Raw genomic sequence first — 70,727 nt, 5'->3', positions numbered from 1 at the left:
TGGGGATCGAACCGGGTACTTGCATCCTTCTCTGATACTCTGAAACCACTAGGCCAACACTCCCCTGCTCCTTGTACTGAAATACATTTCAGTACAATAGCAATCAAACATACATTCAGACTTTGATATTACTAAGACAAAGATAATGTAATGACACATTCAATGGATCCTTATGGACATAAATTTACTATGCTATGTTTTTTTTTTTTTTTTGCATAAATAAGAGGTCTTTGTTTGCACTTACTTGGCTTATAGCAGTTACATTTATTCACTGTTTAGGCAAGGCAAGACAAGGCAAATGTATTTGTATTGCACATTTCAGTACAAAGACAATGCAAAGTGCTTTACTTGAATAAAACATAGGAAAATAATACAGAACAAAAGCACGTTGGAATAAAATGTAGAAACAAAATAAAGCATGAGAAAATAGAAACTAAAAGCAAATATAAAAAAAATTGGACTACAAACTTGAACTAATGATGTTTCAGTCATGTCATGCTTTTAGGCATGATTTTTCAGCATGAAATCAAACTTTCAACCCCGTTTAATATTCGCTCAGAACTATGTTTGGTTAAATCCAATGTATTTTATTTTGAGTAAAACTTTTGAAATGCCTGGGGCATTCTGGGATGCCTCGTAGCTGAGTTGACGCACCCGACCTAAGCTCTCTAACTTATCCTGTGACTTAATATAAAAAAACTGCAAATCAAAACGTGGAGTGGGCAAGTATAATGTAAAAGACAGCTGATGTGGAATGGATGCTGGACTTCAAGATGAAGATCGAAATATGAGAAAGAGGACCAAACTGTTGCTAGCAATGAAGCTGTGGCTAAAGCTAACACCAGACAAAGGAAGACAGATATGACTGCGCTCAACGTGAACTCAGCTCAGTGTGAATCAGATTATTCCTGATCTATGGGAGGGCTGTCCTCTGGGAACTATGTGAGTCAAGAGTTTTGGAGAAAAATTACTCGAAGTCTGCGCAACTTGAAGGTTCTATCTGGGAACTTTGTGAGTCAAGAGTTTTGGAGAAAAATGACTCGAATTCTGCACAACTCCAGACTTCCATCAATGGAGTGAAGGTTTACTAAGGACAACTTGCTGAGAATCAAATTAGTGGCACCAATATCACAAATCAACTTTTTGCATCTTTTTGCATCCGATATATCACATCCTTGCTTGTTCGGCAGAGCATGCAGGAAGGGGCATTCCTTCGCTTTACCTGTTAGTGTTTTAAACTGCAAACTGCACCCCATGGGGTTACTTTTCCAAAGAGCCCTGACATTTGTTTATATGGGAACTTTATGAATTTCAGCCTGGAGACAAATTACAAAGTTACAGAAATCCTTTTAACAATACCTATGGTATGTGTCTCTGTTAAATCAATAGCTGTGTGTCCCTAGAAAAAAATATTTTTACTGGATACAGAAAGATTTTTAAACGTGAAAAACCGGCCAACAGGCTGGGTTGACTGATTTCTTTGTAGTCGAGCTGGACTTGACATAATCTATGAACAGTGATGCTATCTTTTTGTCTCTCTCTGTAACTCCAATGATTACATTATGTTTTATGTTGTTTTTTTTTAAATCGTTTACTATTTTTTTTCTGTTTGATTTCAGTCATTGTGAGTTCATTTGATTTTGTTCTTGCCACCTTGGGGATATTTACTTTGTTCCTGACTTGATTTGTTCCTGACTGTAACTTTGTTCTTGAAAAATACAAAATTAAAATACCAAAAAAAAAAATGACAGTATAATTGTTCTGCTGTTCTTAAATTAAAAAAACACATAAAAAATTACCTGTGCATTTAGTGCTTAGATCTTGTTTCTCTGTGTGTACCAAAATAAAATACACCAAACGCTGGAGACACTATATGTATTCTTAAATGTAAATATTTTTTTAGAATAAATAAAGAATAGGGTATATTGCTATTGCGCATTATTTTCAAATACAGCCTGTCTGAGCATTGGCAAAAAATCATTTTATTTATGTTTCTCCCAACTGTCTTGTTCATTATTATATCTTTCTCTTTATCATGCACCATTTCTCCGTGTGTGTGTGTGTGTGTGTGTGTGTGTGTGTGTGCACACTTAAGGATACATGTTGTAGTCTGAAAGTCTCACTAAAATTATTTTATATATATATTTTTAATTAACACACACCAAAAATTGTTTTTTAAACATAAAAATTATTACTTCTTGTCCAAAATGGGAGCTATTTTATAAAAACAATGTGGTATCACCGCTGAAAAATGTCACAGGAAACTTTGGAGAACAAGGACCTCTAGTGGTCTACACGTTTTATACTAGAGGGTTAACATAAATGCCAATACTCTTGCTTCTGTTGTTTTGGAAGTCAACAAGTATAAATATATTCTGCCTAGAATTGGTATTTTTAACATCTAATGGTATGGTAATAAGATAATTATCAAACAGTACGCAGTTATTTCAGGAAAAAGGTTTTATTTTTGTATAAATGAAAATTCTTAAATAGTTTTCTTGTGATCCAGCTTTCTGTTTGCCTTGAAAACCAAATCTGCGAATGACATCAACCCTAATCTAACTGTATTCCAAGTGAAGGTTGGAAATCAGTTTGGTTTTGCTAATAATTGTCAGTGACCAAGCTAACCACTACACAACAATGTATATTCTCAACATGTTTTGCAACACTGCCGCAAAACTTTCATTAACATGTTATACATTGTTTTTTGTTTAACTAACTTAATGCGATGCAAACTGGCGGACGACTAAAATATTGTTTTAATGCTGCTGCTATCACAAAGTTTTGTATATGGCAGCAATGTTGAGTTTTCAGGTCATGGTTGGCAAAAATGGTGTATGCAAGTATTCCCAAAAGTCAGAATTTTTAAGCGCTAAGAACTGGAGGGCGCTCTAAATTGTATCATTGTATTATCATCATGAAATTGAGTGACTGGTTTGATAATTTGGTATTTCTGGTCGAGACATGGATCGGAGCTGAAATTAACGGAAACACGCTCTAGGCTACAATAAAGTCTTCAGAAAATAATGTACTGCACATTAATCTATCTGTGATATTTGAGCTTGAAGTTATAGAGAACCGCTTGAAGTTATATTTGTTGATGTTAAAACAAAGAAACACAAAACTTTTGCAATAATAGGATGGATAGAATTTTCTTCTATGGGATGTTGATAATTGTAGAACATTATGTGAAAAAAGCACGTTTTCAATATCAGTTACAATAGAATTAGATACAAAAATATTGCCTTTAGTGTCGTTCTCCTGTCTCAGTCCAAATATTCAATAAAAAAAAATTTAAAATGGCCAAAACCTGCATTTGTTCATTTGTTAAATAATGTTCTTTATAATTTTGGCCAACGTTTTTATGAGCCATTGTGGAATAGTCAAAGAGCCACTTGCAGCTCTGGAGCCACAGGTTGCAGACCCCTGAACTAGAGGAAGATGAGCAACACTAGACCCAACAATGAAGATCAGCTGAAGGCCACAACCTACCTCCTCAATACCTCAGAAGAGCAACAGGCAGATCTCCTCCATGCCCCACTGCATTGAGGCAAAACTTAAAGAAGCCCCAACTAAGTTATAGAGTGCATACACTGTTCAGTAGACCATTTTTCTTCACTAAAATATTTTTGTTAAGTAAATAAATAAACAAATATATCATGTAATATTCATATTTACTATGGAATTAAATTTTGGGATGTCATAGTTGTAAAACATATTTAATCGCTTGAACGATCTTACTCTGTGTCAAATGGACAAATAATAAATAACGTTTTCAACTGAATTACTGTATTAAATTTACTTTTTGATAATAGACTGACATGAGAATATTCACATTTGCAATTATTTGTAGGTATTTGTGTTCGTAAAGATACCAAAAATGAGTGGATAATGTGAGTTTAACTCATGAAGCGCTGCAGTCATACGTCTTGACGTATTAAATGTACGTGCGCGCTCCCGCGAGCAACGCTTTTTCGTAGCGTGGCTGTGCTTTTTCGACAAAACAAAAAAGGACGCTGGAGGTTTATCAAGAACCACTACAAGCTTTAATGTGTTTTATATAAAGCTTAATAATAGCTCTGCTTGTATTAACACGTGATTTTAGGGGTTTTAATATCGTGTCGTGAACCGATGTTGAAAGGATAAAACGTAAGAAGTAAACCCCCAAGTTGAAGCATTATCCTGGGCTTTAAACGGATATGCAATAAATGATGTTTAGGCAATATCAAAATGAAACGAAAACCTCTCACAAAAAAAAAACATTAACAAACAGCCACACATCTTCCGGGTTGTTATGTTCATAAGGCTAAATGCCACGCGTGAACGCTGGGCTCCAGTGGCGCAATCGGTTAGCGCGCGGTACTTATATGACAGTACACTGTAGAGCAATGCCGAGGTTGTGAGTTCGAGCCTCACCTGGAGCAGTCTTTTGGCACTCTCTTTAAAATGTTTGTACTTATATTTTTAATCTATCCAACTATCTAGTTATGAACAGTCATATCAAATCACCGTGAATAATATAAAAAAACGACAAAAAACGAATTTGTATAAATAACCAAAATAACAAAGGTTGCACACTATATAGATCACTCACAGACTGATGTTTCAAAAGCCTTAAATCAATAGTTCTGTTATTGATAATAGTTTTATTGCCTACATATGTTGAAAACGTAATATTTAAGATCAAAACATTGGAACAAACTGAAAAAATAAAAACATTTTTACTACAGAACTTAATGAAATGTATGTTTAATACAAGGTTGTTGTTTTAAAAAGGTTCTTTTACTCTGACAAATGAGCCTCATTGGAATCTATATTCTAATTTATTGAATATTACTTTGTTTGTATATAATTGCATCTAAGTATTTCCTCCTCAGCCTCAACAGACATTTTATTCGTGTGACAATATATCACAAAACCACCTCATTGAACTACAAAAATGTTTACTGATACATATTTGAGTTGTTTTCACAAGAAATGTTGAAGTTTAAATCAAAACTAAATTATTTTACAATAAGACATGAGGGTGCAGCGTGCTGTCTTGTGTGTTGTTCCGATGTGAAACACTAGGTGTCAGTATTACTCTCTGCTTCTCCAGCGATCACCAAGGTTTATCTTGAACGTGGGCCGATATTTCTGGGAATGCCAGATACAGGACTCCTTGTACTCGTTCCTGCTGCAAAAAACAGCCCCACATCAACACTGATCCACCTCCATGCTTGCCTAGGGATGGTTTACCTCTGATCAGCCCTTCTGGTCTAATGACATAATTTCCTCACTCGGTTTTTCTGGAAAGCTCCTTTATATCTGTCCCGTGAATAAATAAATTATTGTGTGGGGTTCACACACAAGCGCTAGGGCTCCAAATATACATCTTCTATTTATGAACAGAAGGAGATTATCCTACAACCCTGCAAAGATAAGGGGGTATAGACCAAGATTATTACCGTTTCCTAAAAGTAACAAAAATTACGAAAACTAGAAGTAAAACAACATTTTAGTTAGCTGAAATAAAAATAAAAACGAGACCCTGTAAAACCAAAACCAAACTACAACTAACTGAAACTGTAGTAAGAGTTTACAAAACAAATAAAACTAACTGAATTTTAAGAGAAAATGTACTTAGTTTTTGTTTCTGTATCTTTATCTTAATGCATTAACATGAAGTCTAATTTCCAGTTGCAGTTTTTGCTTTTTTCAAATACTGCATTCCGTGAAATATATGACTGTTTTCCGGTATGTTGTTATAGACAACTATGTCTATTTATATATTTCAGTCTTTCACCTGGATGTGAGTTGTATTACATTAAACACTAAAACTGTAACTGAAACTTCTAAAAACAAAACCGAAACTAAGCATTTATTTATTTATTTTAAAAAAGAAACAAAACTAACAAACAAATGCTAGAAACAAATCAAAACTAATATAGATTTGAAAATCAGAAGTTAAAACTAAATAAAAATAAAAACGAATGAAGATTTCAAAACTGTTTCTACTCTACAGCGTTATTTTAGCCTCACCAACAGCAGGGGGCGATAGCGCTCCATTGGTGCGGAAACTGACTTTGAAGAGTCACAAAACCGGGGAAGACACAGCTCGAACTTTGAAATATTACTTCAATAAAGATAGATTATTAATTATTTAGATGTTGACCTCTTTTTATACGTTTTAAACCATGAATGGGCATTGTTTTAAATTTGCCAGTAAAACTTATGCTTAAACCTTTAATTTTTTTTAAGATGACTGGAAGGGAAATGTAACTATTCCCACGAAAGTGATCAGAGTAATGATTAAGGGGTGAGAGTGAGTTGAGTTTAATATTCTGAATATTACCGTTGACCTGTTGTTACATCTCCTACCAGCAGAGGCCGCTGTTGTCCACTGTTTGAACACGCCTCTTTCTTTTCAACCCCCTGATGCTTGAATCTGACTGGCTGGATGTCCTGTTTGAATAAAAACAGTCCTGTTCTTTACTCCCTGCTGCATTCTGCGTGTCCTCGTCTCTATCCTCATATTACCTGACAGCTCGTAAACAATGGTTGGAAAAGTTTTTCCTTCTTCTAAATATTGATAAAAAAATGTTTCTTTTGTTTTAACACAGGAAATGTGACGTATTCCGTGTGAATGTTATATTATAGGGTGTTGGGTGTGACAAAGATGAAATGATCAAATAAACAACCTAAAACATACATCAAATACAACGTATTAATTGATAAAAAATAAGTTTTACATATTTTTAACTGGCTTTCAAGAAGTCAAGATTTGATGTAGTAAAAATAAGTATGCCTGAGACTCAAAATATATATATATTTTACCTTTTGTCATCAGCAGGAAAGTCTTTTAAACACTGCTAGGTTGTCTTTTCCTCTCCATTCTTCTATAGTAGACCTACCTAAAAAAAAGAAATACACTGTGTTCGCATTGCATTAAAAGGTGACATCCAGCTGTGTTTGTAATGCTGATCAAAAAGGAGATCTAGTGCTGTTGCAACCTTTGCTTCTATCAGCAAACAAAACAAAGCAAAAACAGTCAGTAGCAGAGCAATACTAACCTTTGGGGCTGCTCAATGATTGCAATGGTCATCTCAGTTTCAATATTTGCAGCATCACATCTGCAAAAATACTTTTTTTAATGTGGTGTCTGACTATTCTATTTCAGGTGTCATGCATTCATGCTGTGCTTGGCAGCAATATTAGTACAAGTATTGAATCAACAACATGAAATTGGACAGAAACAGATTGGCAAAACCTTGCCGGATCAAAACATACTCAGTTTTAGCTGCCACATTTAGACAAAAATAATTAGGATTTGGTGTGAACAAAGTGAATGTATGTAGTGAATTGTGTGGGCTGATACAACCAACAACAAACATTTTCACTGATCTATTAGTAGCTTCAGCATCCTTCAGCTTGGACTACAAAAAATAAAAATGGAGGATTTCTGTGACTTAATTGTACGAAAAACCCCAACAGAGAAAACTGAACGGCGTGAAAACTACAGCCCAAACATGATATAAAGATATCTTTGCAGCCCCTGGAGAGATTACATTCAACTTTTCTGTACTCCTTAAGGATCCAAGTATGCAACAAAATGTAAAAAAGGGCTTTCTGCATGATATGCATCCTTTGATAAACCCTAAAGTGTAGATGGAGAGTCTACAATCACTGTTTCAACCTTTAGCCCTCTTGTGGATAGATTACAGCTGTTATTTCACTTTTCTTAGAAAATGTTAGTCTAGCCTTCCCTGACTTCATGGACTAAAACTGAGCTCTATTTGTCAGTACATCTATGTTCCAACCGTCAACTGTAGAACTGTCACCATAGGAATAAAACTTGTTTAAAGTACAAGTTTTTTTTTGATGGAAGGACGGGCCTGGCCCTGTCTGGCTCCAGGAGGTTGGTCCGGTCTTCCTGATCCAGTCAAGGATTGTTAACTTCAGTGGTTCTCCATCAAGATGAGTTCTTGTCCAGAACTAAAGGTCAGGAGCTATTGCTCATGACCTAAAAGATATCATTCTAGATACTAATGAGAGAACAACTTTAAAGTTTCACTGATTGCACGGTAGGTTCACATGTTTCACCTAAAAACACCTTTGTATATTAGTCCCAGCTTCTCTAGGTGTCATTGCAGCTTTTCGCTCTTGTGATTTCAGACTGTAGCTTCCTGATGTGATTTTACATAAAAATCAGACAAAACATCAGACAGTACTGGGATAATGTAAGATGATGAGTGTGTGATGAAGGAAAGTAAACAAACAGAAGGAGCTTTATCCCACAGTCTGTAGATGTTATGCTAAGACCTGCTCTCATATTTCTGCCCTGATCTAGCCTGCAGCTACAACTGTCTTGACAAACCAGCAGAAAAACGATTTAGATCTGTGTGGTCTTCTCAGATTGAGCTATCATATCTACCACCAAGCCTTTCATTTGACATTTAATTAAAATAAACTTGTCATGGGAGCAGTTTATTTACGTGTTCAAGCTCTCAGCTGTCACTGGAATGCTACCCACTGGATCCGTCCCGTGGAACGACATCCAGTGACTGAGGTTTCACCTAAATGTTGCTGATTTTTTTTTTTTTTCCTTCTTCAGTTTTTTGAATGACTCTTGCAACAGAGAGTTTGGATCCTTGAGCCCAAGGCCGCCCCCAGGCTGTTACTAACCATGCTGCTATGTGTCAATTATTCCCATCTGTGTTGGGTTAGTGCTGAGTGTACATGCACCATCTAGCTGTCTGACAGCTCCCAGGCCCAGCTGTTATGTATTGCAGCCCGTGGGCCATGCTGCTCATTATGTGTGAGGCTAAAATTATTATCATTAGTGCTTTTTTCCCCCCTGTCTTTTTCTCTTCTTTCAAGCACCAAGCGACTTCGCTTATGAAGTGTCGGTGAAGTTGCTGGGAACCGGAAGTGATGTCATTTTTTTTTCTTTTCTTTTTTTTTGGCCACAGACCAGACAAGCTTTCAGGTCAAAGGTGATTTTCTTTTTTTTTTCTGCATTGAATGAAATCTCAGGACTTTCTTGGAGGATGTTAGATCATTTTCCAGGAAAAATATTTATGGGTCTGTTTCTTTCAAGGGGAAGTGTGTTAGTAGTTTGGGTCTTCTGGAGCAGAATTCCCACATGTCCCATTTACATAATATTTAACATCTACTTTCTAAAGATTTTCTCCCATAGTTTATAACCGTCATCTTCAGCTGGAACTTATAACTCTGTGTAAAGATCTCCCTCGACAAAGAGATTTTATCTCAAGGGATTTCCTTGTTAAAAAAAAAAGGGTTAAAAAATGCATGTTTATGCTGCAGGAACCTTTTCAGGAACCAACGTAGGAACCGGGGTAGTTTTGATCCACCCTGCATTTACGCTGTTAGAACCAGGACTAGATTAAAAAACAGCAGACAGAAATCCACCCCGAAAACAGCCCTGCTAGAGAAGTAGGACTTGTTGAATGGACCCTAAACCAAAGGTGGAGCTTTGTAGAGGGAGGATGCAAAGTTTTATACTCCTCTGCAGTTCATGTTTTCTGTTAGCTTTAAATTACAACATCCCAGGCACCAGTGATGAATTTCACAGTGCTTTAAATACTTAGCATTCAAAACCATTGCTAAAATTAACCAACCTTAGTGGACATGTTTTAATTTAAGGAAAACTCCCAACCATGTTTAGCCATGCTAACCCTGTTGCCAATATCATAAACTGGCCACATGAGATCCGCCACCAAAACAAATCGCTTTACTGTAACATCCTCTATCTCTAACGCACAACTGATTGTTTTGCCCAATACGTGATGGTACCACTTTACAACAAGCCTCCCTTTATTGAGGCTTATAAATGTAATTATACATTCTTCTTTATGCCATGAAGTACACACTTTACAATCAGGCTCCCTTTGATAGTTGTGGATGTTTATAATGTAGTGATAAAATAGAATATTATTGGTACTGAATCATGTTTGCAGATGCTTATTGAGCGTACAAGGTTGTACTTTAGGCAGAAATATTTACTATAGCAACTCTAGATGAAATACATAGATATGGAAACATTTCAGCTAAATATACAGTGGATTTGACTCACTATTTGGCAAGACATTTTTCATTTCAGTTTTATCTCTTTCTAGCCCTTGCATAATAAACAGTTATTATTGATTTATAAAGTGTTTACAGATTAAATTGCAATACGTCTACAAGCCATTTATAAACTGCTATAAAGGTAGCCTTACTGTAAAGTGGCACCAACGTGTTTTAATTAAAAGCATGGAGGCCAACAAGTTAGGCAATGATAAATGATCTGATAAATAAATGTACTCAAATTACCTCAAATTTAAGGATTAGATTATTTAGTCTTTGTGAAACTATCCAGCTGCAATAACAGGGGAATTACGTTTTTACACCTTTTACCAGGAATTACAATAAAAGTGGTTGTGCTCTCCCATGTTTAGCTGCTAAATATATTTTCATTGTAATGCTTAACTAGAATGGGTTTGTAGTACTGTTGTTAAAGTTACTGATTACATATCTTATTAAATGGTAATGTACTGGTTTCACTGTATTGTCCTGTGTAGACCTCTGTTCTCTAAGGTTTACACAAGCAAAGGGAACTTACTGTTCATATTGGGGAAGAAGCTCATGTGGACACATTTCCTAATTCTCATATTTACTTACAGTGCAAATAACCATAATAGTACCCTGGAGCAGGAACCCTTGCAGAGAAATCCACGTTTTCCATAGACTGGACACTTAATCAATGGAGTGGTGTCTGAGGGAGAAGACATACAAGTCAAGCTCCTTCTCTCCCTTGCCGTGCCTTCCTAATTAAATTAAAGACCTTTCCAAAATCTTGGCTATTATGCTAACTCCAGTCACACAAACACACACAGTCGCCCTGGAAATTACAGAAGAATCAGAGGATTTGTAGTCATTTGCTTTTCATTTATGGCTCCTGAGTCAGACGTTCGACATATTCTATGAATCAGTGCTCTAAGCGCACATGGATGCACTCACTTCCAGGAAAGTGATTCTGTGTCCCATAACTTTGAGGAAACGTGAAACTCCTTAGGTTCTGCAGATTCCTTTGTCTTCCCAAAGAGACTTTAGGCAGTCATTTGTCAAACAGGAAAAATAGGGGGAAAAAATCCACAAGGAGAGTCATCATCTTCGTTTGTGAGCTTGTTTGTATCACAAGCTCCTCTTCTCTCGGCCTTTCGGGACCCAGGGAGAAAATACATCCTCCACGCTGTGTCTGCTCCATCCAGATAAATGTCAGGAATAATAGAGAGCGTGGGGAGCGCTGGGAATGGGATTTATGCTCTGGGAGAGATGACTATGCGGCCTGAAGGAAGACCAAGATCCGTAAAAGTTTCTATCTGAGAGAAAGCCAAGTAGTCAGATGGATCTGGCTGGACTGACCTCTAAAGAGAGAGACCTGTCTCCAGCGGTTTCTTGGTCTCTTACTTCCTAACAGTACAAACACACAAACATACACATTCCTAAAACCACTTGCCTTTCTTATTCCTGCATTATCATTATGTCGTAGGGAACGTATTGATAACTGAGAAACTGAAGAAAACTGTGTTTCTTAAGCTGCCGTTTAAATGCAAAAAAAGAAAGACAAGAAACTAAACAACTCACACCCTCCCGGTTGATAGAAAAGGACTTCAAACCGAGTGGTGCGCACACACCTCCATACTGCACCCAGACTGGACTGTGCTGGTTGCTGGGAGACTGAAGTGTTTCTAAAGCTAATGTTTAAATGCAGAAAAATAACAGTTTGGCTGTCAAATAAAAAGCCCCAGAATCTCTATCACTTTTGTATTCTCTGTTTTGTTGCCATGGCAAACAAGATGATCTCTATTTTTGGCTTGAGTTTAGTGAGCTTATCAGCTCCCATCAAGGATTTATATGCATCCATTGTGTCTGTTTGCTGTGTCACAGTCATACTAATATAAATGGCAATGGTATAAATAGCAGAGCGATGACCTTTGATAGAGGAAGCAGGTTGTCTGATCCTGTGCCAGCGTGGTTATGTACTCTGACTGGACAGCCAGGGTCACATTGCTGTGCAGGGAACTTATGTGTCTACTGTTCAAATAGGTGAAAAAGTGTTTGAGTGGATGTACAGGGCCTTGCAAAACTTTCCCCATCCCTTGAACCTTTTCACCTTTTGCTACATTACAACTGCAAACATTAATGTATATAATTGGGATTGATTTTGTAATAGAACAGCAAAGTACTCCATAATAATGTGGCATTAAAAGCAAACTTGGTTTTCAAAATTCTTTAAACAGATGAAGTTCTGAAAAATGTGCTATTATGTTTCCTTTATTCTGATACCCATAAACATAATAGTCCTTGAGCAGGGCACTTGCAGAGAATAGTGGACCATATGGACACCCAAGTCCCAAGTTCTATGCTCCATGAACCACCCTACACCAGCCACCACAAGCACAACAAGCCTGCTTTATTTTAGATTATGATACATATGTATCTTCGGAAGTCCTAAGATAGTGTGGTGCACAAAAAATATATGATTAAGTTCATACTTACCCTACTTTTATCTGTGTGTGTATTTTTTCACCCCATCCATTGTGTGATGCATTATAAAGCCAGTGTCAGTAGAGCTGCTGAGGGGAGGGGTTGCTGCACACCTAACTAGAACCTGATGAGGTGTCCAGCTACTCCGGTTTTTGAGAATCTTCAGAATCCTTGGAAATAAACTGTTGGTGTCCTTTTAGCAGAAGCTCGATTGAAGCTGACTTACTACACCCTGGAAAGGTGTGCCAGCTGCACTGCAGGGCAATACAGAGGTTCCTTAACTAATTAACTAACTAATCATTAGTTTTGCTTTTGTTTTCTTAAAGCTACAGTTGGTCATCCTGTTCAGAAACACTTTTTATTATACAGGGTGAAATGGTCCTTCCACCCTGACAGTAGTAAAAACATTATGTATAATCTGACCCAATCTGTATAATATGATTGAACTTGACTTTGTAAAGTGCCTTGAGATGACATGTTTCATGATTTGGCGCTATATAAATAAAATTGAATTGAATTGAATTGAATGTGTTCAGAAAAAGGGTGTTAAAAAATGTGATCTCTGTGAAAGCTGCAAGACTGTCAAAAAGGATTGGTCCTGCTCACACCCCGTCTGTCCCTCAAGTTCTGGGGGTATTGCTTTATCCATTGGTTCTCCCACATGACAATCATTCTGATGCGCCTGTGTGCGTGCTCGTTCCTTGTTAGTTTCTGCTTGCTTGCTGCGCATGTGCACTTCTAGTGTTTATGTCTCTGGTTAGCTTAGAGGTTAGCTTCGGTGTTAGCCATTCATTGTAGCTCCACTGCTCGCATTGTATACTTTAAGCACGGCCGAGAGTCGCAAGAGGCAAACCGTGTTCATGTTTATGAGAAGAAGAGATAGGACTCAGTAGAAAAAAAATTAGATCAGAGTGGATTTGGGAGACTTTTTCATGCGTTCCCTCCAGAGGAGCGGAAAAGCAGGTAAGATGTTCTTGCACATGCACAGTTATTCAAAACGGGACTTGAGCATTTCTTTCTTACATTTCTAGAAAAATCGCCGACTCTACCTTTATAGGAGCTCTAATATCCTGAAAGATCAGCATATCAGCATATCAGTTATGTCAACTGCTCCCCTCTGACTGGTGGTAAAGTAGCCATAAGATCTTCATCTATTGCACCACCTGTGTTGTGTAGATTGATGATAAAGTAAAAATTCTAATCAACCTTTACACTCATCTCAATCCACTCCACCCTGCCTCCACTCTCTTCTGCTCTCTGGTTCTCTGTCCTTAACTGTGGATGGTTGACTCCAGGTTCTTAAACTCAACCAGCTTCATGACTTTCACTGTTCTACCCGTCTTTGTCCTTTTCCCACTTGCGTTCTGCTGTGCTTCTTTTTTCTTTCATTCCTCTTCTCTCCAGACCATACCTCCACCTCTACAGACTGTCTTCCACTTGCTCCTGACTCTCACAGATCTCGTCTGGAAACAGCAATATCCTCTGGGACTCTTTCTTGACGCCATTGGCCAACCTGTGTATCCCCACTGCAAGCACGTGAGAGAAACCATGTCTCAGCAGTCCTTCTGAATGTTTCCTGTGTTTGTTGTCGGCTACTGTGTCAAGACAGCACCGAGACACGGCAACTATAGAGGAAGCTGACCCATGATGATGTCAGAAATGGTAATATAACAAAAACATTCTCAACAGTGTTTATATCAAAAGGCGAATTCATGAATTTTCAACTTTTAAAACATCTTACTCTTGCAGCTTCCCTTTATTTTGTGATCTCCACACATGTCTGCATTGGTGTTTGCTATAGGCAGAGAGAACACAACCCACCATGGAGTTTGTGTGTGTGTGTGTGTGTGTAATAGTGCTGTGTGCTGTTTGGATCTGTCGGCGCCCAGCCTATCGCTCCCTGTGGGCACATGAAGGGCGGTATGGTGGCTGGGGGCTGAGAGCCGCTGACATGGCCGCCCAGTTCAAAGAGATCGGGCAGGAGATGCAGTGAGAGGGGGAACACAGCAGCCTTTATGCTCACCTTGGCTGAGCCTGGGAAAACTCTACAGCCCCCTCGGCCCCCTGTCCTCGCCTGTGGTTACAGGCAAGGAAGCAAGTGAACTTACAGGTGCTGCGCAGCGCTGCTCAGGCTTTGGATTTGCCAAAATCTGTGAACAGTAGAAAAAAAACCCCTCTTTATATTCAGTGTATTTCAATGAGAGCAAAGAGCTGAATGATGGCAAAGAGTGATGTGTGGTGTGTGAAAATGGCTCAAACCAACCACAAAAAATATTTTAAGAAGTGATCCTGATTTTCCCTTCAGTGTCCAAGCTGAAAAGTCAGATTGCAGACTAAAGACCTTTCAGCTTTACCCATGCAGGGCCTCAATTTTAAAGTATTGCTATTTACTACACAACAAAGAAAGTGTTATTCCAACTTAATAAGCATAGACTGATTTAAAATTTTTTCTGCATTAAGGGGTGTTTCTGATGAGTGGTTCTGAGTGGCAGGAAGGTGCCCTTCAGTTCTGCTTCTTAAGAAAAAATTTGTAATATTTTCTCTAGGTACCCTATGCATGTTGGGTCAGCTAGTATTCTTCACTGATCTCAGTTGTGAGCTACTGAGTGTGCATGTACAATGGACAGTGTTTTGTTCTTTTGTTTTGGTTCTGTGATGAACTGACAAATTGCAAACGATGGTGACGGATGTTGCCACCTGATACTTTTAAAGCGACAGGGTTTTCAGCAGTTTAGGGTTGACTTACTTCCCACACTCATTCGGTTTAGTCCGTCGACCGACTAGAGGTTGGCTACACACCTGTAAAGCTCAGTGGTTCATCGCTGGACCAACACAAGGACACACAGAACCGACAGTCACCTGTGTATTATGAGTCAACTTAGAGTGGCCATTTAAACTAACATGCATGGTTTTGGACAGTGAGAGGAAAGCAGCGTATCTGGATAAAACAACCACCACTGATGCATGCAAACTTCACAAAGAAATGCCCGAACGGGCGACCTTTTAGCTGTAAGTTAGCAGTGCTAACCACCTGGTTTTTGTCTGGATGGATTTCTTTTTTCAAATCATAGAAAATATGCTAGCTCAAAAACAGCTGAAATACCGTGATCAAGGCCTGAGTGTATTTTTGACAACATGAAATGGCACTCAGAATGCTTTTGCCTAGAATCAGGGGTGTTGTGGTGTATGTTTAGAGTACTTAGTTATTATTACAGATAGAACCATAGCCACGGTTATGGTTACAACGTTCTGATGTCTTTTGAGTAAGTTACTGCTACACTGTTACCACAGTGTGGGCAGCCTGGGTGATATAAAGGCATTGTAATCTGGCGTTGAGTCTGGCTTCAGCCAAGAAGGTTTTACAACAGCATCAAAGAACCCCCACACTCTCCAGATCAACAAAAGCCACTTCATGCCCAACGCTCTTGCACATAGGAGCTAGTATGTTTTGTACTTAACAGTAGAGTAAGGTTCCCAGCTGAGAAGTACGCCCACCCCCAAATTGTGCATGCACTGGGCTTTGCAGGTTGTTGGGAGACAACAGAAAACAGTTTTTCAGGCTATAGTTTAAAAAGAATAATATATCTGATCTGGCAGTTAAAAAATAAAGCGTCAGATGGAGGAGGAAAAAGGAGAAGAAACCTATTTGAACACATTTGTATTTAGATATGGAGAGGATCAATTTATCACACTTTCCTGCACGCTACAGTCTACTTTTAGTCATCATCATCATCATTTATGGTCTTCTTCCTCTTCTTCCCTGAACCTCTGGCATGGCCTTTAGCATGGCACAGCTTCATTTTCCATTGGCTCCCCAACCTGCTCCCGCTGGTATTATTCCAAAGGCTCTTTATACAGCACCACTTTTCTCTACCTTATAAACAGGCTGGCTATCACCTCCGATGCTTCATGCTGGGTGTTTAAAGAGCCTGGAGTGCCTGCACTCACACCTGGCTGTAAATACTCCTATACTTGCTGCAGTACAGTAGAACCACCCGCCCCCAGTCACTCAGTGAATCGCCAGGGTTTTTACTTTCCCCATATGCTTCTATCATATTTTTTATGACACCGTTCATAGGGCAGGCTATGATAACACTTGTTGCTGGAGTGAGTATAGGTGTATATTGGCAGGGCTAGGCAGGTGTCATTAAGCAGGCCCTTGCTGTTTTATTAATAGTGGTTTATGTTTCGATGCAGACTGCTATGAATGTGGCCATTCAGCATAGGCAGGGTAGGAGTGCACACCAAAGGTGGCTCTGTGTGTGTGTGTGTTTCATGGGGGCTGGCTAAATGCGGCTGGGACTCCGCGTCAGCGTCTGATGTGAGCGATCCAGGGGGTTTCAGTTATTTGTTTGTGCTGGTGTTGCAGTGAGGGGAGAGGCTGACATCACTTCTTCCAGAGCTGAGGAGGTTGTTAATGTTGCCATTCTCTGCTCAGAGGAGCGAGGGTTATAGCAGGCATGGGGCTTTGAATCACAAGGGCTCTTTCCTTTCCTCCCGGACACACACTGAAGGATTCTCACACATACGTAATCGTGATAGAACACCAAGATGCTTCATGCAGCGACACACCCCAGCAGATTACTTGCAGTTTAATTACAGAGCAGAGGGCTGAATGTGATGCATTAACCCATCTTGGTAAAGTCACCAATTACACCCGCTACATCAGCTGTAAATATACCCAGCTTAATAAAATAAGGCTGCGAGTTGGAGGGGTATGGTGTGTCTGGGTGTGTGCGTGCAGAGCAAGCAGCCACTTGCATACCAGGCTCAGGGGCTTAAACACATCAGGCTGCATGCAAAAAGAACATGCATTCAGGGGTAATTTATGGAGCCTGACAGCGCCGTGCGAGTGAAGCCTTTTCACCGAAAAAACTTTGGAGGTGCAATCTGGTATTTATTTGAACGCCCACCCTCACATATGTGTTTCAGTGTTTTGTGCTCGGAAAATAGCCGATGGTAAATTTGTGTTCCTCAAGACTTAATCCAACAATTGAAACTAAAAGTAAATGTTGACCAGAGAACCAAAAATCTTACATGGTCTTAATATAAATACCCAGCTTGCTTAAATTGCTGACATTATACCAGTAATCATTTGAAAAACCAAAGGTTTATGGAATTACTTTTATTTTGACAATGTAGAAAGGCTATGACGAGAGAGAGGATTTGTAAGTTTAAATCTGGGATTTCAATTTAATTCAGATTAGTTTAAAGGTAAAGAGCCACATTATATGCTTATAAAAAAGACCAAAAACCATTTGATCATGATAAAATAAGGTTATATACACCAAGAGTAAATCCTGATAGTGTTTTGCAATGGGCATTGTGAGCAGATATAAACAGACATGGCGCTATCTACCAGCAGTAACGCAGAACTATGAAAAAAGCCAAACGGCGACTAATAAATGACGACTAAATAATGCCAGACTGAGTCTGACCCTCCTGCAATGCCTGCAGTAGCTCAGCGTGATCGAAGACTAACTAATTACATAAACCGATCTACAGATCTACCTGGACACAGCATAAAGTTAAGAACCAACCAATCAATCGATCTATTTATAATGTTGTTTGTGCTTAAGACTGTAGTGGCTAAGAAAAGCAATGCTATTAGTATTATCACAGTATTAATAAGGACGTTTACTCACATCAATCAACTCTGCAGTCACATCTGAGCCTCGGCAGTTTTAGCTTCCGCTTCAGGGAACACCAACATTCGTACTGTTTTCCCAGCACTATTCCAGTCATTTCCCTCTTGGAATCTTTTTTTATATTTGCGTTTTTTCACACTGAATCTAGGACATTCATTCATTGTTTCCATTACGTCCCTATGAGATGCTAATTGCCGTTAGCCGCTTCCTGCTGCACATGCGCAGTGTCATACTTCCGTTAATATTGTAAATAAACACAAAAAGCTTTATTTACTAACACATTAAACAAAAACAAGGCACAAAACACCAAAAAACTAAGAATCCTGCAGGACGTGATAATGTTTCATAAAAACTTTCTATACAACCAGAGTGAGCTACTGACATGTGAATAAAAAAATTCAAATAACGGGCTATGCACCTTTAATAAAGTAATTTTGTTTCTATAAACTCCAGCAATTGTCTTCACGTCTTAGTTGGTCTAGTTGTTTTAAATATTATGAAGTCTCTCGCTACTTAGTACCTTCGGAAACTTGCAGGTTATGTTCAGTGAGCTTACCGGGTACCTTCCTGAAACTTCTGGATACTTTCTGTGAACTTACAAATTACTTTCTGGTTCTTACAGGCGATGTTCCCTGAACTTAGAGAGAAGCCTATCCCATAAATCCATCCATCAATCCATCGTCTTCCGCTTATCCGGGGTCGGGTCGTGGGGGTAGCAGCTTCAGTAGGGAGGCCCAGACGTCCCTCTCCCCAGCCACTTGGGCCAGCTCCTCAGGAGGAATCACAAGGCACTCCCAGGCCAGCCGGGAGACATAGTCCCTCCAGCGTGTCCTGGGTCTTCCCCTGGGCCTCCTCCCGGTGGGACGTGTCCGGAACACCTCACCAGGGTGGCGTCCAGGAGGCATCCTATCCAGATGCCCGAGCCACCTCAACTGGCTCCTCTCGACGTGGAGGAGCAGCGGCTCTACTCTGAGTCCTCCCCGGATGACTGAGCTCCTCATCCTATCTCTAAGGGAGAGCCCAGACACACTACGGAGAAAACTCATTTCAGCCGCTTGTATCCGGGATCTCGTTCTTTCGGTCATGACCCAAAGTTCATGACCATAGATGAGGGTAGGAACGTAGATCGACCGGTAAATCGAGAGCTTCGCCTTTTGGCTCAGCTCTCTCTTCACCACAACGGATCGGTACAGCGCCCGCTTCACAGCAGACGCCGCACCAATCCGCCTGTCGATCTCCCGCTCCATCTTCCCCTCATTTGTGAACAAGACCCCAAGATACCTAAACTCTTCCACTAGGGGAAGCACATCCTCCCCAACCCGGAGAAGGCACTCTACCCTTTTCTGGTTCAAGACTATGGTCTCAGATTTGGAGGCACTGATTTTCATCCCGGTTGCTTCACACTCGGCTGCGAACCGCTCTAGTGAGAGCTGTAAATCGCGCCCTGATGAAGCCAATAGAACCACGTCATCCGCGAATAGCAGAGACGCAATCCTAAGGCCACCAAAATGGATCCCCTCAACACCTTGGCTGCACCTAGAAATTCTGTCCATAAAAGTTATGAACAGAATCGGTGACAAAGGGCAACCTTGGCGGAGTCCAACTTTCACTGGAAAGGAGTCACACTTACTGCCGGCAATGCGGACCAGACTCTGACACTGGTCATACAGAGACCTGACAGCCCTTATTAAAGGGTCCGGTACTCCATACTCCCAAAGTACCTTCCACAGGACCCCCCGAGGGACACAGTCAAATGCCTTCTCCAGACCCACAAAGCACATGTAGACTGGTTGGGCAAACTCACATGCCCCCTCTAGGATCCTGCTGAGGGTATAGAGCTGATCCAGTGTTCCATGGCCAGGACGAAAACCACACTGCTCTACCTGTATCTGAGATTCAACTATCTGGCGGACCCTCCTTTCCAGAACCCCGGAATAGACCTTACCAGGGAGGCTTAAGAGTGTTAAGTATCTTGTTATCTTGTTCACGAGTGATTATAGGATAGAGCGAGAGATGGACAAATGGAATGGGGCTTCATCTACAGTAATGGGGCTGCTTCTCCGGTCTGTTGAAGTGAAGAAAGAGCTGAGCTAAAAAGCAAAGTTCTTGATTTACACCATGTTTACTTTTAAGACTAGGCTTAAAACCTTCCCTTTTTGACAAAGCTTATAGTTGGAGGGGCTTAGGATATCCTGAGCTATCTCTGTAGTTTTGCTGCCATAGACTTAGGCTGCTGGAGGACATCAAGATGTATTATTTTCATCTCCTACTGTTCTCCAATTTGCATCGTTAGTGGTTATTTCAACTTTTAAGTTTTTGTTCTGTGTCTTTCTCTTCATAGTAGGCACTCCTGGGCTAGTGTTCTGTTAGCTGTGTCATGATCCAGGGAGGACAGATCATCCACCATTACCATATAACAAAGACACCGCACACAGAACACTACTTGTTGGATCACAAAGTACACATGTCATTCTATTATTATTATTATGTTGTCAATCTCAACACACTCCGGTTCAAATTGAAAAGGTTTAATGTTACCTCATTGCTGTTTTGGCTGGACGGAGCTAGCACTAAAGGACCTAGTGTACGTCATTTACCCAGAATACATTGCGGCGTAAACAACATGGCAATATCCGTGTGACAATATTTTATTTACATTTATAAAAGCTAAACATCTTGCAGTATTTTTACTGTATTGTTTTTACATCTAAAATAGATATTTCTTAAATAAAGTATACCATTACAACAAATTGCAATTGCAATTTAAATTCTACAGATATCTTAAAAGTTGTAAAAAGTAACCATTAAGCAAAGGCAAAGTATTCTGTGAGCTCTGGGTAAGTTGCAGAAAATTACCCCTAAATTCCAAAAACTAACAGATCAAGTGTCATATTTCTGTAAATGTGACTCTGAGGAACGCAATGACTGAAACAATAGTAGGCTTAAAAAATGTTTATTGTAAGGTAGGAATCGGATGGGTCTTTCAGCGGGTCGAAGGTCTTGTGGGTTCTGCCGGAAAAGATGGAGAGGATGGTGAATAACTTGAGCTTGGTTATTGTGAAGATGATGTTTGGCAAAAGGACTCACTGAGGTGGTGGCTTGGGTTTGGTCCAGGAGATAGGTGCTGTGCAGACATTCGGGTTGTCGGTGCAGGCCCTGGTCCCTTCTCAGAGTTGTGACTGGTTGGAGGGTGGACAGGCAGGTGAGTGCAGGCAGGAGGGCTAGCTGGGTTACCGAAGGTTCCAGCTTGGGTCTGAGACTGTTCCAGGCTGACTTCTGATGAAGGTGAAACAAGGTTTCCAGGCTTAGTACGGATGAACGAGGTTCTAGGACAAAAAGGCAACAGCTTCCTTTTTTTCAAATTTTAAACCTTGTGTATTCTGATTGCAAAGTCAAGATACCCCCAGCAGATCTGGTAATGATCTGTCACAAATGTACATAAACTCCCCTCGGATCAGAAGGCTACATGGCATTCGCAACTGTCGCCACCTGTGCTGATTGCTGTTTGTGGCATTTATTGCTGTCAGTGTAGAGTCTAGCGTAGGTGCTGGTTGCTGAACATGGAATGAAAACATTTCCTCTTCCTTTCCATTTCACTCTCTGGAATGAAAACAGGGTTCACACCTCCCACCCGCCCCTCCACCTTCAGTCTGTCTGGCCATCTCTGTGCATGTGTGCAGACATACTCAGTGCTTAGGGTGGAGATTAGGGCTGGTATTAATGGGATGCTACTTGCTGACTGTCCTCCCTCCGTGTCCCCCCCTCACATTCCACTCTCCCAAACATACACACTCACATATGCAGCCTCATCTGACCCCTCTCTATCCAACCCAACTTGAACACACAGGCATATGCAATTACACACACACTCCCCATTTGGCATTGCGTCCTACCCTCACCCCTCATCTCTCCCTCCCTCCACAGAGCCTCTGGACTTCAGAGCAGGCCTCCACAATCCCAGTTAGCAAGTATTCAGCTTTGCTAAACCAACCAACAGCCCGATCTATTGTTTTGAAGCTCGATCTGGAGTGAGCATGTTGGTTTGGCCCGGGCAGTAGGTTAGGATAAGATTTTGCCACTGCTAAATCCCCTCTGATCCCTGAAAAGCAGATGTAAAGCCGAGGCCAGAAGCACCATCGGCGGCCCACCCTCTTTCACCTAGCTTTTGGTGCACACGGTGCTCTGATTGCCACAGGGGGCTGCGTGACATCGCTGGCCGTGTCTTCTCCTCCCAGATAGGACTGGCTTCCCCACATGCAACTGACAGGAAAGGCAAAACGTGTTTGCATGTTTCTGGAAAACACTGAAATGTACGTTTCATAAGTATAACCCCGATAGCTAGAGGTAGGCACCAGCACCCCTCGCGACCCCACATGGGATAGATGTGTTATAAAATGGATGGATGGAAGTATAACCCCAGAGTGCGTGATGCTCTAGGACTACAGGAAGGTTTCATGCGCTGACCAAGGGAAACTGGAGGTCTTAAATCTGATGTACAACCAATGCGACTAAAATACCAAATTACCAAGGTCCGAGTCTTCTCACTAGCTCCAACCTCAAAATCCAACATGGCTGCTTAGCTTTTAAAACTTAGTGCTAGCTGGAACAACTTCCCGTGAATCGTGTCTCGCTAATTATTATTTTACCTATGCCGCACTACGAACCTCCCATAATGAGTGAGTTGATGTGATTTACCGATTAGCTGATAAGATCATGGTGATTGCATCTGCCGGGTGCAGCGGTAGTACAGTTATTGTTTAGAAATGTCAGCTGCCAAAACCAAAGGTTAACAGATTTTTAAATCAAATACTATCAGGCCCTGCAGTTTTTAGCTGCTTCTGTAGTCATATTAGACTCTCTGTGTCACGGGCTTTCAGTTGTCTCTAAGTTTCAACACATGAAAAGCTCCCACGCTGCTCGCATCGAGTTAACCTCCAGTTCCCGAGCCCTTTTCTGTGAATAGTTCAGAGTTAAACCGTGGGGTGTAACACATACTGTCCAAGCAAGTCGACTTTAAACAGGGGAAAGAAAGTCAGAACACGGCAAACGGTTTTGATTTATGGGGGTAGAAACACATTTGATATTCATTTCCGCAGCTGTGGCCAGCTAAAAAAACAGCCCGCAAATAGACCCATACTGACAATGGTGCAGTGTAGCCCTCCAGTGTGTTTGTGTGTCTCTCAGAGCCTGCGTGCGTCACTCCTATTTTAGGAATGTTTTGGGGCTCTTTCAGTTGAATTTGCCACAGATGTTTCTGATTCGCCAAACACACATAATAAGTAATTATTAAAAACACCTTTCGGTTGCCCGGGGTTTGTGTGCTGCTTCATTTTGTGTAATCGGAGCTGTGGTTTCTCAAAAGAGGCACGGGATCCTTGAGTTTATTGAAAGCCAACAAAACCATCCCACAGTCAGAGTTTCCTGAGAGAAGATGAGAGAAAGGGGAGCTTAAAGAAAATATTCACCATCTCAGTGAAAAGACACAAAATGGGAAAAGAGGGAAGATTGAGATGAGCAGGAAAGGAAAAGCAGCCATCATAGCCAATCAGATGGGAAAAAATGGAGATCAGTTTGTCAAAGAAAGAAATTTTGAAGGTTCCCAATCCATCTACTGCCTGATTGTTTATTTAAGTATTTGCCTCCTTCTCCTGTTTTGGCCTTTCAGACAGATTTTAATATTAGACAAAGATAACCCCAGTAAACACAAAATTCAGTTTTAATGATGATTTAGCATGGGGGTGAGGAGGACAGCACAGGGGATTGTGGGATGCCGTCTACAGGATCTCAAGTGCACTGTTCCATCAGGTAAACAATTCAGGAGCATTAAATCAAAAACTCAAAAACAGCTTATTTCCCAAAGCTGCGGGGGCTATTGCCCCCTGCTGAGAATCAAATGAACCAAAAACCCAGTTCATGGTCTGTTACATATCTACAAACACGCTGCTGGTTTCACAGGTTTTTGATCTGATGGAGAATTATTCACACTGTCTCTCTCATGCTAATGTCTATTTACACACTTTTAGCTTGTCAGTGAGTGTTTGTTTGGCCATCCATGCAAATTGCACAGCTCTTTAACTTGAAGATTCAAATTTCTGCCAATGACAACAGGGGTGGTTCTAGACGGGGGCCAACAGGGGCCAGTGCCCCTGTAGAAATGGTCCTGGCCCCTGTTATGGCCCCTGTACTAAAGACGCCCATATGCACTGGCGAAGAAACCATAACCTATCGGTCACTTTGACCAATTTGATTTTTTACCTATACAGTTTTACTCTAACAAGGATTTAAAAATGAAGGTGTTTCATGTTTAGCATCAGCCGTATTGAGCTAGGATCACAGTTTTCACCTGTTAGATCGGGGGTCTGAAACCTGCAATTTCAGAGCACCAAGTGGCTCTCTTAATATTATTAAACAATTAAATATTGCCCAGTTTTATTGTTTCTTTCTTTTGTTCTGTTCCCCTGGCCACTGGGGAACACTGGCCCCACCTTGGCCCTTCTGGTAAATCTGGTCTAGAACCGCCACTGAATGACAATATGCACACTTTAACTTTCCCAGGAATATTTGTCTAATGCATTCATGTATTGTATTATATCATGTATGCGCAGTATTTTACATCATCCTGTAAACTGACTGCTATCTGTCTTTTTAAAGTGAGCATCAATTAGCTTGATCATTTAAATTTTTGCCAATGACTATTCGTACACTTTTAAACCTCTCAAGGAGTGTCTTGTCTGATATATTTACACAATTGCACAGTAATTTACATTGTCTGCAAAGTGGCTGCTGTCTTTTTTGACTCAAACATTTAAACCTTATTAGATACTAAGGAATACTTGCAAGCTTTTTCCTTCTCAGGAAGTGTTGCTGGTGCATTCAACTATTTGAACAGTATGTCTTGTTGTGACTGTGCGTTATGTGTGAATCTGTGTGAAAATTGACCTGGGGTCTCAACAAAATTTCATTCTCATTACATTGTGACAATAAAGATGCTTGATTCTTTATTATTCTACTTAATAAAAAAACAACAACGTGAGCCTTTGTAATAAGCTGCACCTTTTGTAAAGCTTGGTTTATTTTCATTAGTGTCAACCAGATCTGATCACTTTCAGACCAGTAGAATTGAATTACTTTGAAAAGAACCTGATTGACAGCATGAAGTAGGCTAAAAGAACTGAAAGACACAGCACAACATGCCCCGATCTGAAATAATTCAAGAACGAATAAGACCTAAAAGAGTTAGAACAAGAGTTTGTGATTCAAGCGAATCAACAAATTAAGGAATAATGGAACAGGGGTGAACCTTCCCAGGAAAGACCAGTCAACCAAATTTACTCCAAAACAGCGTTGATATCTCAACTACAAAGTCGTGGAAGAACCAATTACACTATTTACACACTGTAGGCCTGGCTTACGCCTGATGAGCTCAGTGTTCAGGATTCAGCAAAATAGAAAGACTGACCAGAAAGAACACAAAGGTCAATCTCACATTTAGCAAAAAAACAAAAAGCAAACACGCTGATGATCTCTAAGACTTTTCCTCTACCTGAAGATGTCTCTCTACCGTACTTTCTACACACTAACGGCTACGTATGTTCCTGGATAGTAATCTGGATGTTTTCCAAAAGAAACCTGTAACTTAAAGAAGTGGGTAAATCACAGAACGCATCGCGTGTGCCTGGTCTTTATTTTCCCGAAACACTGTTGTGTTTTCACAAGCTTACATGTCTACAAATTGGTGTCTGCGATTCTGTGCGGGCATCTGACGGCCTGTTGTGCGCTATGCGGCTGTTTCTGTTCAGCGTGTGTGCGCGTCGAAAGCTGGGGCCGATGAGAGAAAAGGAGAGAGAGAGAGAGAAAGAAAGACGGAATGGGGGATGACAGGCTGGATCTGATTACGGGGGCTGGAATGGCTGCGAGGGTTTGTGGTGCACTCCTTTCTCAATAGTACATTCCTGTGTGCAAGCCGAGGCAGGATCTGCAACTACAGGCCGGCCTCTGCCGGAGGCGCTGAAGGGAAAAAAGAAAAAGAAAAAACGCCTCGTCAGAACAAGCAGCTTAGATTTAGTGGGCCCTTGCTAGATAGCAGGATAGAAGATGAGTCACTCACACATCCTGCGTTGGCCTCTGTGACACTGGAACCGGATTTTAACGGGCCTCCTGTGTTATACGAGCACAGCCGTTATTCCGGCAGCTTCGGGGTCTAAGGTTGGAGCGAAGGCATTATTGTTGCTGTGTGTCAAATTTACATGCCCTCTGAAGCTACCGACGCTGAAAGGAGTGACCTTTCTAGAAGGAAGCGGACTTTTTCTGAGGCACGCTGGTTTGTGTGTGTGTGTGTGTGTGGCAGTGTGCCTACAGGAGACTTCAGACAACACGCACAAATCAGTGCTTTCAAAAGTCAAACAGATGTATGCCAGCGTTGACTGCTCAGGACTGGAAAGTTTCGCAGACTCACCTGCTCTTCTGGGGGGGGAAAAATGTTAAATGTCACTACCAGGTGCTCGGAACCACGCACAGATTGCTCCACGAATTAAACGTCCATCAGATGCATTGCGACACATCATCGTTTCCATTTGAGCCATCTGTTTCTCGGGTTAAAAGTCTGACTGGCTGTTTGTGCTTGTCAGTCCACAGCAGATTGTTTCCCTTCCTTTCTCACCATATTTGCAGCTTTCGCTCTCCTTCGTCTACATGCACAAAAGCCCGTGCTCCAAGTACAGGCTGGGGTTTTAACATGAGTCAGTGCACAACACAGAGGTTCTCATGCTGAAAGCTGATAAGGAAGCCTCCACCCCCCCCCCCCCCCCCCACCATTGCCATATCCTATCCCCACCCTATGTCATGCCAAGCAACATATGCTTGTGTCAGTGTGTGTACCAGGCAGCTGGGAAAGGTAGGTGGAAGGTTAAGGGGTTAATGCAGGTCTTTGTTCCTTTATTTTACTCCTGCCACTGTCGCTGTTAATAGTAAACAGCTCCACAAGGCCTCCTCTCCTCCTTGACCTGAAGTTTGATTTACAACTTGAAGGAAGCAACATTAACTTGTCTGCATGCCCTACCCACCTCTGCCTCTTTGTTCGTAAGGTTGTTTACTATTCTCCGTATGGAAAATCCTCCAGGAATGTCGAGGAAGTGGGTGTTTCCTCCAGCAGCTTGATTTCTTTTCTCTATTTTCAATAAGGTTGGATGGAGGGGAACAAGAGATGTGGGGAAGGCTTCAGGTGGTCAGACATGCAGCCTGGGTGTGTGTGTAGCATCAGGTTACCTGAGCCGGCGAGGCCTTTTTAAGTTATGTCCTGCATTAATTAAAAGGTTTTGTGTAAAAAGTCAAGCTTCATGCCAGCAGCAGAACCGAGGCAAGATGAAACCTCTGATGGATGTCCATTGCTATCTTTATGAGAAAGGTTGCAATCCTATACCTATCTATGATTTAAAACATAAATAGTCAAAAGATTGCTTAAAAAGGAACCTGTTTTAAAGAATGGGCTTATAACTACCTTTACAAATCGCTTCATAGCTTTCTATGTGCTACCTAGATAACTCGACTATCACTGTAAAGTCTTGCTTCTGCCCTATTTGATGACAACAATCATTTGGACTTTATGTTTTCCTGAAGAATGAATTATGTTGGTAGGTCTGTAGCAATAATGTGAAATTCCTTCTGTTTAAAAGAACATAAGCAACAATGCTAGCTTGCAAAGGCAGGAAGGGCTGCAGGTCACTGATCAGTTTTCAGCTTTATTCAACTCTGTTCTCTCTGATGACATCCCAGATGGTGATGGAATGTTAGTCTCCATGAAGTTTGCACAATAAAGCTTAAATCTGGCCTGCAGGTTTGGTGTCCTTCAGCTGTGGGAGATGCCCACAGCTGAAGGGCATCTCCCACATATATATATATATATATATATATATATATATATATATATATATATATATATATATATATATATATAAATATTAAATGCAGATGACAAAGTTGATTGAAATTTGCAATGACAAATAAAGATTTCTCTTACTTACCTGAACTACTTACAATGTACCTTCCAGGAGCTTATAGGCTAGGAACTTAAAAATTGCTTCTTGGAACTTACATGGTACTTTCCTGGAACTTAAATGCTACTTTGCAAGAATCTCCAGAACCTATAAAATACTGTCTTATGCTCTATATTGTGCATTTTAAGAAGTTTTAATTTAGTTCCTGGATCTAACAGAGCAGTTTCCTGAAGTTTATAGGCTTCTTTCCATGAATTTACTGGCTTCTTTATTTGAACATACCAGATATTTTCCTACACTTGCAGAGCATATTCAGGAAATTTTAGGGTGTGTGGCAGGAACTGACATATTATGTTGTGATACCTCGATTGGAGATCTCTGTAACTCCAAGGAGCTCCAGTGGCGCAATCGGTTAGCGCACGGTACTTATATGACAGTACATTGTAGAGCGATGCCGAGGTTGTGAGTTCAAGCCTCACCTGGAGCAGTCTTTTGGGGAGTGGTAGGCAAGTGGACAGCACAGTGTGCTAGCATTCTGAGGCGGTTGCAAGACCTGGTTCGATCACAACAGACTGCCACTGTGGGTCCCTGAGCAAGACCCTTAGCCCCAGATTGCTCCCCAGGTGCTGTGATAGCTGCCCACTCCTCCCTAAGGGGCGGGTTAAATGCAGATGACAAATTTCATTGAAATATGCAATGACAAACAAAGATTTCTCTTACTTACCTGAACTTACAGGCTACTTTCTACAACTTTATGACACATTTCAGGAACCTTGAAATTACTTACAAGGTACCTTCCAGGAGCTTATAGGCTACTTTCCAGGAAATTAAAAATTGCTTCCTGGAACTTACATGGTACTTTCCTGGAACTTAAATGCTACTTTCCAAGAATCTCCAGAACCTATAAAATACTGTCTTATGCTCTATATCGTGCATTTTAAGAAGTTTTAATTTAGTTCCTGGATCTAACGGAGCAGTTTCTGAAGTTTATAGGCTTCTTTCCAGGAATTTACTGTCTTCTTTATTAGAACATACCAGATATTTTCCAACACTTGCAGAGTATATTCAGGAACTTTTAAGGTTTGTGGCAGGGTACTTTCTACAACTTTATGACACATTTCAGACATATTTTCCAACACTTGCAGAGTATATTCAGGAACCTTTAAGGTGTGTGGCAGGAACTGACATATTATGTTGTGATACCTCGATTGGAGATCTCTGTAACTGCAAGGAGCTCCAGTGGCGCAGTCGGTTAGCGCACGGTACTTATATGACAGTACATTGTAGAGCGATGCCGAGGTTGTGAGTTCAAGCCTCACCTGGAGCAGTCTTTTGGGGAGTGGTAGGCAAGTGGACAGCACAGTGTGCTAGCATTCTGAGGCGGTTGCAAGACCTGGTTCGATCACAACAGACTGCCACTGTGGGTCCCTGAGCAAGACCCTTAGCCCCAGATTGCTCCCCGGGTGCTGTGATAGCTGCCCACTCCTCCCTAAGGGGCGGGTTAAATGCAGATGACAAATTTCATTGAAATATGCAATGACAAACAAAGATTTCTCTTACTTACCTGAACTTACAGGGTACTTTCTACAACTTTATGACACATTTCAGGAACCTTGAAATTACTTACAAGGTACCTTCCAGGAGCTTATAGGCTACTTTCCAGGAAATTAAAAATTGCTTCCTGGAACTTACATGGTACTTTCCTGGAACTTAAATGCTACTTTCCAAGAATCTCCAGAACCTATAAAATACTGTCTTATGCTCTATATCATGCATTTATAGAAGTTTTAATTTAGTTCCTGGATCTAACGGAGCAGTTTCTGAAGTTTATAGGCTTCTTTCCAGGAATTTACTGGCTTCTTTATTAGAACATACCAGATATTTTCCAACACTTGCAGAGTATATTCAGGAACTTTTAAGGTTTGTGGCAGGATTCTTTCTACAACTTTATGACACATTTCAGACATATTTTCCAACACTTGCAGAGTATATTCAGGAACTTTTAAGGTGTGTGGCAGGAACTGACATATTATGTTGTGATACCTCGATTGGAGATCTCTGTAACTGCAAGGAGCTCCAGTGGCGCAATCGGTTAGCGCACGGTACTTATATGACAGTACATTGTAGAGCGATGCCGAGGTTGTGAGTTCAAGCCTCACCTGGAGCAGTCTTTTGGGGAGTGGTAGGCAAGTGGACAGCACAGTGTGCTAGCATTCTGAGGCGGTTGCAAGACCTGGTTCGATCACAACAGACTGCCACTGTGGGTCCCTGAGCAAGACCCTTAGCCCCAGATTGCTCCCCGGGTGCTGTGATAGCTGCCCACTCCTCCCTAAGGGGCGGGTTAAATGCAGATGACAAATTTCATTGAAATATGCAATGACAAACAAAGATTTCTCTTACTTACCTGAACTTACAGGGTACTTTCTACAACTTTATGACACATTTCAGGAACCTTGAAATTACTTACAAGGTACCTTCCAGGAGCTTATAGGCTACTTTCCAGGAAATTAAAAATTGCTTCCTGGAACTTACATGGTACTTTCCTGGAACTTAAATGCTACTTTCCAAGAATCTCCAGAACCTATAAAATACTGTCTTATGCTCTATATCATGCATTTTAAGACGTTTTAATTTAGTTCCAGGATCTAACGGAGCAGTTTCTGAAGTTTATAGGCTTCTTTCCAGGAATTTACTGGCTTCTTTATTAGAACATACCAGATATTTTCCAACACTTGCAGAGTATATTCAGGAACTTTTAAGGTTTGTGGCAGGATACTTTCTACAACTTTATGACACATTTCAGACATATTTTCCAACACTTGCAGAGTATATTCAGGAACTTTTAAGGTGTGTGGCAGGAACTGACATATTATGTTGTGATACCTCGATTGGAGATCTCTGTAACTGCAAGGAGCTCCAGTGGCGCAGTCGGTTAGCACACGGTACTTATATGACAGTACATTGTAGAGCGATGCCGAGGTTGTGAGTTCAAGCCTCACCTGGAGCAGTCTTTTGGGGAGTGGTAGGCAAGTGGACAGCACAGTGTGCTAGCATTCTGAGGCGGTTGCAAGACCTGGTTCGATCACAACAGACTGCCACTGTGGGTCCCTGAGCAAGACCCTTAGCCCCAGATTGCTCCCCGGGTGCTGTGATAGCTGCCCACTCCTCCCTAATCCTACATTTCTAGGATTAAAGGACTGATGTCTCAGCAGGATCTAGAAAAACTAATCCATGCGTTTATTTTTAGTCGAATTGATTACTGCAACGGTGTCTTCACAGGTCTGCCTAAAAAGTGGATCAGACAGCTGCAGCTGATCCAGAACGCTGCTGCCCGCGTCCTCACTAAGACTAAGAAAGTAGAGCACATCACCCCAGTTCTAAAGTCCTTACACTGGCTCCCTGTATCTCAGAGAATAGACTTTAAAATACTTCTGTTAGTCTATAAATCCTTAAATGGCTTAGCTCCTAAATACATCACAGACTTGTTATCAGCGTATAAACCATCCAGACCACTCAGGTCTTCTGACTCCAGCCTGCTCTGCATACCTAGAACCAGAACTAAACAAGGAGAAGCAGCTTTTAGTTCCTATGCTCCAATTATCTGGAACAAACTTCCAGAAAACTGTAAAAGTGCGGAAAGCCTGAGTTCTTTTAAATCAAGATTAAAAACACATTTGTTTAAAATTGCCTTCAACTGTCCTAGTTAACTGAATCACCACTTTTTTGTTCTATTTTCTATCTATATTTTATTCCTACTTGCTCTTATTCTGTTTTATTTTGCTATGTTTTAATTATGTAAAGCACTTTGCATTGTCTTTGTACTGAATTGTGCTATATAAATAAATTTGCCTTGCCTTGCCTTGCCTTGCCTAAGGGGCGGGTTAAATGCAGATGACAAATTTCATTGAAATATGCAATGACAAACAAAGATTTCTCTTACTTACCTGAACTTACAGGGTACTTTCTACAACTTTATGACACATTTCAGGAACCTTGAAATTACTTACAAGGTACCTTCCAGAAGCTTATAGGCTACTTTCCAGGAAATTAAAAATTGCTTCCTGGAACTTACATGGTACTTTCCTGGAACTTAAATGCTACTTTCCAAGAATCTCCAGAACCTATAAAATACTGTCTTATGCTCTATATCATGCATTTATAGAAGTTTTAATTTAGTTCCTGGATCTAACGGAGCAGTTTCTGAAGTTTATAGGCTTCTTTCCAGGAATTTACTGGCTTCTTTATTAGAACATACCAGATATTTTCCAACACTTGCAGAGTATATTCAGGAACTTTTAAGGTTTGTGGCAGGATTCTTTCTACAACTTTATGACACATTTCAGACATATTTTCCAACACTTGCAGAGTATATTCAGGAACTTTTAAGGTGTGTGGCAGGAACTGACATATTATGTTGTGATACCTCGATTGGAGATCTCTGTAACTCCAAAGAGCTCCAGTGGCGCAATCGGTTAGCGCACGGTACTTATATGACAGTACATTGTAGAGCAATGCCGAGGTTGTGAGTTCAAGCCTCACCTGGAGCAGTCTTTTGGGGAGTGGTAGGCAAGTGGACAGCACAGTGTGCTAGCATTCTGAGGCGGTTGCAAGACCTGGTTCGATCACAACAGACTGCCACTGTGGGTCCCTGAGCAAGACCCTTAGCCCCAGATTGCTCCCCAGGTGCTGTGATAGCTGCCCACTGCTCCCTAAGGGGCGGGTTAAATGCAGATGACAAATTTCATTGAAATATGCAATGACAAATAAAGATTTCTCTTACTTACCTGAACTTACAGGCTACTTTCTACAACTTTATGACACATTTCAGGAACCTTGAAATTACTTACAAGGTACCTTCCAGGAGCTTATAGGCTACTTTCCAGGAAATTAAAAATTGCTTCCTGGAACTTACATGGTACTTTCCTGGAACTTAAATGCTACTTTCCAAGAATCTCCAGAACCTATAAAATACTGTCTTATGCTCTATATCATGCATTTTAAGACGTTTTAATTTAGTTCCTGGATCTAACGGAGCAGTTTCTGAAGTTTATAGGCTTCTTTCCAGGAATTTACTGGCTTCTTTATTAGAACATACCAGATATTTTCCAACACTTGCAGAGTATATTCAGGAACTTTTAAGGTTTGTGGCAGGATACTTTCTACAACTTTATGACACATTTCAGACATATTTTCCAACACTTGCAGAGTATATTCAGGAACTTTTAAGGTGTGTGTCAGGAACTGACATATTATGTTGTGATACCTCGATTGGAGATCTCTGTAACTCCAAGGAGCTCCAGTGGCGCAATCGGTTAGCGCACGGTACTTATATGACAGTACATTGTAGAGCGATGCCGAGGTTGTGAGTTCAAGCCTCACCTGGAGCAGTCTTTTGGGGAGTGGTAGGCAAGTGGACAGCACAGTGTGCTAGCATTCTGAGGCGGTTGCAAGACCTGGTTCGATCACAACAGACTGCCACTGTGGGTCCCTGAGCAAGACCCTTAGCCCCAGATTGCTCCCCGGGTGCTGTGATAGCTGCCCACTCCTCCCTAAGGGGCGGGTTAAATGCAGATGACAAATTTCATTGAAATATGCAATGACAAACAAAGATTTCTCTTACTTACCTGAACTTACAGGGTACTTTCTACAACTTTATGACACATTTCAGGAACCTTGAAATTACTTACAAGGTACCTTCCAGGAGCTTATAGGCTACTTTCCAGGAAATTAAAAATTGCTTCCTGGAACTTACATGGTACTTTCCTGGAACTTAAATGCTACTTTCCAAGAATCTCCAGAACCTATAAAATACTGTCTTATGCTCTATATCGTGCATTTTAAGAAGTTTTAATTTAGTTCCTGGATCTAACGGAGCAGTTTCTGAAGTTTATAGGCTTCTTTCCAGGAATTTACTGTCTTCTTTATTAGAACATACCAGATATTTTCCAACACTTGCAGAGTATATTCAGGAACTTTTAAGGTTTGTGGCAGGGTACTTTCTACAACTTTATGACACATTTCAGACATATTTTCCAACACTTGCAGAGTATATTCAGGAACCTTTAAGGTGTGTGGCAGGAACTGACATATTATGTTGTGATACCTCGATTGGGGATCTCTGTAACTCCAAAGAGCTCCAGTGGCGCAATCGGTTAGCGCACGGTACTTATATGACAGTACATTGTAGAGCAATGCCGAGGTTGTGAGTTCAAGCCTCACCTGGAGCAGTCTTTTGGGGAGTGGTAGGCAAGTGGACAGCACAGTGTGCTAGCATTCTGAGGCGGTTGCAAGACCTGGTTCGATCACAACAGACTGCCACTGTGGGTCCCTGAGCAAGACCCTTAGCCCCAGATTGCTCCCCGGGTGCTGTGATAGCTGCCCACTCCTCCCTAAGGGGCGGGTTAAATGCAGATGACAAATTTCATTGAAATATGCAATGACAAACAAAGATTTCTCTTACTTACCTGAACTTACAGGGTACTTTCTACAACTTTATGACACATTTCAGGAACCTTGAAATTACTTACAAGGTACCTTCCAGGAGCTTATAGGCTACTTTCCAGGAAATTAAAAATTGCTTCCTGGAACTTACATGGTACTTTCCTGGAACTTAAATGCTACTTTCCAAGAATCTCCAGAACCTATAAAATACTGTCTTATGCTCTATATCGTGCATTTTAATACGTTTTAATTTAGTTCCTGGATCTAACGGAGCAGTTTCTGAAGTTTATAGGCTTCTTTCCAGGAATTTACTGGCTTCTTTATTAGAACATACCAGATCTTTTCCAACACTTGCAGAGTATATTCAGGAACTTTTAAGGTGTGTGGCAGGAACTGACATATTATGTTGTGATACCTCGATTGGAGATCGCTGTAACTCCAAGGAGCTCCAGTGGCACAATCGGTTAGCGCACGGTACTTATATGACAGTACATTGTAGAGCGATGCCGAGGTTGTGAGTTCAAGCCTCACCTGGAGCAGTCTTTTGGGGAGTGGTAAGCAAGTGGACAGCACAGTGTGCTAGCATTCTGAGGCGGTTGCAAGACCTGGTTCGATCACAACAGACTGCCTCTGTGGGTCCCTGAGCAAGACCCTTACCCCCAGATTGCTCCCCGGGTGCCGTGATAGCTGCCCACTGCTCCCTAAGGGGCGGGTTAAATGCAGATGACAAATTTCATTGAAATATGCAATGACAAATAAAGATTTCTCTTACTTACCTGAACTTACAGGCTACTTTCTACAACTTTATGACACATTTCAGGAACCATGAAATTACTTACAAGGTACCTTCCAGGAGCTTATAGGCTACTTTCCAGGAAATTAAAAATTGCTTCCTGGAACTTACATGGTACTTTCCTGGAACTTAAATGCTACTTTCCAAGAATCTCCAGAACCTATAAAATACTGTCTTATGCTCTATATCATGCATTTTAATACGTTTTAATTTAGTTCCTGGATCTAACGGAGCAGTTTCTGAAGTTTATAGGCTTCTTTCCAGGAATTTACTGGCTTCTTTATTAGAACATACCAGATCTTTTCCAACACTTGCAGAGTATATTCAGGAACTTTTAAGGTTTGTGACAGGGTACTTTCTACAACTTTATGACACATTTCAGACATATTTTCCAACACTTGCAGAGTATATTCAGGAACTTTAAGGTGTGTGGCAGGAACTGACATATTATGTTGTGATACCTCGATTGGAGATCGCTGTAACTCCAAGGAGCTCCAGTGGCGCAATCGGTTAGCGCACGGTACTTATATGACAGTACATTGTAGAGCGATGCCGAGGTTGTGAGTTCAAGCCTCACCTGGAGCAGTCTTTTGGGGAGTGGTAAGCAAGTGGACAGCACAGTGTGCTAGCATTCTGAGGCGGTTGCAAGACCTGGTTCGATCACAACAGACTGCCTCTGTGGGTCCCTGAGCAAGACCCTTACCCCCAGATTGCTCCCCGGGTGCCGTGATAGCTGCCCACTGCTCCCTAAGGGGCGGGTTAAATGCAGATGACAAATTTCATTGAAATATGCAATGACAAATAAAGATTTCTCTTACTTACCTGAACTTACAGGCTACTTTCTACAACTTTATGACACATTTCAGGAACCATGAAATTACTTACAAGGTACCTTCCAGGAGCTTATAGGCTACTTTCCAGGAAATTAAAAATTGCTTCCTGGAACTTACATGGTACTTTCCTGGAACTTAAATGCTACTTTCCAAGAATCTCCAGAACCTATAAAATACTGTCTTATGCTCTATATCATGCATTTTAAGACGTTTTAATTTAGTTCCTGGATCTAACGGAGCAGTTTCTGAAGTTTATAGGCTTCTTTCCAGGAATTTACTGGCTTCTTTATTAGAACATACCAGATATTTTCCAACACTTGCAGAGTATATTCAGGAACTTTTAAGGTTTGTGGCAGGGATACTTTCTACAACTTTATGACACATTTCAGACATATTTTCCAACACTTGCAGAGTATATTCAGGAACTTTTAAGGTGTGTGTCAGGAACTGACATATTATGTTGTGATACCTCGATTGGAGATCTCTGTAACTCCAAGGAGCTCCAGTGGCGCAATCGGTTAGCGCACGGTACTTATATGACAGTACATTGTAGAGCGAATGCCGAGGTTGTGAGTTCAAGCCTCACCTGGAGCAGTCTTTTGGGGAGTGGTAGGCAAGTGGACAGCACAGTGTGCTAGCATTCTGAGGCGGTTGCAAGACCTGGTTCCATCACAACAGACTGCCACTGTGGGTCCCTGAGCAAGACCCTTAGCCCCAGATTGCTCCCCGGGTGCTGTGATAGCTGCCCACTGCTCCCTAAGGGGCGGGTTAAATGCAGATGACAAATTTCATTGAAATATGCAATGACAAATAAAGATTTCTCTTACTTACCTGAACTTACAGGGTACTTTCTACAACTTTATGACACATTTCAGGAACCTTGAAATTACTTACAAGGTACCTTCCAGGAGCTTATAGGCTACTTTCCAGGAAATTAAAAATTGCTTCCTGGAACTTACATGGTACTTTCCTGGAACTTAAATGCTACTTTCCAAGAATCTCCAGAACCTATAAAATACTGTCTTATGCTCTATATCAGTGCATTTTAAGAAGTTTTAATTTAGTTCCTGGATCTAACGGAGCAGTTTCTGAAGTTTATAGGCTTCTTTCCAGGAATTTACTGTCTTCTTTATTAGAACATACCAGATATTTTCCAACACTTGCAGAGTATATTCAGGAACTTTTAAGGTTTGTGGCAGGGTACTTTCTACAACTTTATGACACATTTCAGACATATTTTCCAACACTTGCAGAGTATATTCAGGAACCTTTAAGGTGTGTGGCAGGAACTGACATATTATGTTGTGATACCTCGATTGGGGATCTCTGTAACTCCAAAGGAGCTCCAGTGGCGCAATCGGTTAGCGCACGGTACTTATATGACAGTACATTGTAGAGCAATGCCGAGGTTGTGAGTTCAAGCCTCACCTGGAGCAGTCTTTTGGGGAGTGGTAGGCAAGTGGACAGCACAGTGTGCTAGCATTCTGAGGCGGTTGCAAGACCTGGTTCCATCACAACAGACTGCCACTGTGGGTCCCTGAGCAAGACCCTTAGCCCCAGATTGCTCCCCGGGTGCTGTGATAGCTGCCCACTTCTCCCTAAGGGGCGGGTTAAATGCAGATGACAAATTTCATTGAAATATGCAATGACAAATAAAGATTTCTCTTACTTACCTGAACTTACAGGGTACTTTCTACAACTTTATGACACATTTCAGGAACCTTGAAATTACTTACAAGGTACCTTCCAGGAGCTTATAGGCTACTTTCCAGGAAATTAAAAATTGCTTCCTGGAACTTACATGGTACTTTCCTGGAACTTAAATGCTACTTTCCAAGAATCTCCAGAACCTATAAAATACTGTCTTATGCTCTATATCATGCATTTTAAGAAGTTTTAATTTAGTTCCTGGATCTAACGGAGCAGTTTCTGAAGTTTATAGGCTTCTTTCCAGGAATTTACTGGCTTCTTTATTAGAACATACCAGATATTTTCCAACACTTGCAGAGTATATTCAGGAACTTTTAAGGTTTGTGGCAGGGTACTTTCTACAACTTTATGACACATTTCAGACATATTTTCCAACACTTGCAGAGTATATTCAGGAACCTTTAAGGTGTGTGGCAGGAACTGACATATTATGTTGTGATACCTCGATTGGAGATCTCTGTAACTCCAAGGAGCTCCAGTGGCGCAATCGGTTAGCGCACGGTACTTATATGACAGTACATTGTAGAGCAATGCCGAGGTTGTGAGTTCAAGCCTCACCTGGAGCAGTCTTTTGGGGAGTGGTAGGCAAGTGGACAGCACAGTGTGCTAGCATTCTGAGGCGGTTGCAAGACCTGGTTCCATCACAACAGACTGCCACTGTGGGTCCCTGAGCAAGACCCTTAGCCCCAGATTGCTCCCCGGGTGCTGTGATAGCTGCCCACTGCTCCCTAAGGGGCGGGTTAAATGCAGATGACAAATTTCATTGAAATATGCAATGACAAATAAAGATTTCTCTTACTTACCTGAACTTACAGGGTACTTTCTACAACTTTATGACACATTTCAGGAACCTTGAAATTACTTACAAGGTACCTTCCAGGAGCTTATAGGCTACTTTCCAGGAAATTAAAAATTGCTTCCTGGAACTTACATGGTACTTTCCTGGAACTTAAATGCTACTTTCCAAGAATCTCCAGAACCTATAAAATACTGTCTTATGCTCTATATCATGCATTTTAAGAAGTTTTAATTTAGTTCCTGGATCTAACGGAGCAGTTTCTGAAGTTTATAGGCTTCTTTCCAGGAATTTACTGGCTTCTTTATTAGAACATACCAGATATTTTCCAACACTTGCAGAGTATATTCAGGAACTTTTAAGGTTTGTGGCAGGGTACTTTCTACAACTTTATGACACATTTCAGACATATTTTCCAACACTTGCAGAGTATATTCAGGAACCTTTAAGGTGTGTGGCAGGAACTGACATATTATGTTGTGATACCTCGATTGGAGATCGCTGTAACTCCAAGGAGCTCCAGTGGCGCAATCGGTTAGCGCACGGTACTTATATGACAGTACATTGTAGAGCAATGCCGAGGTTGTGAGTTCAAGCCTCACCTGGAGCAGTCTTTTGGGGAGTGGTAGGCAAGTGGACAGCACAGTGTGCTAGCATTCTGAGGCGGTTGCAAGACCTGGTTCGATCACAACAGACTGCCACTGTGGGTCCCTGAGCAAGACCCTTAGCCCCAGATTGCTCCCCGGGTGCCGTGATAGCTGCCCACTGCTCCCTAAGGGGCGGGTTAAATGCAGATGACAAATTTCATTGAAATATGCAATGACAAATAAAGATTTCTCTTACTTACCTGAACTTACAGGCTACTTTCTACAACTTTATGACACATTTCAGGAACCTTGAAATTACTTACAAGGTACCTTCCAGGAGCTTATAGGCTACTTTCCAGGAAATTAAAAATTGCTTCCTGGAACTTACATGGTACTTTCCTGGAACTTAAATGCTACTTTCCAAGAATCTCCAGAACCTATAAAATACTGTCTTATGCTCTATATCATGCATTTTAATACGTTTTAATTTAGTTCCTGGATCTAACGGAGCAGTTTCTGAAGTTTATAGGCTTCTTTCCAGGAATTTACTGGCTTCTTTATTAGAACATACCAGATCTTTTCCAACACTTGCAGAGTATATTCAGGAACTTTTAAGGTTTGTGACAGGGTACTTTCTACAACTTTATGACACATTTCAGACATATTTTCCAACACTTGCAGAGTATATTCAGGAACTTTTAAGGTGTGTGGCAGGAACTGACATATTATGTTGTGATACCTCGATTGGAGATCGCTGTAACTCCAAGGAGCTCCAGTGGCGCAATCGGTTAGCGCACGGTACTTATATGACAGTACATTGTAGAGCGATGCCGAGGTTGTGAGTTCAAGCCTCACCTGGAGCAGTCTTTTGGGGAGTGGTAAGCAAGTGGACAGCACAGTGTGCTAGCATTCTGAGGCGGTTGCAAGACCTGGTTCGATCACAACAGACTGCCTCTGTGGGTCCCTGAGCAAGACCCTTACCCCCAGATTGCTCCCCGGGTGCCGTGATAGCTGCCCACTGCTCCCTAAGGGGCGGGTTAAATGCAGATGACAAATTTCATTGAAATATGCAATGACAAATAAAGATTTCTCTTACTTACCTGAACTTACAGGCTACTTTCTACAACTTTATGACACATTTCAGGAACCATGAAATTACTTACAAGGTACCTTCCAGGAGCTTATAGGCTACTTTCCAGGAAATTAAAAATTGCTTCCTGGAACTTACATGGTACTTTCCTGGAACTTAAATGCTACTTTCCAAGAATCTCCAGAACCTATAAAATACTGTCTTATGCTCTATATCATGCATTTTAAGACGTTTTAATTTAGTTCCTGGATCTAACGGAGCAGTTTCTGAAGTTTATAGGCTTCTTTCCAGGAATTTACTGGCTTCTTTATTAGAACATACCAGATATTTTCCAACACTTGCAGAGTATATTCAGGAACTTTTAAGGTTTGTGGCAGGGTACTTTCTACAACTTTATGACACATTTCAGACATATTTTCCAACACTTGCAGAGTATATTCAGGAACTTTTAAGGTGTGTGGCAGGAACTGACATATTATGTTGTGATACCTCGATTGGAGATCTCTGTAACTCCAAGGAGCTCCAGTGGCGCAATCGGTTAGCGCACGGTACTTATATGACAGTACATTGTAGAGCAATGCCGAGGTTGTGAGTTCAAGCCTCACCTGGAGCAGTCTTTTGGGGAGTGGTAGGCAAGTGGACAGCACAGTGTGCCAGTATTCTGAGGCGGTGTCAAGACCTGGTTCGATCACAACAGACTGCCACTGTGGGTGCCTGAGCAAGACCCTTAGCCCCAGATTGCTCCCCGGGTGCCGTGATAGCTGCCCACTGCTCCCTAAGGGGCGGGTTAAATGCAGATGACAAATTTCATTGAAATATGCAATGACAAATAAAGATTTCTCTTACTTTCCTGAACTTACAGGCTACTTTCTACAACTTTATGACACATTTCAGGAACCTTGAAATTACTTACAAGGTACCTTCCAGGAGCTTATAGGCTACTTTCCAGGAAATTAAAAATTGCTTCCTGGAACTTACATGGTACTTTCCTGGAACTTAAATGCTACTTTCCAAGAATCTCCAGAACCTATAAAATACTGTCTTATGCTCTATATCATGCATTTTAAGACGTTTTAATTTAGTTCCTGGATCTAACGGAGCAGTTTCTGAAGTTTATAGGCTTCTTTCCAGGAATTTACTGGCTTCTTTATTAGAACATACCAGATCTTTTCCAACACTTGCAGAGTATATTCAGGAACTTTTAAGGTTTGTGACAGGGTACTTTCTACAACTTTATGACACATTTCAGACATATTTTCCAACACTTGCAGATTATATTCAGGAACTTTTAAGGTGTGTGGCAGGAACTGACATATTATGTTGTGATACCTCGATTGGAGATCGCTGTAACTCCAAGGAGCTCCAGTGGCGCAATCGGTTAGCGCACGGTACTTATATGACAGTACATTGTAGAGCGATGCCGAGGTTGTGAGTTCAAGCCTCACCTGGAGCAGTCTTTTGGGGAGTGATAGGCAAGTGGACAGCACAGTGTGCTAGCATTCTGAGGCGGTTGCAAGACCTGGTTCGATCACAACAGACTGCCACTGTGGGTCCCTGAGCAAGACCCTTAGCCCCAGATTGCTCCCCGGGTGCCGTGATAGCTGCCCACTCCTCCCTAAGGGGCGGGTTAAATGCAGATGACAAATTTCATTGAAATATGCAATGACAAATAAAGATTTCTCTTACTTACCTGAACTTACAGGCTACTTTCTACAACTTTATGACACATTTCAGGAACCTTGAAATTACTTACAAGGTACCTTCCAGGAGCTTATAGGCTACTTTCCAGGAAATTAAAAATTGCTTCCTGGAACTTACATGGTACTTTCCTGGAACTTAAATGCTACTTTCCAAGAATCTCCAGAACCTATAAAATACTGTCTTATGCTCTATATCATGCATTTATAGAAGTTTTAATTTAGTTCCTGGATCTAACGGAGCAGTTTCTGAAGTTTATAGGCTTCTTTCCAGGAATTTACTGGCTTCTTTATTAGAACATACCAGATATTTTCCAACACTTGCAGAGTATATTCAGGAACTTTTAAGGTTTGTGGCAGGGTACTTTCTACAACTTTATGACACATTTCAGACATATTTTCCAACACTTGCAGAGTATATTCAGGAACCTTTAAGGTGTGTGGCAGGAACTGACATATTATGTTGTGATACCTCGATTGGAGATCTCTGTAACTCCAAGGAGCTCCAGTGGCGCAATCGGTTAGCGCATGGTACTTATATGACAGTACATTGTAGAGTGATGCCGAGGTTGTGAGTTCAAGCCTCACCAGGAGCAGTCTTTTGGGGAGTGGTAGGCAAGTGGACAGCACAGTGTGCTAGCATTCTGAGGCGGTTGCAAGACCTGGTTCGATCACAACAGACTGCCACTGTGGGTCCCTGAGCAAGACCCTTAGCCCCAGATTGCTCCCCAGGTGCTGTGATAGCTGCCCACTGCTCCCTAAGGGGCGGGTTAAATGCAGATGACAAATTTCATTGAAATATGCAATGACAAATAAAGATTTCTCTTACTTACCTGAACTTACAGGCTACTTTCTACAACTTTATGACACATTTCAGGAATCTTGAAATTACTTACAAGATACCTTCCAAGAGCTTATAGGCTACTTTCCAGGAAATTAAAAATTGCTTCCTGGAACTTACATGGTACTTTCCTGGAACTTAAATGCTACTTTCCAAGAATCTCCAGAACCTATAAAATACTGTCTTATGCTCTATATCATGCATTTTAAGACGTTTTAATTTAGTTCCTGGATCTAACGGAGCAGTTTCTGAAGTTTATAGGCTTCTTTCCAGGAATTTACTGGCTTCTTTATTAGAACATACCAGATCTTTTCCAACACTTGCAGAGTATATTCAGGAACTTTTAAGGTTTGTGACAGGGTACTTTCTACAACTTTATGACACATTTCAGACATATTTTCCAACACTTGCAGAGTATATTCAGGAACTTTTAAGGTGTGTGGCAGGAACTGACATATTATGTTGTGATACCTCGATTGGAGATCGCTGTAACTCCAAGGAGCTCCAGTGGCGCAATCGGTTAGCGCACGGTACTTATATGACAGTACATTGTAGAGCGATGCCGAGGTTGTGAGTTCAAGCCTCACCTGGAGCAGTCTTTTGGGGAGTGGTAAGCAAGTGGACAGCACAGTGTGCTAGCATTCTGAGGCGGTTGCAAGACCTGGTTCGATCACAACAGACTGCCACTGTGGGTCCCTGAGCAAGACCCTTAGCCCCAGATTGCTCCCCGGGTGCCGTGATAGCTGCCCACTCCTCCCTAAGGGGCGGGTTAAATGCAGATGACAAATTTCATTGAAATATGCAATGACAAATAAAGATTTCTCTTACTTACCTGAACTTACAGGCTACTTTCTACAACTTTATGACACATTTCAGGAACCTTGAAATTACTTACAAGGTACCTTCCAGGAGCTTATAGGCTACTTTCCAGGAAATTAAAAATTGCTTCCTGGAACTTACATGGTACTTTCCTGGAACTTAAATGCTACTTTCCAAGAATCTCCAGAACCTATAAAATACTGTCTTATGCTCTATATCATGCATTTTAAGACGTTTTAATTTAGTTCCTGGATCTAACGGAGCAGTTTCTGAAGTTTATAGGCTTCTTTCCAGGAATTTACTGGCTTCTTTATTAGAACATACCAGATATTTTCCAACACTTGCAGAGTATATTCAGGAACTTTTAAGGTTTGTGGCAGGATACTTTCTACAACTTTATGACACATTTCAGACATATTTTCCAACACTTGCAGAGTATATTCAGGAACTTTTAAGGTGTGTGGCAGGAACTGACATATTATGTTGTGATACCTCGATTGGAGATCTCTGTAACTCCAAGGAGCTCCAGTGGCGCAATCGGTTAGCGCACGGTACTTATATGACAGTACATTGTAGAGCAATGCCGAGGTTGTGAGTTCAAGCCTCACCTGGAGCAGTCTTTTGGGGAGTGGTAGGCAAGTGAACAGCACAGTGTGCCAGTATTCTGAGGCGGTGTCAAGACCTGGTTCGATCACAACAGACTGCCACTGTGGGTCCCTGAGCAAGACCCTTAGCCCCAGATGGCTCCCCGGGTGCTGTGATAGCTGCCCACTGCTCCCTAAGGGGCGGGTTAAATGCAGATGACAAATTTCATTGAAATACGCAATGACAAACAAAGATTTCTCTTACTTACCTGAACTTACAGGGTACTTTCTACAACTTTATGACACATTTCAGGAACCTTGAAATTACTTACAAGGTACCTTCCAGGAGCTTATAGGCTACTTTCCAGGAAATTAAAAATTGCTTCCTGGAACTTACATGGTACTTTCCTGGAACTTAAATGCTACTTTCCAAGAATCTCCAGAACCTATAAAATACTGTCTTATGCTCTATATCATGCATTTTAAGACGTTTTAATTTAGTTCCTGGATCTAACGGAGCAGTTTCTGAAGTTTATAGGCTTCTTTCCAGGAATTTACTGGCTTCTTTATTAGAACATACCAGATATTTTCCAACACTTGCAGAGTATATTCAGGAACCGAGGTTGTGAGTTCAAGCCTCACCTGGAGCAGACTTTTGGGGAGTGGTAGGCAAGTGGACAGCACAGTGTGCTAGCATTCTGAGGCTGTTGCAAGACCTGGTTCGATCACAACAGACTGCCACTGTGGGTCCCTGAGCAAGACACTCAGCCCCAGATTGCTCCCCGGGTGCTGTGATAGCTGCCCACTGCTCCCTAAGGGGTGGGTTAAATGCAGATGACAAATTTCATTGGAATGTACAATTGCAATGACAAATAAAGATTTATCTTACTTACCTGAACTTACAGTGTACTTTCTACAACTTTATGACCCATTTCAGGAACCTTGAAATTACTTACAAGGTACCTTCCAGGAGCTCATAGGCTACTTTCCAGGAACTTGGGTTAAATGCAGATGACAAATTTCATTGGAATGTACAATGTATTTGTCAATTTCAATGACAGAAGATTTTTCTTACTTACAAGGTACTTTCGACAACTTTCGACACATTTCAGGAACCTAGAAATCACTTCCTGGTACTTACAAGGTCACAAAGTCACAACTGGTCACAAAGTCACAAATTTTTGCTGTACGTATATTTTAAACAATCTATAGTGTAGAATGAATCAGTTAAGGTTCATCCATCCATCCATTTTCTAACACGTCTATCCCTTGTGGGGTCGCGAGGGGTGCTGGTGCCTATCTCCAGCTGTCAATGGGTGAGAGGCGGGGTACACCCTGGACAGGTCGCCAGGCTATAGCAGCTATTGCAGCCAGTTGTACCTAATTCTTTTGGTTTTGACGGGGTCAGCTGACTCTTAAATACAAATAAATGAACGATTATGACCCCATGTCAATCTAAAATAACTCTAAACAACCTCATGTGGAGGAGGTTGCTTAAAAAAAAATCACTGGAGTCCTGCTACTACTGTTCATAACTGCTGATGATTAGTGTCATGACTTATTTATGTCCTATGAATAAGTCATGACTTATTTATGTCCTATAGGTCTTGCAAAATTCAGTTATTATTTTTGTCATTTGGGTTTTGCCATAAGGTTAACTTCTTCATGTTTTAGATTTGTTAAACGTTATTCTTTGTTACAACAATTCTTTACTTTTTTGCCTTCTAGTTGATTCTGGCATTTGTTTTTACTTGGACTCTTTGGTTTGTGTTCTCAGTCAGATTGTGTCCTTGTATTTCTTTCCAGGTCCATTTATGTTTACTTCAGTCTGCCACCCTCTACCATAGCCCCGGCCCAGCCAACCTAATTTTATCCACCTGTGCTGAGCTCATTATCCAGCACCTGTGTCACCTGGGACTCTGTCTATTTGTACCTGCCTCCCACAGTCATTCTCTGCTATATTGTCCAAAGGCCTTGTTTGAGTAGTCATCTAGCATTTAATGTTTGCATTGTCTGTTTTTGACCGGTTTCTGTTTTTGGATTCCATGTTCGCCTTACCCTTATTGGCTACTTCATGGGCCTTCTGATTTCTGGACATGACCTTGGACTGTTTTGACCATGATTCTTGCCTAGCCCTTTGTCCTGGTCTGCCCTTTCCTGCTGTGAGCAGCCTGCTGCACTCTAGACATTTTCTCATCCTATGTCTGATTTTGTGTAATTGTTTAATTTGTAGAATAAACCTTTAAAGCAAAAACCCAGTGTCTGGCTTGAATATCGGGTTCTCTGATCTGCTGTTTGTAACAAGTAGGGGCCATTAGTTGAAAATGGCGTCATTCCCATCATCTGATGGGAATGACACCTCCCACCTGATGGGAACGAGCTGACCTCTATAGAAAATTGGAGAGTGATGTATATTTTGTTATTCAATTCCTTATTATAATGGGAATAAATCATATACACAAAATGAAATGGGCTGAATGAAAACAAAATTTGAATGTTTTTCTCAGTGATATAAATTTACATATAAAATCTATAACTAATCGGAAAAATAAGAAGGCTGGAAAAATACTCAACATTTTAAAAAGATTTAACTTTAGTAACTAACCTGGCGCCTCCTATTATTGTAATTCAATGTGGCATATTTTCTTGTATGTTTTGTTTACCCCTGACAGTATGCTTCTCTTTGTAATGTTTATATTTGTACAAATTGTCAATAAAGAAAAACAATGATGGGAACCAACTGACGCAAAAATGAAATGTCCCACGGTGGACAGCATTGTCTTACACCTTGCTTTATGACAAAAATTGCAAAGGTATGAAATGGGCCAAAACGATGAGCAAGTAAAACATCCATCTGTATTCTCAGCCTCTCACCCATATGGTCTACTTTGCTAACATAATATGACCTCTCAAGCACCTTCAGCCACACATTTAAGGTTGATTTAACTTGTGTTTCCGACTGTTTATGTTCAAAAATTATATCCCGATTAGAAAAGACATCACCCTGTACACCATGATGTCATTAATTCCTGTTTTTTTTTCTTCAGAAATAAATACAGTAACTACTAAGGTAGTATTTGGAAATACCGGGTTCACAACCTTTCTCGTGTGTGGATGGTATTATTGTGTCTGCTCCCGTCCGCCATAATTCCTCCACACTCAGCAAGGCCCAGTGGAAAGGGTCTGAATCATTTGCGCTAATGAAGGCTTTAGGTTTCCATCCAGCTTGCATTCTGACTGGGGCTGCGTCTGTCTTGACCACTTAAGAGCTCCAGCTGCCCACAGAAATGCCTTCGGGGGGGATGCCTGCTCCAGACTCAATGGGCTGATGTGTGGATGTTGGTGGGAGGCTTAGGGGCTTGAAAACAACTTTGGGGACCCTTTTTTTTTCTTGTGCTTCATTTAGCCAACGCAGAAGCATGCAGTATGTAACTAAACCTAAAAATAGATTTACTAATAAAGGATCACCAGGAGTACTCTGTTGTACAGACATGGCAGAAAGATTGTTCGCCCTCTTTCAGTATGACAGTTTTACGTATCAGGACACCGTAGATTTAGTCAGACCGTTATCATGTTCTAAAATTAGTTGAATCTAACCTCAAATAATAAAAACATACAACAGGCTTGATTTTGCCATCATTTATTTACCAAACATGAAGCCAAATGCTGCACAGTGATGCAATGGGTACTGCTGTTGCCATGCAACAAGAAGGTCCTGGGTTCAAGTCCTACCCTTGTCCTGGGTCTTTCTGCATGGAGTTTGCATGTTCTCCCTGTGCATGTGTGGGTTCTCTCCGGGTACTCAGGTTCCTCACACAGTAAAAAAAAATATGACTGTTAGGTTAATTGGTCTCTCTAAATTCTCCTTAGGTGTGAATGGTTGTTTGTCCTGTTGTTACCCTGCAATAGACTGGCGACCTGTCCAGGGTGTACCCCGCCTCTCACCCATTGACAGCTGGAGGTAGGCACCAGCACCCCTCACGACCCCAATAGGGATAGGTGTGTTAGAAAATGGATGGATGGATGAAGCAAAATGCTACCCATGATCTAGCAGTTTGTTGAACCACCTTTGCCACCATAGATTCTCCATAGTGCGTTTCTCACATGGTGGCGGAGGACTTTTGGATCAGTCTTCATTTGACCAGTGCTTCAGTTCATTGCCATTAGCAGGCATTCATTGATGTGCAGATCTCTCTACCATTTTGGCCATTCCCTTGTAGATTTGATGCTGTGTTTGGGATCACTGTCCTGTTGATGACCAAGTTTGGACCAAACTTCAACTGTAGGCCAGACGGCCTTACATTTGACTCTAGAGCAAGTCGGTATTGAGTGGAGCTTATGGTTGACAGCTCAGCCCCCGGAGCTGCAAAAAAAGCCCTATTCATCAACCCTCCCCCTCTGTGCTGATATGTGCTTGTTTTATGTTTTTCCAATCATGGACTAAGGTCAAACAACCCTACTTTGGTCTCATCTGTTCAAAGTACATTGCCGTTGAAGTCTTGTGGTCCAGTTAGACACCAACTTGCAAACTCAAGTTGTACTGCTACATTGTTTTTATTGATTAATTTTTTTTCAAAATCTTTTCTTCTTTTATCATTTTTGTCAGCATTTATGAGCAAAATACTTGGTTCACCTGCTGTGAACATCTGTCATGCTCTTCTTATTATTAAGTCAGAAAGATAGATAAATTTTAATGCTCTGAAAAACAATCTTTAACTGACTTTTACCCTAAAAGGTGGTTGTAGTGAGCCACTACCTTATCTTTACCTTGCTAAAAGACTTTTTTGTAACAGCTTTCCAAAAATGCTGTTAAGACTTGTCAGTAAGGGCTTAAACCCATAAACATTGGTCTCATTTAGTGCCATATTCTTTTGAAAGAGAAGTGGCTTCTCCTTTTATCCTTTCCGACAACACATACTTGAAAACCATTTTTTAAATTGGTCTGCCATAAACTTTAATATCTGACAAGCTTATTGAGGTCTGTACAGTCTGAGATGAGGCTATTTCTTTTTTTTGGTAATTTCTCTGAACTTTGAACACACAGCTTGACTTTAAGCTGAATGTGATGGGACATCCACTTTAGTCTCAAATGTTTTCCACTTGATTTTTCCCATTTCTGATTAAAACGATGAACTTTAACAGTTTAAAAATAAAAATGGTTTCATAACCAGATTGGATGGCAGCAGCAGTTGTTTTCTCTGCGGTTGCTGCTAATGTCTTAATCAATGGATTTGATCAGCAGCACAGCGATTTTTTATGTTTTTATGTTAATCCTGTGGTAGCAACAACGGTTTATTTAGTTTTACACAGTTTTCTTAAATATACATTTTAGGACCTGGGGATAAAATACAATTTTATATCCAGGTACATAAAAACCTAATAATCAAAGCAGAAATAAGTGAAATCTCACCACTAGGTGGGCTGCTGAGCACTGTCTGGAGACCAAAACAAGATGTGTGACAAGTCACGCCTCTTCCTACCTCCACTCCAACTGCACACGGTCCCTCCTTTCCCCTCTCCTTTTCACCTGGCGTCTGGTATGCACATATTTGCGAAGGATAAATCCACAGCAAAACGGCAATACCTTTCAGAGAAACATTTCCTGTGAAGAAGGAAGTAACTCATAACTTTGTAATGCTGGCAAGACAACATTTGGAATCGCTTGCCGTGCTCTCCGCCATTTTGCTCCTACTCTACCCTGCTCTGACGGTCACATTTAATGGGAAGGGAGGGGCTAAGTCCTGAGTGGCAGCTGTTCACGTGCACGTACATGAATGTTTGGTCGGCCCGGCTTTGTAAACAAGAGACTGGAGAACAACACAGAGAGAACGTGTGTGATGTCATACCATAGTCCATATAAAAACATACGTTTAGTTCTTTACATCACAATTTTTTAGTCCTTTCTATCTAAAATGATGAATTATTGCTTATTACTCTTTTAAACAGAGTCGACATTCTTTTTATTTCATTAAATTGCCGGATCTTTAAAATTGGGATATATCGGTGTTTAGTTAACATGGCCAGTAAAATATACCCAGCCTACAGTCTGACAATGGCTCTCAGTTTGGTTGGATTGACAGGCTTTACGCTTGAACTGTGATGTCTGTAGTGTTGCTTTGGTTTTAGTAATTGTGCACATGTGAAAAGATGAGAGATGGAATCTAATTGGTGTGTAGATCAGACCTGTGTGTTTTTGTGCATCCTTGCAGGTGATGATATGATCTGAGTGGCATGATTGTGTGTGAATGCATCGTAGGAATCTGACCCCCCATCTTCCAATCTCTCCATCTTTCAGCGCTCTTGCAGTAAAAAAGATGTTGTACAAGAATCCCACCCATCTGCAGCAGGAGATCACAGAACTCCTTCACCGTTTTATGGAAACAGGCCTGTCACACTGGTATGTGGCTCGTCTGTTTGCACTCTGCATACGAGCACCTAGGTATGTATCTCGCTTGTGGAAGTAGTCACAGCTTCTGTTATAATTCAAAGTAAGGGAATACTTGAAATGATCTTTGAAAGGCCAGTGACACCTTGAAATAAACTTGTCAGGTTTTTACAGGTAGAAAGATGGTGCATGGCGGCACTGTTGTGTCACAGCAAGAAGGTCCTGGGTTTCAATCATTACCTCAGGTCTTTCTGCATAGAGTTTGCATGTTCTCACAGTGCAAGCATTGGGTTTTCTCTAGGTACTCTGGCTTCCAGAAAACACACTGCTAGGTAAATTGATCTCACTGAACTGTCAATGATGAACTGGCAACCTGTCTGGGGTTCATCCTGCTCCCACCCAATGACTAATGGAGATAGGCACCAGCTTCAACATAACCCTGCTAGGACAAGCGGGTATAAACAATGGATGGATAAGTAGAAGGAGTATATGTTAGCATTAATGATTGATTTCCAGGCACAAAGCTGATGTTTGGGCGTTAATAACAGATTTTCATAATTGAGGTTGGTGTTTTGGGAAGGCCATACCAGACACTCAATGCTAGGCTGCTTTATTCATTTCAAGACCAGTTTTGATGTGTGTTCTGCTGAAATACACTCACATTTGTACAAGTTTTGAGGATCTGAGCCTTCCCCCTCTGCTGAAAGAAAATTGATGCAAAAGACTAATGCCATAGCGTGAGAGTGTGCTGACCAAGAAAGAAGTCCAAAATCAAGAGCTTTTAAGCATGACTAAAGTCTGCAGCTGTCCATGTGGGTAAGGAGAAATCCTTCTGGAGAAAAGGTTTTATGGTCAGACAAGACAAAGGTTGAGCTTTTTGCTTGCAATGGCAAGACATATCTTAGAAGGAGGTGCCATAGTCTGGATTGGAAGTATTACCTTCTTAAAAAGATCTAACATTGACTACAACTTGTTTTATAGGTCTGTCTTACAAAAGTCTGAACTAAATAAACTTCTTAAAAAAATGGTGATTCCATTTTGTTAAAATGATGCTTTAGCTGAGTAGAAATCTCCTTTTGAAAAAAAACAGTTATGCTTCACTGCAAAAACGGATCTAAAAACAAGTAAAATGTTACTCTATTTGTACTTGATTTGAGCCTGTAAATAAGATTATCTGCCAATGAAATGAGTATCTTTGCCCCTAAAATAAGATAATTAGACATCCTGCACTTTAAATAAGATGATGGAGATGATTTCCTACTTTAAGTGGAAAAATCTTATTCCATTGGTTAATCATCTTATTTACCTGCTCAAATCAAGGACAAATATACTCATTTTAAGAAGATTTGACTTATTTTTAGTTCTGTTTTTGGGTAAAAAAAAACAAACAAAAAAAAACCCAGCAAGGAGAAATATATCCAGCTTGCTTGTAAACCAGACAGCTTTTATATAACCACAGTAACACTTGAAGTGAAAACGAAAAAAAAAAAAAACTCTGAAGAGATACTAAAGAAAGTCTGATATGGATGAGATCATCTTGAGACGTGCATGAAGAAACGATTCACAGTGGAATCCAGGCCCCTTGCTATTAAAGACTGGTTCTGGCGAGAACGCATAATTGTGAGTTTAGGTTGGTTTTGGAACAATAAAACCACCAGAACTGGCGAGCCAGAATTGTCCGTATGTCACGGATGAACAGGCTATGACCTAAGAGCTGATGGGGTTAAACTCTCCGCTATAACCGCGAACACGACGGCAAATTGACTTTGGCAGATGAGGAAAACAATACAGCCCATAATTTACTCTAAATAACAAACAGGGGGTTGAGTGTGTGCTAGTGTGTCATAGTCAGTCAGGATGAATTGGAGGGTGTGGTGGGGTGGTGAACTTTCTAACAAAACCCCCCCTCCCCCCCAAGCACACACCAACACACGAAACCTGCAGGCCCACTCCAGAATCAATCCAGAGGGTTTAATGTTATCAACCAGGCCTGTAATCTTATCTGAGGGACACTTGAGGAGCAGCCTAAAGAGATATAGTAGGTGGATAGCAGGGTCAGGGTCAGGACAGAGAAGCTTAGATGTTAGTGTGTGTGTGCTCATTTAGCTGGGTGGAGGCTGTAATTGTTACCTGAAAGGCACCAAGGGCTGAGCTCATGAATGGTGCAGTAAGTGGGAGTTGCTGGTGGGGGCTTGAAGGTGTTTGGGTAAACGAACCAGAACAATGACCACTAAACCTCTTGACTTTTACGTTCTCGGCAAACTAATGAGCCACGTTATAAATGTAATCCTCAAGACATTAAAACAAACACTAAATTAGTTGTAACCGAATATTTTGGTGTACTGCAAAAATATTCACGCCCCTGTAAATTTTTTCACAATTCATGCAGCTATGAACCTCTGTGTCGTTTATTTTTTTATGGCATATAGACCAACACATAAGAGTTCATAATCATGAATTGAAAGGATATGAATGTCAGATTTCCATTAAAAAAAAAATCGAAAACATGTGCTATTCATATGCAATCAGCTTCACTTCACTACCCCGAAATAAGCTAATCGCCTTCACAAGTCCCTTAAGTAGTGGAGTTTAGTCCTGCCTCAGAGGTTTGTTAGAGAGAACAAACACCATCATGGAGAACAAGGAACACAGCAGACAGGTCAGGGAGAAGGTTGCGGAGATGTTTAAAGCAGAGTTAGGCTATAAAACAACAACATCTGAACATCTCACAGAGCTTTGTCCAATTTATCACCTTATAAAAAGATTTTCGCTCAACTGCAAACTAGAGGGTGACATATGAGTGGATTTGCACTCCTGTCCAATCCCAATCCTGCACCAGACTAAAAAATAAGCAAAACAATCCGTCCCATCCACCTCCTGGTAAAATGACTCCCATTCAGAATGAATACCATCTCTGTACCACTCCAATTTTTAGGGATATATTTCATTCAGTTTGATCTCATACCCATTCTTTCTTTAAAATTTTATTTGAAAAATATGGCAACAGAAACAATTCATCTGTGGTAATATAGGAAGGCACTTACTGCCTTAATCCAAGCAAGATATATTCACTAAAGAGCACAAAACTGACATAATACATAGCCTATAGTCCCTGTTTTTTTCCATAGAGCACCAGCTGCTAACTCTCTACCTGTTTCTACATCCTTTGGAGGTCATTTACAGTAGAAAATAAAACAAGAAAGCAGACCATATCTTAGTAGGATAAACCTAAATATATCATATACAGCCACTGGACATATAATTAGAATATCATGAAAAAGCTTTTTTTTCAGCAATTCCATTCGAAAAAGGAAATTTGTTTATAACATTCATTCATTACATACAGCCTAATATATTTCAAGTGTTTTATTTCCTTTGATTTTGATGATTATACCTGACAACTAATAAAAAACCCAAAAGCAGTATCTCAGAAAATTTGAATATTACTTGAAACCAATACAACAAAAGGATTACCAAAAATGTTGGCCAACTGAAAAGTATGAGAATGAAAAGTATGAACATGTACAGCACTGAGTACTTAGTTGGGGCTCCTTCTCCCTGGATTATTGCAGTAATGCGGCGTGGCATGGAGTCCATCAGTCTGTGACACTGTTCAGGTGTTATGAGAGGCCAGGATTCCATGAAAGGAGCTCCAGTGGTGCAATCGGTTAGCGCGCGGTACTTATATGACAGTACACTGTAGAGCAATGCCGAGGTTGTGAGTTCGAGCCTCACCTGGAGCAGTCTTTTGGCGAGTGGTGTCCTGGTGGTTAGAGCAGCGCGCTTGCACTCAGAGAAGGATGCAAGTATCCCAACGCCTGCACTCTGGGTCCCTGAGCAAGACCCTTAACCCCAGATTGCTCCCCGGGCGCCGCACATGGCAGTCCACTGCTCCCCAAGGGTGATGGGTTAAAAGCAGAGAACAAATTTCGTTGTAATGTGTGTTTCTATGACAATAAAGATGATATTACTAGAAAGTGGCCTTCAGCACTTCTGGTTGGTGAAACATAGTGTTTGCAGCATCGTGGTGTGGGTATACTTGTCTTCAGCAGGGACAAGGAGGCTAGTCAGAGTTAAAGGGAAGATCAGTGAAGCTAGATGCAGCACAATCCTGAAAGAAAACCTCTGGTGGCTGCAGAAAGAGGGGTGGAGGATCATCTTCCAGCAGGTTAAATATACGGTATACAAGTACTGAGAAAGTTATGTGCTGAAATATTTTGCATTTTATTTATTTAAATATATATATATATATATATATATATATATATATATATATATAAAAAACATTTATAAATATATAAATAACAATATACAGAAACATATTTACATATATATATACATAGATACATATACACATACTTGTATATATATATATATATATATATATATATATATATATATATATATATATATATATATATATATATTTAATATGGATAACATGTAAAATATTTCAGCACCTAATTTTCTAGTAGTTGATAGTGTTAGTACATCCACTGACTGTAGAATTACCTATGAAACGTTTTCACACAGCCAGACAACTGCTTGTTGTTGCAAACAAATCCTATGGGATTCTGTGAGAGTAGGGAGTAGCAAGACGGCGGCCAGTGACTTCAGTTTTCCGGCAAAATCAGCACTCCAGTGTATTATTTAGCTCAGTGGTCACGTCAGTGACCCTGGGGATGTTCTTTTGGTTGGGTTATTGTAGCACAGTAGGTTCTGATGTGGGTGATGGTGGATTTACTAATGAAGCTGGGTGTACAGATCTCTATGTGGTGATGAGGAGGAAGGTGGACAGGGAGGTAGATAAGTTGACTAATGTAGAGCTTTTAAAGCAGGGCTGCAGGTGTTCTAGGCGAATACTTCACATAAAAGGACACTGGTAGAAACACATGGTAAAGTTGAAGTTTAACTTCACTGTTTCTATGCATTAAACTTCTATTAATTTAACCTTTTAACAAAAAATAGCAATGAAACCCTTTATAATGGAGAGCATGATGATTTGTAGATGTAACTGAGGAAAGAAATGCTGAAATGTGTGTAGAAAATGCTGCTGCCTGTTGTTCACACATCCTCAAGCCACAGTTAGCTTCCCTTTGACCCCTAATCTCTTCCAAAAAGGTCCCACGATACAGTAGAGGTTCCAGGGGAAGTGCAGTTTACATTCATTGTGTTTCCAGCATGCCACTTCCACAATGGCATGAAAGACGCCTTGCAGTGCGAAAGCGATGAAGGAGGAAACCGAAGCAGCTGGAGAACACTAGGCAATGCCGACTTCTACTGCAAAGACAAAAAATAGTTTACTTTTGTTTTGCTGCGTCACAATAATAACAACAAGTGTTTGTCACAATGGTTTTCCTCTGTTCCAAGTCTGTCATATTCACAGGGAGAGCTTGTTGGCACTAGTTTTCAACAAACCATTCACAGTGGGTCCTCGCTTTCTGCTTACGTCACAATGATTCTGCTTCTTCCTGCTATTTGTTGAAAACAACGTGATGCTATCAACGAGAAGCAAAGCGAGGAAGCTGGACAACGAGCCTTAACATATATTTTGTTATTCCGCTGCTACAAATAAATACTGTGGTCAATTGAAGGATTATCCGTGTATATTTTTTGTTTTGTTTTGGCAAACCTTTGCTTCTTCAATGGAAAATTATATCTCAATACCAAAACAGAAAAAAATATGAGGCCACAGATCTGATTTAAAAAAAAAAAAAATTCAGTTCTTTTCAGCAATTGCCTTGAAACACATTGTGGCCGTTGTCCCACATCCCTCTCTGCTGTGCCACAGCTCTGCTTGCAAACCCTCTTTCTACACCGTAGCTGGCACTTTTAAACTAAACTATGACATTTCAAAGGATATACATATACTGTTTTTGGCAGGATTCATAAAAGCCAGTGTGGTTTTTGGCACTTGTTTTAGTTTTGGTCTTAGTCTTTTGGACGAAAACACTCATTGAGTTTAGTGACATTTAGTCATTTCTGTATGCGAGTTTTTGTCCAGTTTTGGTAGAAAAAAAAGTATATTCTCAATCTCTGTACACAAAGTACAGCATTTATAAAGGCCAACAGGTGAATACAAAACAACCAAATGTAGGTATATCTTAAAACACACACACCATCTATCTGTGGTTTGGGCATCTGATTAGGATGCCACCTGGGCGGCTCCCTTTGGGGGTTTTCCGGGTGCGCCCCAGTGGGAAGAGACCCTGGGGAAGACTCAGAACTGGTTAGAAGGACTATATATCATGTCTGGGCTTGGAACACCTTAGGGTTCCCCCAGAATGAGCTGGAGGATGTTGCTGGCTAGAGGGGTGTCAGGGTTTCTCTCCTAGACCTGCAGAGGGCACCGATAGGCTGAGAGAGCATTGATGCCCAGATGCTCAGAAAATGATTGAAGGGTAACTCATTGCCAAATCAACTTTTTTTTCTTTCTAATAAACTGTTTACATGGGTGTCTTATAGTATCATCTACATAGCCTGGTGATTATTTTGAAACTTTAGTGCATATTTGTTGAAATCCTGCTTTTTGTGTCTAAAATCGTCAGTGTTGTGCCACCCCCTAAGGTTCAGCGAGTGTCTTCAATTGAACTTCGAATCAGTATTGCTATTGATTCAAAACGTTTTGTGATGTCACTTGGAGAAACTGACATGTCAGCAGTTTGCTTTTATACCCCAACATGCTGACACTTGCTGGGGTGTAAAAGCGACTCCATCTTGTTCCTCCTTTGTGAGATGGTGAGTAAGTTGTGAGTTTTTCTGCGCTTCTAACAATTTTCAGGTTATCAGTTTATCTGCTTAACATTCAATTAGTTTATTTCCCCCACCTGCACGTTTGTTGGTTTACCCATCACCGTCTCCTCTTGGTACATTTTTCAAGTATTTAATCCAAATACATTTTAATCCGATTTTGTGCATGTAAACATAGTTTATCACAAATCAAATAAATACATAAACCTAGTCCTATGCCGAGGTAGGGTTAGGGTTACCTAGTCAGCTGTGCTTCTACAAAGAACTACTGAGGGCTGTTTCACAACAGCAGAATTTAGAAATCCAGGGTAAGCGATAAAGCTAGGCTTGACGAAGTGCAATCAGTGCATCCTTGCTTTGTGTCACGAAAGCTAAACCAAGCTTAGAAGGTGTGACTATGTCAAACCAAGTGAAGTAATTCATCTCTAACCCCCAGTCGGCCGAGACAGATGGTTGTTGACACTGAGCCTGGTTCTGCTGGAGGTTTTCCTCCCTGTTAAAGGGGAGTTTTCCTCTCCACTGTCGCTTCATGCATGCTCAGTATGAGGGATTGCTGCAAAGCCATAAACAATGCAGACGACTGTCCACTGTGGCTCTACGCTCTTTCAGGAGGAGTGAATGCTGCTTGGAGAGACTTGATGCAATCTGCTGGGTTTCCTTAGATAGGAAACCTTTTGACCAATCTGTTTGGATGAATTGATTGAATTTGACTTTGTAAAGTGCCTTGAGATGACATGTGCTATGAATTGGTGCTATATAAATTAAATTTAATTGAAATAATTCAGGTAAATGCCAGCCCCCAGCTTTTTACAGGAGACCTTGAGGTTGGTCACAGATTCACTGACGTTACAATGCGTGCGCCGTTCTTCAAACCAAACGAGCAGCATCAATTTATGGAGGCTTATAAGGAATTGAAGCACATCAATCTCAGGAAAGGAAATGGAGAGGTCACTAGTTATGAAAGCAGATGCTCCTATCATAATATGTGACCCCTCCATAATTCCTGAAAGAAAAGCGGTAGAAGGACAAAACTTTTCATCTGTGCTGCTCATTAGTGTGAGCAGCTACACCCCCTCTCTGCCACCTTTAATAGCGTTTAATTGAAATAGACAGAAAAATAAATGACAATCTAGAACACTGCATGACTTAAAAAAAAGAAAAGAAAAAAGATGATAAATGATTCTTTAAAAAAACAATAACGCAAAGTTCAAATCTAAGTTTTAAAAAGGTCAGAGAGAGCTGACTGCTGGCTTTGAGGTTTGATTGATTAAGGCAAATCAGAGCACAGGGTGTTATTATGGCTGAGTCATCCTCCACCCACCAGCCGCAGGCCTGCTCATGTCTCAGACCATAACCAGTAAAGTCAGTTTGGTTCACATCATGTGACGGTTCTGCACACACAATAAAAGTGTGGGTAAAACAGAGGTGAGAGCGAAGCCGAAAGCAGACCGTGGACGTTGAAGTCTTAAGTGTGGTGAATTGGACGTTACAGAACCACTTGTTTACATGTTTGCGGGCTCACTTACAGCGCGGCTTTGCAAGCTGTCAAGCTAAGCGTAACATTTACCATTCAGGAAAGCACGACTACAGGGAGACTCTTTATAAAATAAACAACAAAATTAATGTGAATTAACCTTCAAAAGCACAGAATTTAATTTAGTTATGCTTTTCAGAGATAGGTGATTTATAACTTAAACATTTAGAGGAGACGAGCAATAACTCTTGCAGGTAAAGAAGGCAATATTCTCCACATCAATCAGTAACTCAGATTTTTTTTTTTTTATTAATTTAGAAATAGGTTTGTCTTTCGGTGATCATGGAGGACTCAAAATCAAACTTGTTGCCAGCTGTTAGTCAACCTATAATTATAGATTTACAGAAGATTACCTCCATTCATCCCAGGAATAAATCTTTGGGGCTGGATATTTGATTGCTCCTCTTGGGAGTTCACTGAGAATGTTTTTTCCTGTCACAAAATACACTTTTAATCATAGTTCATCCATTTTCTCTTGTTTTAAAATCAGGCTCTGTAAAGCCCATCCAAGTAGCTTAATGTTAGTTTGCTTTCTCCATTTCAAAACCTGTTTGATTGATGGGTGTTTTGACATTTGGTGTTTTAGCTTGTTGTTGCACCCAACTGTGTCCAAGGGTCGGCCATCTAACTTGTAGTCTTCCTTCTTTACTATATATATCTATATCTATATCTATCTATCTATCTATCTATCTATCTATCTATCTATCTATCTATATATATATATCTATATATATATATATATATATATATATATATATATATATATATATATATATATATATATATATATATATATATATATTCACACATAACTTAACAATATCATTTACCACTGAAAATGACCATCAAGGGCGATGAATGGGGTAAGAGCTTCGGGTATGTTTCTGGAGTACTTGTTGCAATTCTTGGTTCTGTGCAGCAAACTCTTTGAATTCTGTGTCATGTGTAGACTTGAAATGCTTTATCTAATTTTGTCTTAAAATGCGCCCTTTTTTGCCCCTCTTCATATCACAAAGCACAATATTGGTATCAGTTCAAAGTATCTGGTTGCTTCTACAAGTACGAGTACTTGACGCTGGTATCGGGCCCGGTACCGATACCAGTATTGGTATTGGGACACCACAACCAAACACAAATTTTTTGTTATTCAGGTCAAAAGGTAGAATCTCTCTCATTTCTGAGCTTAAATATGCTGGTCCATTTTTTCAGCTAGAAATTTCAGCCCTGCTTGATGATGCTGATTTAGGAGCTTCAAGGTAAAACTGGCTTTTCTGAGGACAATGACGCTGGTTTTCCAGCACTTTCCAATTTACGGCAGTCTTGATCTTGTTGCTTTCTGGGCTCTTCCTAAACGACCTGACCAATTGCCTTTCATCTGAGCAGAAACTTTTCAAGGTATTCACAAACTGGTGTCTGAATTGCTTTTACTTGTGCACAGTTGTTTGAATTGATGAGCTCGTAATCTGAGTTCATGAGCCTTTCCCTGCTTGTGAAAATCTGTTATTCTCCCACTTAGATCTTCACTGAGTTCCTTGGGCTTTCTCCATTTTTCTCTTTATTTGTCATTTCCATAAGTGTAATCAAAACAATCAAAACTGATGACTGATGAAAAAAGTACCAGCTGCAGTCAATCTCAATCACTGACCAAACATTTATAGGCCTTGGCCGTGTCACATTTTAAAACCTTCAGCAACACTTGCTGATCAAGATGAATCTATATATTTGAGCCTGTATGCAAAGTTTTGACCCTGGATGGAGAAAATAAACGACTCAAATTAAGTTAAAATAGACGCCTACACAATGATGAATAAATGCAAAATTCATACTGGACGCCCAAAGGTTTGTTTTAGGCTAGTAGGTTCAGCCTTACTTTAATGTTTTATTGGCACAGTGGAAAACTAGAAATGATATGGCAGCAGGACTCAGATGTTTATCTTCCTGCAGCAACAAATCTCTTAAGGTCTGAAGTCACTCAGTCGACCTGCTGATTCTCTCTGCACGACGAGTCCCAGCGGTTCTAAAGTGAGAGCTGATGATTGACATGCAAGTAGGAGTGATCCTATCACCAGCACCAAGTGAACCCTGAGGCGAAATGTTGACTCAAACACACACACACACAGGCATCCTTGTCTAAAATACAAAGTGAGGACGGTGCCTTAACTTCCATAGACTTCCTTTAATTTTCAAGCTTTTCTATGGCCTTACCCAAACATAATTGACACCTTAGTGCTAAACCAAACCACCTAAAAAAGGTCCTCACTTTACTAGTAAAATTAGCAAAGAAATGTGTCGCTCAGCTGCAAGTACAAGAAGACGCACACACACACACACACGCACGCTAATACCGCAGGTACTCGCAAATTTATAGCCGTGGTCCTGCAGGCATGACTTTCTTGCTGTCTCCCCTAGGACGTAGCAACTCACACAGAAAATAATGAGTCTTGAAGTGGCAGTCAATCACTGAGGCTCAAAAAACATTTTGTTCAGGAGGCTTCAAATTTATGAGAGGACTCATATTGTCTGGCGTTCCCACAGAAACGAACCACTTTAGGCAGCAGAAAGGTTTTGGCTAGGGTCACTCAGATAAGACTGAAATATGTATGCTGATTTACTGTTCCACATCGCTTTTCCTTAGCCGTCCTCGTTCCCACCAGAAATACAGGCACAAGATCTGAAATAAAGTTGCTCGGATTTCCTAATTAAACCAGAACAAATGCAGTCGGGTATTGATTGTTCATGCCTGGAGCAGGCCAAGTCTCGTTTGGCCTTACTTATAGCAGGGTGGGAGACTCTCTTTGGTCTTTCTTAGTAGATCAGATTTCCTCTAGTGTACACGAACAGCTTTTGGAGAATAGATTTGTGGTGAAAATGCAGCGGATTTGTTGTGCATGTGCATGTGGGGAGTCACTTTTCCAGTAGTGACAGGATCTGTCAGCGGGTTCCAAACCCAGCACAAGATACAATCAGCAAATGTTGGCCCAGTCGGGAATGGGACAACCGGCTTACAGTGCTTTGCAGAAGTATCCCTTGAACCTTTTCACATTTTGTCACGTCACAACCACATCTGTCAGTTGAGATTTCATTTGACAGACCAAAACTCTGTCATGGGAAAAAATGTGATGCTGAAGCAAAATGATCCATGGGTTTGAAAATGTTGCTGGAGCATCTATTTGTTTTCAGCCTCAGGACGTTGTTGAATAACCTTGTGTAACGTTTGTTTAGGGGTTTGTCTCTTCCAGCTTTACACATCTAGGAGTATCTTTACATTTTATTTTTCTTTACTTTTTTTTGACAAATAGCCAAAGCTCAGTTATATTGGATGGGGGGTGTCTGTGAGCATCAGTTTTCAAGTCTTGCCACAGATTTCTATTTGGATTCAGGTCTGGACTTTGGCTGGCTCATTCCAAGCCTTTCGTCCAAACCATTCCATTGTTCTTTGCCTGTATGTTTATTTTCGTTGTTATCCTGAAACTCCACCTGGGTCTCAAGTCCTTTAACTCCTCTAACAACTTTTATGGGGGATTGGAGTGTCTTTAGTTCCATTCCATTCGTCTTCATATAAACTCTGACCTACATCCTCACTCTACACCATGAGGCTGCCACCGCTATGTTTCTTTTTATACAACAGTAGACTGTTTTTCAAGTTAAGGTAGGATTCATTTAAATGTGTGGAGCACTATTTTTTGTCCAATTTACTGATGTTGTGCTTCAAAGAACGCAGCTCTAAATTAAACCAGGGAGCCAGCATCCTGTGAATAATGTCCTTCTTTTTCAAGGGGGCTAATACAAAATGCAACAAGGAAGTGACACCATCAACAAAAGCATCAATTTGTAAAGGGTGACAAATATCATTGCTGCCATCTGTTGGGTATTTCTGTGATACTGAGGAAAGTAAAAGTGGAGACAGACTCTTTGTTTGATGCAGCATTATCTGATAAAGATCTACTATAATAAAACCTACTTTTGGGGGTGGAGAACTCAGTTAAATTGAACTCAAAGGTTGTTAAAAATGGTCAGATAGGACAGGCTTGTGAGGAAATACTGTTAATTCTTCACAATCAATGCCATATGTCAGCACAAGGTCCAAAGTAAGGCACCCAAGCAACAAGCTGAGACCATGGCAGAGCTCCGCCCAAATCTGGGCAAACCTGGTCCGACTTGCAGTGCATACAAATATTTGTCCTGTTAGGAAATTCTGTAATGTTCTCTTCTGGTTCATGTTGTTGTTTTGGTTAAGTTAGCTTTCCTGCCTTAGGGTTTATTTCTGTTTCTACTTTTGTATTGTGTTGGATTCATCCTGTTTACTGTTTTAGTTATCTGGTCTCCTTTATTAGTTTTTATTATAGCTTGTGTTCTGTTTTCTATCTTGGGTTTGGTCTTTATGGTTATTTTGGCTCTGTAGTTGTCCATCTTAGTTTCTGTCCCATCAGCCTCTCAGTCATTTCCCCTTCCTTGATCACTTTCACCTGGTCCTTGTTAATTAGTTTCTCCCTACTCACCTGTTTGCCTGTCTATTTATTCCTGCCTCAGTTCTCTGCTCCTTGCCAGAACGTCATGTCTCATGTCTCGGTTCTCATTCATCCGGTAAGAGCTCTCCAGCATTCTGTATTCTCCCTGTCTTCCTGATTACTTAATCTGACCAGTCTGCCTTTGTTTTGAGTCTGTCAAGTTCCTGTTATTTTTTTTGGTTTTCTGCTTGGATGTCTGCTCTGTACCCAGCTCTGATTATTTTTGCCTGCCTGCCTGACCCACCCCATCATCACTTAAATAAATTCTGTTAAACATTACCTCAAGTGTCTAGGTGAATACCGGGTTAATCTCCTCCCAAATCATTACAGATTCTCTTATCCGAGCTCTGGATGGCTGCAGCTCCTCCAGAGTTACCATGGGCCTCCTCTCTTATTAGTAACACCTCTTGTCTGGAGATTACTTTTGGAGATATTTAAGGTTTTGGGTATTGTTTTATATCCTAATCCTAGTTTAAACTTCTCTCCAACCTGTCAACTGTGTTTTTTTTGGTCCTCATGATGCCTTCAGTTCACCAATATTCCCTTACAAACGTGAAAACATCTGCAACAGATGCCGTTGCACACACTTGGACCATATTTACTGATTAGGTGACTTTTGAAGGCACCAAAGGCACTTTTGAGTGTTACTAGATTGTATTTAGTGGCAATAGAATAAAGTGTTCTGAATAGAAATACATGCCACACCTTTAAGATTTCCACCTTGTAGCAAATCGGATAAATCATCTTCCTTCCACTTCCCAAGTATGCACTACTTTTTGGTTGGAACGTGCTAAAATGTGAAAACGTTCACACTTTTGCAAAAAAAAAAAAAAAAAAAAACACTGAACATGTCCCCTGCTAAGACCAGTGGGTCTTGTTTTGAGACCATAATCATTACCTCAGTGTTGAAGTGGGAACAAAAACAAGTTGTATTAATGAGGTTAGGCTTGGTGTTTGATGCCTTTACGTGTTGAAGCGTGTCCTTCTGAGTCCACGTCTGTTTCTGTGTTAATGTGTCACTCTGTGTGTCTTCCAACCAGAATGTCATTATGACTGAAACAGCCAGACACATGAGAGGCAAAATAACATGACATCAGAGGACAAACTGTGCTCACTTGTATCCACTTAAAATAAGAGCCATATTTTGTTTTCCCCATGTGCCAGCCCTTCACCTCCTAACACCAACATCATCACCTTTTGGGATGTTCACTTGGGTTTTCCTGTCAGACTTGACCTCCGCTGCGAATGCAATCGCTGCGTTTCACTCAAACTTTTCGTTTCAACCCTCATCCTCCTGCCCCTGTTTTTCTCCAGCTGCCCCCCCCCCCTTCCATCGCAACCTGCCTGTTTCTCTCTTTCTGTTCCTCTTTTTCTGTCTGTGCCGGTTGTTTTTCTTGGCACGCCAAAGTGGAATGATGGAGGTTTGTTTCCCCGTGACACTGCAGATTTTCCCCCACCGCTCTTCCTCTGTTAGCGGCTCTATTCCTGGTGCGTGACTCTGCGTCCTCTGGCCGTTTGTGGGTGTTACGGGGTTTGTTGTTTCACTTCCTTATTGCTGCATCATGTGCATGTGAATCTGTGACTGGTGTGTGCTTGTGATCTAGCTTTTACTGTGACATGTATATTTGCAGACGACATGCATGCAGATGACATTTATCACTCATGTCTTCAGTGGGCTGTGGCAGCCAGAATGGAGCTCCTAGATGCTGCAGATGTGTGGGTACATTTCTGTGTGCACTCCTATGCGTGGGTGGGTGGGTGTTAGCAATTCATCCGCAGAGCATCTGTTTTCCATTAGGCTTTTATAGATGTTAGATAAGAATGTGACAAACGGATGTTTAATGCCGGGGGAGATGCCTCGGTTGCCCCGCTGAGGGAGCTAAAGACTTATGCAGGAATGGATAACTTTTCTGCTTTTCCATCACCCGCCCTCCCCTTCTTTCCCTCCACGCAGAACCCAGAGCCAAGTTATTTTTTGACAATAATTTTTCTTGATTTGTGTTGGCTCTGCTGCGGTGCCAGATGGGTGGGATTTGCCACATAGTACAATACAGAGAGTGCCAGAACTATTAGACAATCACTAGAAGGTATTTAAAAATCAGTGTGTTGAACTTTTCTGCAGCTGGCAACTTGACTTAGCTCTATTTGTCTTGTTTAAACCGTGTGAACCCCACCTAACCTGCTGTTAATGCAAGCAGGGTAAGGTAAATGTTCGAAAATGACACGACCGCTGGGCTCTCGGTTTCTGTCTGTTCGCATTTATTTCCTTACTGTTTTCCTCCTCTGGACGTGTACCTGTTGCTGCATTTTGCAGCCAGAAAGCTACACGATTCAATGGGAAGTCAGGTCAAGTCACAGTATTTCAGTGTCCAATTTATTAACTGAGCATATTTACAAAGTGGTGACCAAAGTGCTTCACCAATATTGACAAATCTGCATATTGAATACAAGTGTAATTAAAAACAGATCAAAGACAGAAGCGTTAAGAACTATTTAGCCTGTAGAGGAAAAATATCTGACTGTTTAAAGACCTTTAAATAGTTTTATGGTGTGAGGGGTGCGGACATGTAGAGGTGAGGTATTCTACGGTTTCGGGGCGGCAGCAGCGACTAGTCAATCGCCTCCACATTTAAACTTTGATCCTAAAACATTGAGAAGAAACAGGCTGGTTGGCTGGAGGGTCTCTCAAAGGTGCGTAGATGTTGACAAGATCAGGTGGGATGAGGCCAGTACATTTAAAACGTTAAAAGTGAGCAATAATATTTTAAAATATTCCACTTTTTAGCCACATTTGGACATCAACAGACACCTTTATGTGGACAGAAAGGAACAGCTTCTTTTCCTTTCTATAGGGGGGGGGGGTAAAACCACACATTACAAATAGTATTCAAGAAATATCTAAGCGCAGCTACACTAGTTTTCACACCTTTTGATGTATAATTTGTCACCTGCCGGTACTAGATCATATACTCCCAGTGCCGTTTCCAGGCCCTGAAAAATGCTCAACAACAGAGGTGGGTAAAACCATCATCTGAGGAAAAACATTTGCCAAATAAACAAGAAGATAATAAAGAATAAGATGTTAGCAGGGAAGAAGCCCAGTGGACTAAAGGTGCCTTTATACAGTTACATTATGGGAGCACCATTATCTCTTTGTGGTCAATGAGATGTGGTCGGCACTTAGTTTGTTTCCCATGTACGGTTTTCTTAGCTACCTGTTTATTTCTCCTGTTTATCATTCATTTTGTCTCAGCTCCACGTCTGCATGTACCTGTGTGTCACGGCAGCTAGAATAGAGCTGCTACTAATCACCTCCCCAGCATTTAAGCCTCCAGTTTTCTCTTGGTCCTTGTCGGATCCTCTGTTGTCCTGCCAGATTAATATTAATTTGTTTCATCTTGGTTTCCTCTCTGGGTTGATTTTTCTCCATCGTCCTCTATGTGATTAGTTTGCTTTCCTTTTTTCTGTACTAGTCATTAAACTGGAAGTCTGTGAAAACAACAGGATGTGTTTTCAAAAAAAGAATAAAAAATGCTCGGTGCAAAAGTATGGGAAGAAGCCATATTTTAAAGCATTTAAACCTGACAGATCAGAATGTTGCCTCTGACTGTGGAATAAAAATGTTACATATTCAATTTGGTCCTCTTTTGCTCCACGTCTTTCAACCCCTTTTCATTTCTTCCCTCTTGGATCACCTTTTGTTTTTCCAGATGGCCCTTTCGCGCTCCATTCCTCCTCACCGGACAGCAGGAAATAAAACCTATCAGGGAGGCAGGGACATGGACGTGTCCCCCTTGGATGCAGATCCATTTGGAAGTGAAACGGAACATAAAGTTCTTTGGGATCTTCCAAGGCAGTGCTGTCGAAGCGGCAACAGAGCCAACAATACGAGCCATATCAAGTCATTGGGTTAGATTTAAAAGCTGTTTCCTCTGTTGCTATACTTACTTTTTATTCTCATACGGTAACTTCGGTTTAATGTCAGGTCAACCTGCTTTTGGGTGCTTTAGGATATTATTTAGTGGCCGTTTATTGTACAATACTACAACTTTCTGGGTACCCGTGTCTTCTTTTCGAGCTCCAGTCTAAACCCAAGCACAGTCTGGTTCTCGTTGCCTCTCTCTGTTGGAGTGCCAGCTTGTGTCAGCAGCCCGCAGCAGCCCATTTAAAAAAAAAAAGAAAAAAAAGAAAAGTAATGCCCATGATTTAAACCAAGTGTTGTTCCACTAACCATCTTCCTCTGACACAAATCAAGTGTACTGGTTTTGCTTTTGTCTTGGAGATGGTTATGGTTTCTCAATAAAGCGTACCAAGCCCTCTTTGACACCCGTGGTGAAAACATGTAAAAACACTAAAATAGATAATTTTATTTTACTAGCATGAGCTTAAAGGTGTAAAAAAAACGTATTATTTAATAAGAAATACAGTGCCTTTGTAATTAATTAATCTGTGAACCCAATATTCAAGCCAGACAGGAAGTACGTTTTAAGTTTATTGAAGAAAGTGGAGTAGATGACGGCAGGCCGGATGGACGATAAAGGTTGATACAGACTTGACTAGGTGTAGCAGGCAGAACCAGACTTGACCAGGGGAAGGTGTAGGCAGAGTCAGACTTGATCCGAAGCAGCCGACGCGTCCCCAGCGGGGGCGGAGCGAAAAAAACAGAATCCCCTGGGACCACTTTCAGGAGGAGAACGCAAACACTCGTAAACTAGCGAGGGCAGGGCAAGAAGAGGTCCACAACAACAGCAAGCAGAGTGACAAAAACCACCGGAAAGAAATCCCCATGCAGGCAGCAGGACAAGACGAGGCGTTGTGGCAGGGAATGGATGAGTGAGGCAGGTATATGAATGCAGAGAATCAAAAGACTTGAGGTGGACCTGATAACGGTGTTGAGTGGTGGCTGGGAGAGTCTGCAGAGTGGGGGAATTAATGAAAAGTCCAAAAACTAAAACCCAAATCATGACAGAATTGTAAAAGTGTTCACTTATTTCACAGTTTTCCCCCCATTTTATTTCTCTCCTTGCAATCAGGAACTCGTTGCGACTTAATGCGATAGACCAACACAAAGTAGGGTTTGAATGTGAAGGAGAAAGAAACAAAAATCTGAAAAGTGTGGCGAGCACTTGAAACCGGCACATGTGAGCCAGTGCTTTGGAGAACCTCCCTTCACTTTAATTACTGCAGGTTTTTTGGGGGTGAAAATGTCTCCACCAGTTTTGCACAGAGGCAAAAATTTCAGTCTATTCCCTCTTTGAAAAGTTGCATTAGTTCTTTCATATTGACTGTAAAGATTTCTTCGTGCATTTTGCACTGGAGCTTGACTGGGATACCCTTACACATGACTATGCTTCATTCCTTAAGAGCTGAAGGATACTGGCTCTTCAGTACTGGAGTTGGCCACCTCTGATCTAAAGCGTTTCACTGTAGCTCTGGCTGTGTTTAGGGTTGTTTACCTGCAGGAAGCTCAATCTTTGCCCCACTCTCAAGTCTCTCGCAGCCTCTGTAATGTTGCTTCCAGGATTGACGTGTTTTAGCTTCACTCATCCTCCCATCAACTTCCCTGTCTCTGCGGCTGAAAAACCTCCCCACAGCATGATGTTTCCACCGCCGTGTTTCGCCCTGGGGGTGGAGCCTTCAGGGGGTAACGTGCTGCGACAGTTTTTTTGCCACACCGGGTGTTTTTCCGTTGGTTCAAAAGGAATGATTTTGATCTGTTTTGACTAGAGCACCTTCTTCCTGCGTGCCCTGGGAACTTTACTGAAGTGCATCCCATCATGAGCTCCTCTGAATGCTGTGGGATTAAAACAAAAAACAACACACAGCAGTTACAAAGTCACAAAAATGCTTCAGTTACATTTGTTTTATAGCAACTCTTTAAGGGTGCCGGTACTTCTGGCACTGGTGATTTTATAATAAAAACATCTTTTTCTTAAGATGCCATTTAAAAATGTACTGAAAATGTTGTGTCTTTTTTATTATATGTATAAAATCTGTTGCTGGAATTAAAAATGAAAATATTTTAAGACATTTTACACACACACACAAATGTTCATCATGTGTTTTATGCAAACAGTAAATATCAGATTACGGTCACCACGGTGCCTTTATATACATGCTACTACTTGCCATGAACCAGACTAAACTGATCTCTGCATCACACATGCACAGAACTGAACTTTGCGGCCATTCCGCATCATTATCTTGCACTGCCAACGTTGCTGAACTTTTATAATCCATTTAAACTTAAAAATACACACCTGAACGTCTACTGCATTTTTGCACCATTATTATTTTGCACTGCCAACATTGAACTTTTCAAATGAATACCCTTTTTGTACCATTATCTTTGCATTACAAACACGGTTGAACATTCTTCTGCACACTTTTTTAAAAACAGTTTTTCTCCTGCACTGTTACATTCTTATCACTGCTGCACTCCATATTGTAATGTTATTTTATTTCAATTGCAATGTCATTATATTGTCGTAAGCTGTATGCAACAAAATTTCATTTTGTATGCACTCTGCATACAAAATGACAATAAAGTCTAAATAATAAGTCATGGTTGTTGGTGGACGTTGAGGCCAAAACATAGCTGTCTACACTCATGTGAAAGACAGACGCACTCTCTTCTCTCTTCCTTTTGTTTGAATGACCCAGCATGTTAGCCATGTTTGCCACGCCCATGCAACACGTCTGGACATGTGTTGTCAGCGCAGATTTAGTGTTTAGGAGTTTGAAATTGGGGTGAAGGTGCTGAGAGATTGCAATCCTCGGGTAAATACACACAGCTGGCTGAGCGGAGCACAAAGATAGCACTGCAGGTCCTTCCTGTTTAAATAGACGTGTTTATATAACTGCAATAACAGTCGCTAGTGCTGCAAAATGTAGACTGAATGCACAGAGAAATGGTGTGCAAAAAAACCTTCGTTATGCATGCACGGTATTATTATATGCTGCCTTAAAGCACGGAACAAAAAAAAGCACAAAATGAACCCCGAATATAAAACCAAAATCCCAATGATTTATAATGTTTATAATCCTAATTCTAATCTAGCAACAGAAAAACCTTGGCTAGGGAGGGATGGTGTTGCAGTTTTTAACTTTTGGTGAAAATGTCCCGGGTTCGAATGGTTCAAATCTCATCATATAACTGAACGGTGTTTATTTTTAGGGCCTCTCCAT

The 70,727-nt window shown here is 40.9% G+C and overlaps 1 long non-coding RNA gene and 21 other non-coding genes across 23 annotated transcripts; 21 read left to right on the top strand and 1 right to left on the bottom strand.

Annotated features, from left to right (window-relative positions):
- Nucleotides 1-4,330: 4,330 nt before the first annotated feature.
- Nucleotides 4,331-4,424, top strand: trnai-uau. The gene is made up of 2 exons: nt 4,331-4,368; nt 4,389-4,424. It is a non-coding gene; the product is annotated as a tRNA-Ile (tRNA).
- Nucleotides 4,425-21,116: 16,692 nt separating this feature from the next.
- Nucleotides 21,117-26,912, bottom strand: LOC110368526. 2 transcript variants are annotated; one of them, XR_004927542.1, is made up of 5 exons: nt 26,635-26,912; nt 26,287-26,379; nt 25,901-26,186; nt 21,267-21,505; nt 21,117-21,188 (listed from the first exon to the last, which is right to left on the bottom strand). It is a non-coding gene; the product is annotated as an uncharacterized LOC110368526 (long non-coding RNA). The 2 variants fall into 2 exon arrangements; XR_004927543.1 differs by lacking the exons at nt 25,901-26,186; nt 26,287-26,379.
- Nucleotides 26,913-28,564: 1,652 nt separating this feature from the next.
- Nucleotides 28,565-28,658, top strand: trnai-uau. Its single transcript has 2 exons — nt 28,565-28,602; nt 28,623-28,658. It is a non-coding gene; the product is annotated as a tRNA-Ile (tRNA).
- Nucleotides 28,659-29,404: 746 nt separating this feature from the next.
- Nucleotides 29,405-29,498, top strand: trnai-uau. Its single transcript has 2 exons — nt 29,405-29,442; nt 29,463-29,498. It is a non-coding gene; the product is annotated as a tRNA-Ile (tRNA).
- A 746-nt stretch (nt 29,499-30,244) lies between these two features.
- Nucleotides 30,245-30,338, top strand: trnai-uau. The gene is made up of 2 exons: nt 30,245-30,282; nt 30,303-30,338. It is a non-coding gene; the product is annotated as a tRNA-Ile (tRNA).
- Nucleotides 30,339-31,084: 746 nt separating this feature from the next.
- trnai-uau lies at nt 31,085-31,178 on the top strand. Its single transcript has 2 exons — nt 31,085-31,122; nt 31,143-31,178. It is a non-coding gene; the product is annotated as a tRNA-Ile (tRNA).
- Nucleotides 31,179-32,624: 1,446 nt separating this feature from the next.
- Nucleotides 32,625-32,718, top strand: trnai-uau. The gene is made up of 2 exons: nt 32,625-32,662; nt 32,683-32,718. It is a non-coding gene; the product is annotated as a tRNA-Ile (tRNA).
- A 746-nt stretch (nt 32,719-33,464) lies between these two features.
- On the top strand, nt 33,465-33,558 carry trnai-uau. The gene is made up of 2 exons: nt 33,465-33,502; nt 33,523-33,558. It is a non-coding gene; the product is annotated as a tRNA-Ile (tRNA).
- A 746-nt stretch (nt 33,559-34,304) lies between these two features.
- trnai-uau lies at nt 34,305-34,398 on the top strand. Its single transcript has 2 exons — nt 34,305-34,342; nt 34,363-34,398. It is a non-coding gene; the product is annotated as a tRNA-Ile (tRNA).
- Nucleotides 34,399-35,057: 659 nt separating this feature from the next.
- Nucleotides 35,058-35,151, top strand: trnai-uau. Its single transcript has 2 exons — nt 35,058-35,095; nt 35,116-35,151. It is a non-coding gene; the product is annotated as a tRNA-Ile (tRNA).
- A 745-nt stretch (nt 35,152-35,896) lies between these two features.
- On the top strand, nt 35,897-35,990 carry trnai-uau. Its single transcript has 2 exons — nt 35,897-35,934; nt 35,955-35,990. It is a non-coding gene; the product is annotated as a tRNA-Ile (tRNA).
- A 747-nt stretch (nt 35,991-36,737) lies between these two features.
- Nucleotides 36,738-36,832, top strand: trnai-uau. Its single transcript has 2 exons — nt 36,738-36,775; nt 36,797-36,832. It is a non-coding gene; the product is annotated as a tRNA-Ile (tRNA).
- A 748-nt stretch (nt 36,833-37,580) lies between these two features.
- trnai-uau lies at nt 37,581-37,674 on the top strand. The gene is made up of 2 exons: nt 37,581-37,618; nt 37,639-37,674. It is a non-coding gene; the product is annotated as a tRNA-Ile (tRNA).
- A 746-nt stretch (nt 37,675-38,420) lies between these two features.
- On the top strand, nt 38,421-38,514 carry trnai-uau. The gene is made up of 2 exons: nt 38,421-38,458; nt 38,479-38,514. It is a non-coding gene; the product is annotated as a tRNA-Ile (tRNA).
- A 746-nt stretch (nt 38,515-39,260) lies between these two features.
- On the top strand, nt 39,261-39,354 carry trnai-uau. The gene is made up of 2 exons: nt 39,261-39,298; nt 39,319-39,354. It is a non-coding gene; the product is annotated as a tRNA-Ile (tRNA).
- A 746-nt stretch (nt 39,355-40,100) lies between these two features.
- On the top strand, nt 40,101-40,194 carry trnai-uau. The gene is made up of 2 exons: nt 40,101-40,138; nt 40,159-40,194. It is a non-coding gene; the product is annotated as a tRNA-Ile (tRNA).
- A 746-nt stretch (nt 40,195-40,940) lies between these two features.
- Nucleotides 40,941-41,034, top strand: trnai-uau. The gene is made up of 2 exons: nt 40,941-40,978; nt 40,999-41,034. It is a non-coding gene; the product is annotated as a tRNA-Ile (tRNA).
- A 746-nt stretch (nt 41,035-41,780) lies between these two features.
- Nucleotides 41,781-41,874, top strand: trnai-uau. Its single transcript has 2 exons — nt 41,781-41,818; nt 41,839-41,874. It is a non-coding gene; the product is annotated as a tRNA-Ile (tRNA).
- Nucleotides 41,875-42,620: 746 nt separating this feature from the next.
- trnai-uau lies at nt 42,621-42,714 on the top strand. Its single transcript has 2 exons — nt 42,621-42,658; nt 42,679-42,714. It is a non-coding gene; the product is annotated as a tRNA-Ile (tRNA).
- Nucleotides 42,715-43,460: 746 nt separating this feature from the next.
- Nucleotides 43,461-43,554, top strand: trnai-uau. The gene is made up of 2 exons: nt 43,461-43,498; nt 43,519-43,554. It is a non-coding gene; the product is annotated as a tRNA-Ile (tRNA).
- A 746-nt stretch (nt 43,555-44,300) lies between these two features.
- On the top strand, nt 44,301-44,394 carry trnai-uau. The gene is made up of 2 exons: nt 44,301-44,338; nt 44,359-44,394. It is a non-coding gene; the product is annotated as a tRNA-Ile (tRNA).
- Nucleotides 44,395-54,396: 10,002 nt separating this feature from the next.
- On the top strand, nt 54,397-54,490 carry trnai-uau. Its single transcript has 2 exons — nt 54,397-54,434; nt 54,455-54,490. It is a non-coding gene; the product is annotated as a tRNA-Ile (tRNA).
- The last annotated feature ends 16,237 nt before the right edge of the window (nt 54,491-70,727 follow it).

The sequence above is a fragment of the Fundulus heteroclitus genome, chromosome 22, assembly GCF_011125445.2.
Source record: "Fundulus heteroclitus isolate FHET01 chromosome 22, MU-UCD_Fhet_4.1, whole genome shotgun sequence".
In the NCBI taxonomy this organism is placed as follows: Eukaryota; Metazoa; Chordata; class Actinopteri; order Cyprinodontiformes; family Fundulidae; genus Fundulus; species Fundulus heteroclitus.
Note: the sequence above shows the minus strand (reverse complement) of the source record. Positions and strands in the feature narration are given on the sequence as shown.